This window comes from Prinia subflava, chromosome Z (assembly GCF_021018805.1).
Source record: "Prinia subflava isolate CZ2003 ecotype Zambia chromosome Z, Cam_Psub_1.2, whole genome shotgun sequence".
Taxonomy (NCBI): Eukaryota; Metazoa; Chordata; class Aves; order Passeriformes; family Cisticolidae; genus Prinia; species Prinia subflava.
Window position 1 is genome coordinate 39,124,594 of NC_086283.1, and position 72,089 is coordinate 39,196,682.

General features: G+C 37.0%; 1 protein-coding gene across 2 annotated transcripts; it reads right to left on the reverse strand.

Annotated features, from left to right (window-relative positions):
• Positions 1–3,035: 3,035 nt before the first annotated feature.
• Positions 3,036–58,201, reverse strand: CHD1 (chromodomain helicase DNA binding protein 1). 2 transcript variants are annotated; one of them, XM_063421994.1, is made up of 37 exons: positions 57,871–58,198; positions 55,861–56,070; positions 39,102–39,306; positions 38,041–38,145; positions 36,701–36,768; positions 35,324–35,473; positions 34,744–35,018; positions 32,094–32,319; positions 31,196–31,296; positions 30,714–30,892; positions 29,578–29,705; positions 28,778–28,994; positions 28,044–28,133; positions 27,001–27,191; positions 25,723–25,911; positions 25,216–25,378; positions 24,652–24,804; positions 24,102–24,173; positions 22,237–22,386; positions 21,485–21,633; positions 21,151–21,247; positions 20,962–21,057; positions 19,858–20,034; positions 19,528–19,688; positions 18,139–18,180; positions 17,306–17,436; positions 16,797–16,935; positions 15,930–16,080; positions 14,797–14,919; positions 14,290–14,427; positions 11,762–12,025; positions 11,209–11,349; positions 8,297–8,475; positions 6,349–6,445; positions 6,071–6,128; positions 4,946–5,156; positions 3,036–4,742 (listed from the first exon to the last, which is right to left on the reverse strand). In XM_063421994.1, exons 2-37 carry the CDS (start codon positions 55,911–55,913, stop codon positions 4,382–4,384), a joined length of 5,430 nt encoding a protein of 1,809 aa, XP_063278064.1. In that variant the 5' UTR covers positions 55,914–56,070; positions 57,871–58,198; the 3' UTR covers positions 3,036–4,381. The 2 variants fall into 2 exon arrangements, with proteins under 2 accessions (XP_063278064.1, XP_063278065.1); XM_063421995.1 differs by lacking the exon at positions 11,762–12,025 and having other exon boundaries at positions 57,871–58,201.
• Positions 58,202–72,089: the final 13,888 nt, after the last annotated feature.

Here is a 72,089-nt window from a genome sequence, read left to right on the forward strand (position 1 = left end):
ATTTGCTGCCATGATTTCTAGATGTTTATTTTCAAAGACAGACTTGTCTGATGAAAAATCTGTGTCAAATAAATAATATGTAATGTCCAAGTGTGTTATTCAGGCTTCAGCCTTAGTGCTTGAACTCAATATAGATCTAAAGTTTATATGTCAAAATGTCTCAGAAGTCTCGCAGCAGCAATTTCCAAACTCTTTAAGAAACACTAAGGGTGAAGTTGTGGGGTGGGAATTTGGGGTGTAAAAATAGCTGCACTCAGTACTAGGCTGGGTTTGGACACTTACAGTTCGAACAGCAGGTATCAGAGGGACTTGCAGCACCCTGGGGCACCATTTCCTTCACAGTCACCTATCCGGCATCCAGGAAATGCTCACTCACCTGCCTCCCTCTCAGGCACCCTAGACCCAGCTGAGACTGTCAGCAATGCCCTTCTTTGTGGTAGTGCAAACATGGATCAACCGTGGCAATGCCTCAACCTCAAGAGTACTTTTTGAATAGGCTTATGAAGATGCTACAAATAATTTTAAAAGCAGAATTATTTTGTTATGCAAGTTTCAGAAATAGTTATTTTCTTTTCAGCAGGACAACAGCAATTCTTACATCTTTATGCAAATTAACAATCATAACTAAATTTAATCTTTTATCCCAAAGCAATTTTTCACTTGTTAAAAGCTTTAAAAATACAAAGAACAAAATAATTATTAATAAATTTGTAGGGCTATGGGCCTGGAAAATACATGCTAGAAATACTGGTTTTGTATTGGCCATATCCAAATACATCATGGGAGTTTAAGGACAGGTGGACCAGAAGATACTTGCCATTACTCAGGTGTTCTCAGCTTATATCTTAAGACAGGTAATTGGAATATAGAGGAAAATAAAAAGCCTAAGAAACAAAAAAATAATTCCATGAATCTTCTCTTCATTCTGCTCTTATCAGCATCCTGCACAACTACATTCCTTTAGCTACTGCTTCTGAACTGTTTCACAAATAAAAGATTCAGCATAAAATTTTAAGAACAAAACTGAAATTTTAGGTGCAGCCACACTAGTTTGTTGGAAGAATGAAGACCTAAAGTGACAGCACTATATACCTGTCCCAACACAGTTCAGTAAAATTAACCTTGTTTGGTACAAACGGACAACTCATACCAGCTATTACTAATTTTAACATTATTTACTACTCTCTAACAGAAACAAGTCTATATTGATTTCTGTGTAATTCCTAAGTTATGGTGAGGTAATTTCCTACCAAAAAGAGCTATTGGCACTGAACACACTAGGCTTAACATTGGAGATGGAAACAGCTCCTCAGAACTGCTTTGCTACCAGAGTACTTCCCTGGGATTTTGTATTGTAAGTGGAGCCTGCAGCTACACAGTTAGGGCTGGGAAACTGACAAGATGTGTTTGTGGATGACAAACTATCATGCAGGGACAAATCAAGCTAATCAAGCTTCAAAAGGGCATCAAAGGTATTTTTCCTCGGGAGTGAAGTGTCTCAAAGCAAGGTCAGGGCACACTCCCTTCCATAGGAGTGTCATGTTACCGCTGCAGGAACTGCCATCCTTCAGTGCTTGGTGCCTGAATCCTTTGCAAGTCCTGTTGTGGTGAAAGACTCTTAGAAAACAGCAACTGTGTGAATGCTGCTCAGACACCACGACATCTGCCTGGAGGATCAAAATGGGGGAAACACAGAGGAACTGTGAACAGGTATATGATGACCAAACCATCACCCTTGACAACTAACAGTGACCAGAACATGCATTTCTCTGTCCTTAAAACTTTAAGAGCAGTAATACAGTTTTAAATCTGCTTTTTCATACTTAACAACAGTCTACTCTTTCTGGGTAGTACTGGGAATGGTAGACTAGAAATATGTAACAGGATTAAGATGGAAGTCTTAGACTTCCATGCATGGTAAATGGAACACCTAAGCCTTTATCAATAGCCATATGAGGACTTCCCTGGCAGTCCTCAGAATTCTTACTTCCAAAAATCTTTGACAGACAAGCGTTAGTATCTGATGCATGCTTCAGAACTGGACACACTCCTTGATAATTTTTCATTACAAATGAGATAAGGATCAAATCTACACTTAGACTGAATGATAAATGGCTCATTTGCAGAGGATATGGGATTGAGAAGTAAAATACACCATAACAGGCCTTACCACAAATGAAGGTAATTTCCATATTCAAACTTCAACCACAAAGGAAAAAACTAAACTATTGCAAATGTGATTTGTGTATCTGCAAACGTGACTGAGTAAAAGTTACAAAGCGTAAGTAGACTATTTCCCAAAGACCTGCATCATCAAAGCCACCAAGATATTTCAGAGACCTGAGAATGTATAGACCAACCATGACATGTGAGGCCACAGTGTTGTATCACAGCCACACTGATGGAGAACCAGGCTCTGTGGGAATGCCCTGTCTGTGCTCCAGGATGCATCTCTGTGCTTCCCAAACAGGAAGAATTGTGTCCGTGGCTGGAGATGCTCTGACCTCTAGGTTTCCACCCTTGGAAGTGGAATATGTGTGGTAGACATGAACAACCCTATCAGATTCTGCTGCCTAAACACTGTTGAACAATCAAGCCTGAAAGCAGAACTACTACTCTAACAGCTCAGATCCTGTCAAGATGAAAAGTTAAGAAATGAAGCAGCATTAATTAACCAAGTCCCAGCCTACACTAAATGAGCTCAATACTTAGTGTGCAGCAACTGCGCCTAAAGTAAGATCCTTAACTTACTACAGGCACAAGTTACAATAGGAACTGGAATACTCTGTGGACAGATCGTGGTTCTATAGTAATGCATTCATATAAACCTGCTTAACTGGAAAAAATACTCCACAATGCAGGAGCAGAGAAAAACTGGAGCAGCAGATGCAACTCCTGCCACATGATGCCAGGCTAGGTACCATCTCTGGTTATCACCAGGAATAAAATTCAGTACTTTTAATGTTTTTATGGTAAACCTGGGGAAAAGTAACACTGTATAGAAAAACACAGCAGAAAACTACAAGACCCACGTGTCCTTTTAGTTTAAATTTAATTTGTCAGATAGAAGTTATCTATGTACAATCAGTGTGCATTGTAACAATTCTGTCAATAAAGTCATAATTCAAATCTTCTAAAATATTAACTACCTGCATAGCACATTTGACATTATTGCGCATGTTGAAGAGGGAACATATGAATTTACAATTAATTTTGATTGATTTGGATACTGAAGTGTTCAGGTATTTGACACACCTCCTTTAAAACCAATGCACCTGAAAAGCTTTCCAGAGCACAGTTTAGAAAGATATTTCTTACCATTACAAACAATCACAACACTGACAGTTTAATATGGAAAAAATATCCCCTCCAAAAAAACACAAACAAAACCCCAAAACCCACAAAAAACCCAAACCAAAAACAAACAAAAAACCCCAAAACCCCCAAAGACACCAAAAAAAAAACCAACCCACACACAAAGCCCACCAACCCAACAACAAAAACAACCAAAACCAAAAACCAAAACATGTATCTAAAGTATTCAAAAAAGGGAGAACTAAATGGAATAAAGTTCCCTTTCCCCATTTTTACATTCTGAGCAGTGACTCCATCAAAATCTTTTATTGGAACATGTAAGTACACTGATTTAATTTCATAATTATGACAAGAAGTCCTGAGTTGGTGGGGAAAGGAACAGTCAAAAAAAGCCTGAGGGGGAAAAAAAGCTCATTTAATAAATTTACAACAATTTACAGCCATTGTCTGTGTTTCGCTTTTTTTTTATTATTATTTGTTTGTTTTGTAAAAAGGCATTGTAACTGATCACAAACAGGAGAAATCCTGGCTATTTTACAGGTATAGGTACAGAATTTAAATATTCAAGCTTGTGATGAAAAGCGGCAAGGTGGTCGCAGTGTACAATGTAAACAAGTAGCTTTGGAAAGTGAACAAAGTCCTTGAGAGTTCTTTACTAAGAAAAAAAATATTTTCCCCATTCCCTCCTGAAATATGAGCACAGATCAGTGTTTAAAAGTTCGTTTACAAACATAACTTAAAACATTATCAGCCTCAAACCACTTTAACATGAAGAGTTTTATAATAAGATCCAGTCTGAAATGGGCAGTGTTGAGGTCCCTGTAAAAGTAAACATCTTCCATTTCTTAAAAAAAAGTGCCACAGCATTTGCAGCACAGTGCAGCATAAACTTTAAATACAAAAATATTTTTCTTCTGTTGGGATAATAGACCTTGCATCCTGGAAAGAAGTAACAATACTGCTACTGATAGAATATCCCGTCTGTATCTTTCAAGTCATGTAAGGCAATTACTGTGTTAATTTACTGTATATGGCTAAAAGAAGGTCCAGAAAATATTAGTCTTTGTTATGTTTTTCGGCTACTCCATGTATGTTCAGGTGTACTTTTGTGATCTGATGAATGTTCAAATGGAGATCTGTGACCTAGGGGAGATCTTGAACCATAAGGAGACCTCTGATCCAGTGGTGACCTTGGGCCACTACCTGAAGCTCTGTGGTCCATTTGCCAGTCTGAGTGGTACCTATAATCTCTGGGAGATTTGTGATGGCTGTACTCAGAAGAACGGTGATCTGAATGTATCCTGTGGTCTGAATGGGAACGGTGATCCGAATGAACCCGGCTGTCTTTTAGACTCCCTTCCAGGCCTGACCTGTGGTCTCTGCTCCTGTAGTCATCTAACTTCCTGTGTTTACTATCACTGTAGTATCTAAAAAAAGAGAACTTATCTGTATTAGTTACTGGTAACACATCAAGGGCCACAATCATGTAAAACTGACAGAACTGCATTAGAGAAAGATCACAGTTGCAATTTTGTGTTACTCAGAGGATTGTTTGATGCTTCCTACAAGCATAACTACAAGAACATAAAGGGAATTCTGTCCAGGTTTCAAAATTGCTCAAGAAACTCACCTGCTCTCTTGTTTGTAGTGATCCCAGTCTCTGTGATCTTTTCCATTGCTGAAGGCTGAATAGGGCCTTTTCCTGGAGTCACTTTTCTTGTAAGTGTCTCCCTGATGCCTGTCCTTATGATGATCGTGGTATTGTGACAGATGTCTATCAGAGGAGTAGCTGTCCCTGCTACTGTCATCATGGTTTGTATTCTCCTTCAGTCTTTCCACATCTGTTTAATAAAGCAGAGGTTAAAAAGGAAGTATCTTCACTTCACCCAATTCAAACAGCACATCTACCCACCAGCTGTAAACCAGTATGAAAGGGACATAATTTAAAAGAAACAAGATCTACATAGCTGAAAATCAAATGCACTAATGCCAGTGAACAGAAGAAAACTTTAGAATTAAGTGGAAAGCAAGCTAGAATGTGTAGGACTTGGAAACTGAACTTCTTAACCTCTCCCTTCAGTCTATGATAATTGTCCAAACCAGCAGTGAGTAGAGAGAACTGTCAGCAGAGCCATTTTAGACAGAATGGCAGCAACTTCCTCTCTAAGAAGATATGGACTTAGTATGAGTAACAGTTTTAAAGATACACCTTGTTACCAAAAGAATTTCAGTGGTATTCCTAAAATACATGATTTTAAGTCCATGACAATATGCATGAAGGTTCAGTAACACAGTAAAAAAAAGTACTACATACAAAAAAACCAGGTGTGGCAATGCAGGGAAAGAAAATCAGTGTTACTGTCAACAATAAAAGCCCCTGTAACTAACAACAGACTGTGACTGACTAATAAACTGCTTTCTTACACCACTGTGATACTGCAACAGCTACAAACAGTCACGGAATTTCTGAGAAGTTTATAGGTTTTACAGTTTTTAAGTAGATCTCTTGCCCTCTCCAAAATTTAATACAAAAACTGTTTCCTTATTTTTTTTAAGGGACACTCAAATAATCTGGTAAGTACCAGCCTCACTCTGCACTCTGCTGGATTTCATCAGCAAATTAGTGAAGCTTTTCAAATTAGCCTATCTCTGCGGTATTTAGCAGTGTGGAAAACAGACCCAGGAGACATGTGAAATGAAATAAACATGAATATTTAAGGTATTTAACACAAGAATATACTGAAAAGTTTCTTACCTGGATTTCTAATTACATGTGTATTCACATTGCTGCTAATATTCTGATCGTTGTGTTGCTAAAAAAGACAAGTACATTGGTAAATGTACTTATTGGTAAATCCCGAAATTCATTTGAATAGATTGGAAAAATACCTTAATAAAAGAGACTACCATACTGCAAATACAAATACTAACTTGAAGTGTACTTTGGTGTTCTTTATAATCCTCTATATCCAATAAAAGTTGCAATAATTAAAATATATATTTGTGTATTCTGGAAGGATGTGAAAATGTTACCTGAGACTCCTGACGTTTTTTGATTGCATGTTTATACAGTTTGTGCAGCTTTCTGGCATCAAATTCCGTAAACTTAGAGACAAAAATCCACAAATTTCTGAGGAAGAAAAGAGAAGTTGTAATTCTTCTTTCAATTTCTTTTCCCTGTATTATGTAGCATAATGATTTGACTGAAATTATTTGAACACTACTTCATTAAATCTAAAATGCTATATAATCTCCACAGTATTGCCTAACTGTACAACAAAGGTTATGCAGTTGTAAATAAAACATTTGAACGATTGATTCCTTTAAAAATTTTTTTCACTTTTCTGTATTTATCGTAAGTACTTCAGAGAATGAAGTGCATGGACAGTAGAACTAATAAGAATTGTTACATTTTTCTGAAATGCTTATTCAAAACACAGTTATCATATACATTGTAAAAATTTGTTTGAATTCTGAGTATTTATCAGTCTGTAAATAAAAAATTTAAGTATGTAAAGGAAGTAAAAATCCTTTTAAACCTGATATCTTTTACAGCATAAGACACTTGACCAACAAACCTTATTATTAAAACATCAGCAAGAGGTGCTTTCCACAGACCTTGAAAATCTGGTCAAGCTTTTGAAACCAAGGAAGAAGTGTGAAAGAGGATAGAAGTCATAGGGTAATAAATCTGTGCCTAATCTGTGCTTGAAGGAACCAAAGAAGAAAAAATTAAGTCTTTTGCTGTCAAGATGCTAAAATTGTGAAGAAAACTTGACCTGTGATCCAGGAAGGGGAAGTTTTTTTTACAGATACTGATTTTTTCTTTTTAGTGAAATTTGCAGGTGGAATGCTTAAAAGAGTCTACAGAATACCAGTGCTCAAAAATATTTGAAGTGTGGAGGTTCAGGAAGCAACAGTATGCTCCTTCACTGTGATTATTTAAACATGGTAATTTCTGTCCAGAAGTTTGCATAAGTAGGCAACCAGTCAATGGTGTGTCTAACGAGACCATTCTATCTTTATATAAGCTATCCTGCTTCTTATCAAATACAGCTGAAATACGTATTATATTTATCTACACATAATGTCATTGCATTATGAATAACAGCTCTATTACAAGTTTCCGCTTAAAGTAATAATAAATTTACCAAAATGTAAGACACGGATCTTGGTTTTGTATGTCAGATTACCTTACTATTTTCACGTATAGGAGGTAAAAATCAACAGATGCATATTACACTAAGAGTATTCTTCAAGAAAATGCAACCCTTAAGAATTTGATATGTGTAATCACAGGATGTATTTTCAAGCATAAAGGTGTTAAGTGAACATTCCGACAAAAGTAAGTCAAATTGCATTACGAATTTATCAATGAAATACAAGACCAGTATTTTTTTTCTTAGTTCTTTTTATATTGTCACCTGATATAGATAGCAACAAACTCTTCCCTCACTTTTAAAGTGCATCTCAGTACATTATGATAAATGCTTTTATCAAGTCATAGTTAATACACAATATGTAATTTAATTTTAGTGTACGTTCAAAAACCAATAAAGAATTCTACATGCCAATATATGATTGGCATCATCCATTCAACACAATTTTAGAACTGTGTATTTTCGATAGGAATTATTAAAAAACTGAAACGACCTCAAGTTGAAAAACCAGAACTTTAAAGGTAAGAATGGTTTTGACTAAACACAGTGGTAATGATAAGCCCCCAGCATGTGCTATCAGTGTTAAGCAGAGATGTCTCCACCCTCTGAACAAAATACAGAGCTCTGCATCAATGCTTAAAGTCAATCCATTACAGGTCAGAACAATGTATGATCACCTCTTCATAGACTACTATTTAAAACAGCAGAAAGATACAAGAAAGAGTGAACAATAAACAGGACAAATAACGAAAGCCTATTCTTCTCACTGGAACCAATTGCAGATTTCCCTTTTTCAAGTAAAGCCCAAGAAAGTAACTTACTTTCTCCACTGTTTAATTTGTTCAGGATTTGTGTACTCCTTTAGACATTCAGTAATATGATCCCCAATTTTGATAAGACACTGTCTAGTATGTTCCAGCTGTTCTCTTTCAGAAAGGCCTTTTTCTGGTCGATCCAGTTGTTTCAACGCTGCCTTGACAGGTCTCATTCTTTCTTTGCACTGTAAAATGGAAAAAATGAGTATGTCCATTCAAAGGAAAAAAAAAATTATTCTAAAGCATGACCCACCTTTTACTGTGATATATAAACACAGGTAAAGACAATATTGTTATAAGTCAAATGAAACACAAGAATTCCTCACAGATCCTAAAAATGTTTAACATGTTTCCTTTGAAAGATTATCAATCCAGCTGGAAATTCACTTCTCTTTATTAGTTTGTATAAAACACACATATCAAGGTGTAGAAGGTGCTAATGTGTATATCTCAAACACCAGCAGCCAGAGAGCTGTGAGGCCACTTTTTTTCTGCTCAAAACCCACTGCTGTGGCTTGCTTATATGGCAGGTCAGGGACTAACATGCTGATTTTCATTCTAAGTGTGTAATTTACTAAAAAACTTTGTAAGCTTTTGCAGACCCTCTTATTGTTCCTTCCCCTCGCAAACATCCAAGAATTTAGGGTGATGCTTTCCCCTTAAGGGTGGGACACTACACTGAGATTCAAGAAAGCACTAACTTAATATACAGGATTTATGAGGAAAAGGACTTACTACAACTGTATTGTACAAATAAAACTGAGCACAACCATGTAAGGACAAGACTTACCCTTTTCAGCACCTACAAAGCTATGTCAGCACCTACAAACTCAATGTCAAAATTAAATACGAGAGTCTTCAGTACATTTCAAACACATACTTTCTGCAACCATTACATTTGGCATTCAACAAATGATCAAAATTGCTTTCTGAGCAATTTTAAACCTCACTCCTATGCAGACACTAACAGAAGTTATGCTACCTAGAAGAAAGCTAGTTAGGGTATGGCACCATAAAGGTTAGAAACAACCTTCAAGAGCATTAAACCCAACCTTTGACTGAACACCATCATCCCCATTAAACTGTATCAAATCCCACATCCAGTCGTTCTTTCCATCACTTCCAGGCATAGTGACTCTTTCTCCTCCCTAAGCAGGTTGTTCACTGCTTAACCACTCTTTCCCTAAAGAAATCTTTCCTTACATCCAACAAAAACCTTCCCAACTTGCAGTTGTTTCTCCCTGTCCTGTCACTGGCTCCCTGAGGAAAGACCTGACCCCCACCTGGCTACAACCTGCTATAAAGGCAGCTGTGTGAAGTCTCCCCTATCTTACTTTGGGCTCAAAAACCCCAGGTCTCTCAGCCAGTCCTCGTAAGACTTCGGCTCCAGACCCTTCCCCAGCTCCATTCCCTTCTCCGGACTCGCTCCAGCACCAAAATGTCCTTTTTGAATTGAGGGGCCCAGAACTGAACACAGCACTTGAGATGTGGCCACAGGGAATGCCTAGACTAGCCACAAACAAAGGTTGTGTAGTCTTGGATTTTCATATTTTGAATCCAATGTTTTAATAATAAATTCAGATAGATCCAGTTGGCATGGTTTAAATTGCAGACACCTGTTTAGTCATACGTCGTACAGCATGAGACCCAGATCCTCCTTATTATCGACGGCACAATCAGTTAAGCCTGAAGAACATTTTCTTTTGAAAGTGCAGTTAAGTATGTTTAATTAGACTGCACCTGACCATGGCATAATGATAAACTCCAACCACCTCCTTCCCCCATTCTTCCCTGCTACACTACCAAACCTAGAAAAACCAAACAAATACCTGGAATGGAATGAAATGGACTATCACTATTTGCAGGTAAGCATCTAGGGACAACTAAGAAAAACTGGGGAAGCTGTTCCATTGCCATCTCACACCACTAATTAAGCATCTGGTTTTCATACTGCACTTGCCACAGAACAAAGTAGCTTTTAAAAAGACAGCTTATAGAGGGCAGTTCTTCAATGGAAGAAGTGCTCAGAAACATATAACTGCACATGGAAATCAAATTATTTTCTGTCATTAGCCACACAGGCATATCCACTTGAATCACTCCAGGCCCATGCTGAAAATCATGTATAAGTTACTTGGATTGTTTACAATAAACCCATGGACAGTAACTGCCCCACTCAAGAGAATCCTACTGTCATTGTCACAACCAGCATCCATAACAGACCCAACAGACCTGGCCGGCAAAAACACAGCTTGTGAAATCTGAATGATGAAACAGCCACAGCTGTTCAAAGTAACTCACTGATATTCTTCCACAGGCTTCAGCCAACCTATAAAACTTCACATAAATTGTGCATATGCATTTTTCTCAAATGTTAATTTTATTCTTATAAGCAGTAGTGATTAAACAGAATTCTTTTGGTGTCAGAGACATTATCTCAGCAAGCTATTTCTAAGTGCTTTAGCATTGTTTCTTCCTGTGTTCACTAACTGAAGTTTGCAATACTTCAGAAGGGATGTGCTGAAAACTAGTTTTTCTTGCTGTCTTAGAAAGAAGAAAAGCATATATGGTATGGTGAAGCCAAAGACTCCACCAATTCCAGTTACACTCATTCACATCTGCTCTTTAAGAAGCAGGATATACAAGTGATTCCTGAGTTTATATTCTCAACCTATTAATCCTAATAACTACTGGATAAGTTTTTCTATTATCCTGCACAAATATAGCAAAAAGCCAAAACAAAACTGCTAGAACAGAGTCAAAGATTACTTTGGTACACTGTCAGTAACATTCATTGATGCGAGACATAGCAAAAGATCACCTGTGTTACGATGCCAAGTAACAGCATCAAGAATATCAGGAATTGTCCTAATTTAGACTATTAAGTATACACACTAATTTATCAAAAGGGGACTTACCACACTAAAAGTTTTCTGATCTAGCTCTTCAGATTCTTCTGATATAGGAACTGGTTCACTAGATGCAGTAATATGAACTGGAGTATCCATCAATGGAGTTTTTTTAGCTTTTTCCTTATTTTCTGATTTGATTTCATTTACCTAAGAACAAGATACAAAAATATTTAAGTACATTTTATTTTACTTTTGCAATTATAACATATGACAATCCCCATAACTACTGCATTCTCTTCAATATGTAAAGAATAAAATCTATGCTGACACTTAGTGACAGTACATTTTACTTCCTCTGTGAAATGGAAAAGGAAAATGGAAAAAAGGCATATTTTACACACATTCAGTCCAATTAAGAGATATATCACTGAAAATGTACTTCTCCATTTGAAATGCCTGTCCTTGTGGTTTCAGGTACTAAAAATAAAGCTTCAAATGACATAAAATACTTTAATAAAATGACAACTGATCAGATCCAAAACACTTTTTCATCTCAAAATCATTCACATAAACCTGCTGGCCTTCTCTAGCACTATGTAAGGTAAGTAAACCTAGTTACCTTATCTTCCTTTACTTCTTTTTCTTTCTGTGTGGATTCCTTTACTTTGTTTTCTCTCTTTTCTTTAATATCCTTTTCTTTCAATTCTTTCTTATCCTCTTTTTCTTTTTTCTCCCTTTTCAAATCTCTCTTACTTTCCTTTTCTTTTGTCTCTCTTTTTTCTTCAGCTTCCTTCTTTATACCAGTATCTGGCTCAGGCTTTTCTTCATTTTCTTTTTCTGCTTTAATTTTTTTATGCAGATGTTTCACTGAAACAATCTCATCCTGCAATATGCAAGCATATATGTCACATCAAACTGTTCCTATCTTTGCAAGTTTTGCAACTATCAGGTTAAAACACTTTATCTGTGCGTTTTTTATTTCTGGATATAGATTTATCAAATCACCTCTCAAATAGCACTGAATGCAGCTGGTAAAGAAATATGAGAGCTGTGCACGCATTTCCTTGATGTGACACAGCAAGTGCCACATCATTTGTCACATCTGATTTGGCAGAGGCAGTGGGTATGAGAAACTGTGTCCATTTAACTTAGAATAAAGTTTGAACTTAGTCCTCTTAAAGGCTGAAGAACTGAAATCTAAAAGGAAGTATGGTCTTGCAAAACTGACCTGATCGGTCAGGTCAGTCAAGTGATGGGAGGTGTCAGAAGACTTCTGACCTAATTAGCTTTGTCCCAATCCCATATTAAACACTCACAGTGTTTACTAAGAAGGTAACAGAATCTCAACTTTCTCTTTTCCAGAACTGTTCGTTTTACTACACTTTAAAAAAACCTTTAGTTACAGACTCTCTGTTGGGTGCCCATTCAACTGTTTGGAGGTGAATGGAGTATTACTCACTGCTCTTTATAATATTCACTGAGAAGGTCTGAGACAGAAACTAATATCCTTTCAGACACAGAAAAATACTATTAAAAAAGTATTATTGTAACACAGGTGGAAGAATCATAATGTTTGAATTTATTTGAACAGATCAGAAAGGCACATACAGGAACTGCTTATCTGTTGCACAAAAACAGATGGAAGACTGACTAGGACTTGAACTGAACAAGTTACTCAGAAGAGGTATGAAATTACCAGCCTAACCAGGGCTGTGTTTAGTGTTTAGGTGTCATGGAAACTTTCTAGCAAAAATCCAATGATTAAAAAACCTTCCTGATAATTCTAGCAGTAAAATAGGTAAGTTTTAAATAGTGAACACAGTATGGAATCTAAGTAGCTAAGGCCAGTTGTTTAGGAAGGTTGTAGCATACAGTCCAGTTTTCAGAAATGCAATTGTTATTCGGTATCCAAAAGTACTGCAGTGATGAGTACCTGTTGTTAAAAGAGAGGACAGCATTCTAGGCAGTTTCCTAAACATGGTAAAGTCAATCAACTGATAGCACTGTCTTCTCTTTTGAGTGGAGATGAAGACTAACACTCATTTTTAAAGTAGTCTGAATTAATTTGCTTAGTTTTGGGGTTCAGCTGTTTCTGTTAATTTACTGGGAACTGTGGCAACATTTACAGGTTTTAGTCTTCCAGGTAATTATTGTAATTCCAGTGCAATAATTATTGTAACTATAAACACAAGGCAGGCTACATTTAATTTTTTTTTATTGCTGGCTTCACATTTTATTCTTCATAGTACAATTTAAATACATACACTGAAAGAGTGGTTAAAAAATACTATTTTTTCATAGATTTTTCATGGTTTTTCTAATGCTAATTTTAACTATGTATTTCTGTAAGTATCTTTTCTTTTAGAACAGGTTGACAATTACAATGGATTGTAATTGTTTGCTTTAAACCAAGTAGAGAGTATTTTATTGATATATGTATAATTCGGTTGTATATGTATCAATTCCATACAGAATTCAGTACATATTGATATATCCAGACTTATGTCAACTGCTTTCAAATTAGCTGTGACATGACCCTAAACTTCAACGAATTTTTACGTCTACTGATTTTGCTATGTGATAAACAAATATAAAAAGATACAATAACAGCATAATACTAAGATTAATAATCAGAAGTAAAAAAACCCAACAAGGTTAAAAGTCTTTCTGACAAATGAGAGCCATGATGTATACATGAGCTTTCATATGCAAGACTTGAAATATAATTTTTTATGCTGCTCTTTCTAACTGAGCTTGATGATATTTTTCTCAGCCTCAAAAAACCCGTTTACCTTAAGAATCATTAGTACTAGTAGTAACGCATGAGCAAAACCCAGTAGTCTTAGAACTGTAATTTGCACTTCTAGCAAATACAGTGCTAATGCCTTTAAAGAATGTTGAAACTAATAATAGACCATATTTTTATAACAATTGGGAAAACTCCTAATTCCTCATCTATTAGTTTATCATTAAATTGAAATAGATACAGTCTACTATGTTCTTGTACTGATGCAACATCAACTGCAGCACAGGAAAAAGATGACATTCAGGTGTTTTAATTTTATTAAGCCGAGCAGAAGATAAAATACAAACTGATACTAACAGGAAAAACAGAATAGACATCTTTACTGTGTGAAAGATACTCACCTTATTATTCTCGTCATCATCTTCATCAGATTTTTCTGAGAGTTGTGGTGAAGAATCACTTTTTATTTCTTCTTTTAATTTTGCAGCCTTTAGCACCTTATTCTTCTTAGTTCTTGTTTTCCTCCTCTTTGAATTGCCCTGAATGCAAATTGATCTCTTTAATCATGTCAACTGACAACCATCTTTGCACTATATTTGCAAAATAAGATCTTGTTTAACATCAAAGAGAGGGTTCCTTTTATTTTATTTACTGTCACTAATGACAACTACTTTACTCAGGACTACAGAGAGAGCTTAGTGCAGCAGTAGAGAATACACACAAATAGTAAGAGAATAACACAACATGAAACTTGCAATCTATATCCCGAGTCCATCTTACATACTATGATTAGTAACAGAGTAATACTACACAAATAAAAAGTGCAGAACTAAAAAATGAAAAGGCTCAGGTGACACACCCATAAGCATATTGTTTTACCTTAGTAATGAATGCCACATTTTACTTACTGCTCCAGCAAGCCTTTGTGCTTCCTTCCTCGCAAGGTCTTTATTCAGTAACTTAATGAGGTAGTCTGCACGGGTCTGTAACTGCTTCGCCTGGGGTTTCTTATCTGGATCATCAGGCAAAATCTGAGGAGAAAATGGTAGCATCACAGCTGTTAAGTACAGATTATCAACTTTAGATGTTAGCCTGGAGCACACAGAACAGCAAAAGCTGTGCAAAAGGACATGGTAAACAATCCACTCCACCTATACCTGCTAAATGTTACAGAATGTTTAAAGCAAAGGAGAATTTCTTGAAAGTTTTCATTTCTCTCCAACGAAACCATGCAAGCAACCACTGGAGAGTCTGGGAAATTGCCTCAGAGTTTAAAACCAACTCAAGAAACCAGCCTCAGATTTCTGTCTCCACTCTGATATTTCATCTAAGAAATTCCAGGAATCCGTACCAGTTACAGAACTCCTGGCTTTGACTCATTCACCTTCTAATGCAGCTGCCAAGATTACAAATACGTAGCTTCAAAAGCCATATAAATTAATGAAAGGCAGGAGTAGGCATCATTATTAAACAAATCTGGACACACACCTGACTCTTCAAATCCCAATACTGTAGGTTGTTGGCGCTGTCACAAAGTTTACTCCACCCCAGGCTTTTCCTCAGTATCTGCTGCTACCTATTGCTAAGAAGCTACTGCACTATTTCTAGTAGAGCTACTCTCAGTGTTGGGAGTGGAAGACAACTTCAACTGAAGAATCTGGGGATTAAGCGGGGATGGAAAACTAAATTACATCTCTAGAAAAACCTCCCTTCTGAAAAGATCAAGAACACAAAATTGATAAAACCAGAACATCTGAAATAAAGAGGGAAAAGACTGAAAAAGAATCAAATTACACAGGGCCAACCACGTGAGAATATGGAAATGCAACTGACTGGAAGAATGCATGCTTCAAAATACTTAAGACCCCAAAATCTACTAATATAACACAAGACGGATATGAAGTATGTATTAAGTACAACTGACATATGTTTCTGCAATTTCATTTATCATAAAGTAAGCTCCTTCAGTAAGGAAGGTGGCTACTTAGCAGCATCAATACCTAAGCAAATTGTCCTTGATAAACTATTGTAGATGACATACCTTATGTGTCAAACTGAGATCAGGATCCATTTTTATCATTTCCCAGCTGCCATAACCATATTCATAGATGCCTATTAACAAATTGGAATCATCTTCCTTACCCCAATCTATATCAAAATGAGCAGCCTTAGTGTGGCATGGGATGACATATCTAGAAGAAACATATTAGGAAGACAAATAAATTATTTTTACATCTGAAACTTAGCAAAGGGGGAAGGGAACATACTGAAGGTAATGTAACTAGATTTATTTTCTATGTTAAGATGCTGGTAAATTTAAGAAATGAATCCAAATATTTATCATAATATTTTCTTAGTATTTCTATAGAACAGTTACTGAAATCAGTACTGGAATGTGTTTTAAAGCTGATTAAGGCTAAAATAAGAAGAATATCCGTCTGTATCATGAGCTATGTGACAGAATTGGCTAGCCACAAATAAAAGCAAAAATCATCATCCAAATGTTCTAACTAAGTGAATAGTTTAGGAACTGCAATACACAAGGTGGCAAGTTTAGAGGGTAGGAACAACTACTGCTGCATGTTGATACTCCTCTCAAGCAAAGCTGACACATTTAGCTCCTCAGCAAGCCTGAACTCTAGTCCTAATTCTTGACAGTAACTGAACACAGTTCATAGTGAATACCACTGACAAGTTAAAGCTGTTACCGGCTTCTGTGGCAAAGGAAGAAAAAACAAAGTACAGCTGTGGAGGAGGCAACCGCTGTCAGTTTTTAAAGGGAATAGAGGGACAATGCTTTTAATAGAGTGTTTAAGTCAAAGCTGAAAAAAAAAACAAACCCCAAAGTAATAAGACTTGAGAAGTATTCTGCATTACCACTCCCTTAAAGATATGCACAAATCAATACCTTTTTCTTTCTTCTGGATCTGAAGGAATGGATTTGTGTAGTGGTGCCAATTCTTCTTCATGAGAGATGACCAATTTTGCATTTACTTGCACTCCTGAGATTCGGAATGTTGGACCTTTAACCTTCCCAAGTCTACCTCCTTAAAATAAATGACAAAGCTGTTAAAACATTTACCTTTACAAATAACATCAGAAAAGTGTAAAGAAAACCATTATATCACATCACCTTTTCTTGACCAAATGCTTGAATTAAATGCTTCAGAATTAAAAAGCCCCTACATAACAGGAGTAACTCTTAAATTTCACAGCAAATTGAAAACCACTTTTCAGTGATAAGTCACACACAGAAAGGGGAAAAATCACCTTGAGTTTTTAAATCATGCAGTACACATGCCAACATTTTTGTTTGTATTTCCCAACAATTTTTTTTTGTTTTATGATCAGAGTGCAAGAGTAACTCAAACTTCTTGACATTTTTCACTGTCCCCTCAAGCCCCGTGACTACTGTACCTGCTCTTTCTTGTCCAGATGAATTGTCCTTTAAGGCTTTAATGCATCCATTATGTACAAGCTCTCCCAAACGTCTCAGATCTGTCTCTGACTTATCAACTAGCTCAGCATCTCTAGCTACAGCATCTAACCTGTAATAAAAAAAAATACTCATTTTTGTAACTCTGAAAATCTGGCAGTTGTGAATGACTCCTTCAGACTACTAAACTAAGAAAAAATAACACGGAATTTATCAGTCACCTGTGGTTTCTATTTGGTGTACAATTTTGATCCAAGATGAAAAACCCTAAATGATTTAGGTATGAGGCAAATAAAACAAGAACTGTAAAGAACCTTAACCCTAGTGTTAGTTATTGCACATTTCTTTAGAAAAGAAATGGAACTATTAGATCATATATACATATATGTATCATACAATCATAGGCACTGTAAATATTTCTAAGGATTAATATTTTTAAGGATGGAAAGTTTTTAAGAAGCTTAAAAATATGAATTGACAATATGTAAAATGCAAAACTAACTTTGACTGTCAGAGTGCATAAACTGATAGGCTTTCAACAGGCTTATCAAACACGGTAAGTGAATGATTATCACCAAATAAGATTAAACAAGTCAGCAGATAAATATAAAGGAAGCATTCCTCCAAATGGCAAGGTCTGTTGTGTGGCTGTCTGCATACACACCATAAATAAGGAAATGGAAGTCACTAAAATCACACTATATTCAAGATGATGTATTTATTTGCCCTGCTGCATAAAGTTTCATGGTACATTCTAATTTTTATAAAAAAGAGATTCCAAGTTGCCACATAAATAACACGCAAACAACTTTACCTCTCGAGAGGGCCACCAAATTTCTTGTAACTCTTGATAAACCTAGTAACAGAAAATAATTTTTCCATTTAAATATAAGTTGAACAAACTACATTTGTTTTAAAGTTGTACTGATACAATTGTTAATCTTAGTATAATGCCATGTGGACAGTGGGGGGAAAAAAGGTAGCGAGATTAAAGAAGCTTCATATATTCAGATGAATAAAATCAGTTTTATGGGTTTGAGAACTGATATAAATAAAACAATAGAAGATAAAATTTATTTCAGAAATTACTTTATTAATTTCAAAAGACTGAGGATTCTGCAGCTGTATGTATCTAAAAATAAAAACTGAATGTGAATGTACAGTAAATGAAGATTTCAGACATTGTTATCTGTAATTATATAGTTATTAAAAAGAGCAATCCCCAAAAGGTAATGGGAAGATTTTGGAAAATTACATGAGAGATACTCTCTGTTGAAATATCTAAGCAATGGAAAGAAACTGGGGATACTTGGATGAGAAAGGAAATTAAATAAAATTAAAATAAATAAATAAAAAGAAGAAAGAAAACTTCCTCAACAATAAAATTGCCTGTGCAAGCCCAAGAATAGCCTTGAAAAAAGTAGTTTATGTCACTGTTAGATGAGACAGAAAGCCAAAAAGGATCTTTGAAGTTATTCTTCAAAAAAAAAATACTCTGAAAACTTTACAGCATTTTAGAGAAACATACATACTTAAATTTCAGAAGCAAAGTACCATTTCACAAACCCAAAAATGTTTACCAGAAGAATTCCTCCTCCTACCAAAACAATACTTCAGCAAATATTTAGCATATACAAATGGGACCAATGATAGTACAAGTTTCAAATAGGATTTTATATTTTCTTAGTTTTAAAAAAGCAGGATGTAACAACTCAATTATAGTGCCAAGAAGTTTAAAAAAAACCAAAAAACCCCAAAAAAACCCAATCAATTTCTTTCATTTGTCACCAAATAGATGTAACCTATGCTTTCAGCATCATGGGTTTTAGATAAATTGTTGGAAGCCAGATTATTTTGCTTATTTCTTTTTAAAGGAAAGCTCACACCTTGTAAAATCACTGTCAGTAATCATCCAGTGAAATTACCGTCTTCATAGGCTGCAGGAACTAAAAAGTTTAAACCTATCATGAATATTTTTCAAACCTAATTTTATACCTCATTAAAAGGGGTTCAAATTCTTGTTGTAACAGTTCACTATGTCAGCATCACAAGGTAAAAACAATAAATTCCTAGAATAAAAAGATTTCAAACAATTTCAGGAAAAACATTATCACTGTCATTTCAAGACTTAATAAAAATATTATTAATAAAAATAATTTTAATTTCTTGCCCCTTTAAATATCCATGCCCTCCCATATCTTACCGCCTGATCTCTGCATCACTAAATCCTTTAATATTTTCTCGAGGAATAGTTCGTGGTCTTCCACGTTTTTTTGGCCTTTTTCTTTCTGAGATGGAGTCACTATCAGATCCAGAGTATCTTCTACTCCTACTGCGCCTCCCTTCGCTGCCATTGAAGCTAATCTGGAATTCCAGAGCAAGCAAGCTATGTAAGTAACAAATATAAGCAAGTTTTACCTGCTCTGTCAAAAAAATGTGTACAGAAAAGGAAAAAAAAAAATCCAAACCCCAAAAGCAACAAACTACGCCAAAAGCAACAGAGAACTACAATTCAGTCAGAACCAAGAGACACCTGTTTTGCACAGTTTCTCATCCTCGGAAGCATGTATATTTCTTCAAGTTCTTTCTGTCTTTCCTCCTCTTCTATTCTTCGCCTCTGGACCTCTGGAATGATTTCTTCCCAATTTCTTGAATTTCTTTCTGGTTCTAACTCAATATCATCTTCATCCATATTGGAGAAGTTGGCCACCTTGTAAATCAAAATGTTTATATATTTTCATCAAGTCAATGCATGACAATTTGAAAATGACTAATCAACTACTACTTTAAGAAAACAAAGTTATGGATGCCATATTTTATGCATTTATATATATAATATTTACATATTTTATCTATTTATATATATGCTATTGTTTTATAAGATATATATAAATTTTATAAATTACAAATTAATGAAACAGTCTCTAATGGAAGTACTTTCATTCATAGGAAAGACAGACTCCTTTCAGCATGGGCTGAGATACAGGAGAATCAAGGCCCTCACACCTGTACGACTGTTACACCTGTAACTTCCTTTAAAATAGGACTAACAACATCTAAATGCCTGATTTCACGCAAAACTATGATAATATAAAAGTAACCAAACATTAATACTATGCAGGTATCAAACTATGTTGCGAGTGAGTGATTAGCAGGAGAGCCATTTAATAATCTCCTGAACTAAACACACGTCATGCTCTGCATTTTTTTCCCCACACATTATATGTTTAACTGATAACGCTTAAAAATACCTGGCATTCCAAGTTTACTTTGGGGCTAAAAGCAACTTGGAGAAATTATCAGCTAAAAAACACAAAGAATATATTGCATTTATTGATACTATAGCTGCTTAATAACAAAGGCAGGCAAATAAAACACAAAATTAAAATTGTAATCATTAACACATTCATAAATACATCTCATTTTATTATCAAAATACATAATGTATTTTTAATTGTTTATACTGATGGTGAGGTACCATGCATAGGCGAAAAACTATTTGACTAGGAAGTGATACAGAGTTGACTTACTGAAGTATCTATTTCTGAAGAACGAGGAGATAAATACATAGAAGAGAAATAACACTATTTAAAAAGGAAAGTATAACTATAGCAGGAAGGAGGGAGCAGAGCCATACCTTGAACTGTGAAAGCAACTCATCTCCTACAGTTAATGGACCTGGCTCATTTTCCCGAGTTTCAGCCCTCTTCAATATTTCATCTATATCCATTTCCTGAGGATAAAAAAAAGAAGTTTCTCTTTACAATTAAATAATTCATACATATTTTCAGCTGGTTTATCTACTTAGTCCACAAGCCCTACTTACTTGAGGCTCCTGTTCTTCCCCTTCAGGTTCTTTAAAAAGTTCCTCAGCACCAAACTTCAAAATTGCTGACAACTCCTCCTTATTAAAAGGTGTTGAGCTGAAATAAATGACATTTCAGGAAAAACATGTTAACTTATTAACTGGGAAAAGTTCTCTATAATAATGAGTCAATTAAGCTTCCTTTTCACTGTTAAATATAAACTTTATATAATTGAGACACATATTTAATATGCAAATAAAAATCTACAAAGACTTTGCATTTTATGTTTTGCCTTTCATCAACAAGTGAAATATTCTTAAGGGTAAGTTGGTGTAGAAACAAACACAAAGGTACCTTGAAGGAGTAGAGCCTGTATGTAATACAGTTTTCCCTGTAGTGTCCATTCTCTGAATTACTAAATGATCTAACACCATCTTTTTCTTGGCTCGTTCAAGAATATCTTCTTCTACGGATCCTTTTGTGACTAGTCGATAAATATTAACCTATGTGTATTTAAAAATTAAAAAAATTAAAAGCAGAAATCTCAGTCTTTATTACATAACTTCAGATTTTTTTCCACGGTTTTAAATACGGTTTCCGGTTTTAAATACGAAATACTAGTTTAATCACATTACCACGGTCTTCACAGAAACATTTTAAAAAACTCAAATGAATAGTCTCAGACCTTTCTTTATAAACTTCAGTGACTTGGCACAAGTATTGCCGGAGGTAATCATGTCATATTGGTAATTGTTACTGTATGTCTTCTGTAAGAAGGGAACAATCCTTTTGAGAACTAGAATATTTAAGCATTGGGGATATGCCTGATGTAGCAGTTATTTTGTAGAATGATAATCATACTAATGAATGTAAGACAGACAAGTCCACAACTCTTCTCCCTCTCCCACCCAATTACCACAGCTATTGTATCTTGATGTATGGAGACTCAGGAAAAAAGAAACAAGCATTACTAACATTTCTGGACATATGCAGAAAGTATTAGTTATTCTCAAAAATACATGAGGACTGACTGATGAAGACAGAGAGTGGACAGCTGATGTACAGAATTGTCCTTCAGGTCCTGAGCTTAAACTGAGTGTGTTTACCTGTTTCTTCTGTCCAATTCTATGTGCTCTAGCCTGTGCTTGCAGATCATTCTGTGGATTCCAGTCAGAATCAAATATAACCACAGTATCAGCAGATGCCAAGTTGATACCTAATCCTCCAGCTCTGGTAGACAGTAAAAAGCAGAAGTCCTGAAATTATAAAGTAGGAAATGGTTTTTTATATAATGCTTTAATATTCCTAAAGGAACCAATATACTTTATGCAGTATGTGGTGCAGACTACTAAATCATAGACCACCAAATCCGTTATTGCTCTATGCTTAAAGCTTCCTTAAATATTAAGCAAATGCTGATTACTGATTTCTTTCATAAAGTTACTGACTTCTCAACAGTCTAAAGGAAGCAGTAACCTAGATGAGGATCACTGAGCAAGACATCCCAAAGAAACCAGACTGGCCAAAAAATACCAAATCTTACTGTCAAAGCCTCTAATGTTACAAAAATGCTCTCCCATCCTCCCTGCCGCAAGCTCCGGAAGACTAAACAGTCATGTCAGAGCAGAGAAAGCACTTGAGCCCACACATAACTGATTACGAGACAGAAGCAAACATCTGCTGAGTTCAAGGCTGTTCAGCATATTCATGAACAATATGAAAAGGAGTAAACAGCAAGGAGAAAAAATCCTGTAGGCAATATAAAATTATTGAATCAGTCTTTCATAACTATGAAAGACTGTAGAAGGATATTGAGACATGCAAAAAACCAACATACAAAATCCAAGCCAAAGTAAAGCAGGGTAAAAAAAACCCAAACAAACCAAATTTTCAGTACAGGTACAGGAAACAGCAACCATTACAATAAGGGAAGAGTCCTGATAATTGTGTCAAAGATTTCCAGGCAGCTCTCAGTTCAGTAATACAAAACCTCTCCAACATTCCCTCCAAAATATTATGAAATTTTAGGAAATAAAAAATAAAACTGAGAGCATTCTTTTTCTTGCCGTACAAATGCACAGTTTGCCTCAATTTTAGAAATGCTTGGTTTAAATTCTTCTTCATCTCAAAAAATTTACAGTATAACTGCTAACATTTCAGAAAATGTCTGAAGTTTCTGATGTCTGATTTCACAACAATGTCTATGAAAGAAATTTGAAAGAGAGTTAACTTTTGTATTTAACAAGGAGTTCAGTCCTTCTCCCTCCACAAAGCAGAAATAAGGTCAGTAGCAACTAACAAATGCTATCTTCAAATACCAATTAAACCAAACAAACTAAACCTCAAAATCAATGACCGACCAACTTCCCCTCCTCTAAATCTGAAAGTGTAGGACAAAAGATTTAAACCAATCGAAAGACTTGGAATGACTTGCATAATAGGACTGCTAAATAAGGTACAAATATTCAGTTCAAAATCTAAAGAATCCTAACAGATGACTACATACTCATAGGTTGCTCCCAAAGAATTGCTAAAAATCAGTACTTTACTATTTCTTCCATGGCATGTCACAAGTGGAAGATAACAGGAATCGTATTTGAAACAAGTAAAATATGATTGTTCATGCAATGATATATGAAGTTAGTTCTGCCCACTGTCAAAGGACTTTTGCATGCTTACTGCTCAAGTTCAGCACTCTTGTAAACATTATTAAATTCTAGAGGAACAAAGCTGGGGTTAAAATTCTGCAGCATTTATAGAGCAAGCAGCTCCATTTTCCTAATCTGTGTGTTTTCTACTTAACCTCTTCTTAAAAAAATATTTAGAACCTTATACTCTAGGCAGTAGCAATGAATTTCCAACCGTTACGATATATTCCTCACTTTTTTTCAGCCTTTCTTTTTTGTGCAATGTCTTTTTGTACTTCTTGGGAAAAAATAAAACTGATTTCTCAGGAAAAGCAATACTATACCTCTGATCCTTCTGCATTAAAATGATCCAGTGCTTGTTTCCTCAATTCCCCTTTTATTGATCCATCAAGTCTCTAAAAAGATTGAGAAATACAGTTAAAACGTATTTTTATACTACACTCAATATCAGAGCAACTTCAATTGTCAGCTGCCAAAACACTATTACATGAAGGGAAAAAAGTAAATAAACAGCTCACATAAATTTTAATTCATCTGTTTCACTTCAAAATAACATTCATCATAGAGTCCCTTTCTAAAAAAAGAAGACATTTTCTTCCACATTTTTTAATCAAAGGGGTAAAGGTCACATAATCACAAAGCTGAAAGAGACTGCTGAGGGTCATTTTTCTAAGTCCTCTACTCAGGCAGGGACAGCTCAAGCACACTGCCCAAGGCCACGTCCAGGTAGCTTTTGGACCTCAACAAGAGACAGAAATTTTATAACCTCTAGACAACCCGTTCCAGTGCTTTGACAGCCTCACAGTAAAGAACTTTTTTTTTAAATATTCAAGATCAAAGCTTCTTAGCTGCTATTACCAGCAAGTTTTTTACCTGAAATGGGAATTGACGGTATTTCAGATATTCTGCCAGGATGTCCAGCATCCTTACCATCTGTGAGAAAATCAGGACTCTGTTGCCACGCTCTCGCAGACGAATCAGTAGCTTGTCAAGAAGGATTAGTTTCCCGCTGCTACGTATTAAATGCTACAAAAACCAAGAAACATACATTGCAAAATAAATTCATCGCAATACTAATACACACTGGGGTATGTTGGACATCCATCTGAGGTTTGCTTCACTTTCTATTACTGTGGGCAGAAAAACAAAAGGCAAATTCTGACATTCCTGAAGAATTTTACAGTTTAAAATATCCATAAAATTTTATGTAATTAAAACTGCACATATTTATTTACTCAATTGTCAAATATTCAGTTCCAATTAAGAACGAAAACATACTTCACTGTAAAAACCCAAGATGCATATTTTGTGGAAAACCATTTTTTCCTTAATGCATTTCAATAAGAAATAATGAACTGTCAAGGCACTATAAAATTCTGTGAAAACTACGGATGTAAAACCTCTCTTTTTTTTTTCTTAATTAAAAAGTGACATTACCTGTAAGGCCTCCTGTTTATTATAGAATTCATTATCATCTGGTGGTTTAATGAGGTAGCAATGGTTGCAACACTTCTTGAGTTCCATCATGATGTTCAAAAAGCCTGAGGTACTGCCTTTTGAACCTTTGCTAAGGGCTTTATAATTCCTAGTTAAAATCCACCTATGAAGTAAGATGTACAATATTAGTAACTTCTAACCATATGTGGAAGTAAGACTGATAAAAGCTGCCAAAATAGGAACAAGCTAAAGAAAAAAGCATCTCCCAAAAGAGTATCTCAATACACCAAACTACATAAATAGACATTAGATGAACATAATTCCTGAGCCCTTCCTCCTTCACAGAATGTTATTGCTGTAAACCCTATACTTATATATATACATATATATATGTAGAGCATATGAAGAAGCCTCAGCTGCCATACAGTACACAAGCCACTGTAATTCAGTAAACTGTACATAGATATATCACTGAAATAGCAGAATATACAAAGAGTTGGTACATACTTGTAGTATTGCTTCTGCAATGCACTCATTTCCATCCTCAGAATTTGCTCAACTTTAGCAGGTAAAGACTTTTCTACATCTTTTTTAACTCTTCTCAGCAGAAATGGTTCAAGTTCTTTGTGAAGACTTGCATAACCATACTCTCTCCCTTTGCCATGCTCCTCTTCAAAATCTTCCCATGAGGAAAACCTTCAACATAATAAAGTGTAAGTGCAAAATAGTGACATGCTGTGAATGCAAAATTCAGGAAAAAAGATAACACAGACACAGAACATGCATATATATACCACAAAACCACACACACATTCAGATTTCTTCCCCATTCCCTTCTCTTTTATCCAATTTCTAAATTTCATCTCCCAAGAAATTCTAGATATTGTGCCTGTAAATAGAAGAACAGAATTTTCCAAAAATGTCTACAGAATGAAAACTTCTGATTCCACAACGGAAATGTAACGTTTTTCTTTTTCTGCAATGACACTTGTTTAGATGGTTGCCGAAAATTATTATATTTTATCAAGACAGCATGAAAAGCCAGCTCTATGTCTAGAGGGTGTGCAAGAGAACAAGAACATACTTAAAATATGTCTTGCAGCTTGTATGGTCTAGCTGATGTTTAGCTTGGAGAACAGAGTTTATGATCTAATAGACTTGGAGAACAGAGTTTATGATCAGACAAACAAATAATGGCTACCCAGCTTCAGTGGCTTTGCTTGTCATGTTCTCAGAAAGTCAGTATAATCCATAGCTCAAACTAAACAGAGCTATGGTGCTTGGCGTTTACAAGATGTCTGACAGGAACACGTGCCTTCACATGAGCTCTGGTTTACCTTAGGTTTAAACAAGTCAGTACAAAATCAGGTCAATGCAATAAGCTTACCGTATGCAAAACATATAGGAAAGCCAGTTATCTGATTGAATTAAAGGACATTTGGCACAATTTGTTTTCATTAATAGTACTAACACAAGAAAGGTTCCATTCTTCTTCCCTCACAGCAAATCTATATGGTTTTTCTCTTAGGCAAAGATGTAATCTTTTTTCCAGGTTCTGACCCATACACCAATCCATAACTTTTGCACACTACTAAAATGGGAAAAGGCGACATCTGCTACCAACATTACTTACCTAACGTAGCATGAAAAGATACATGCATTTAATTTATGTAGGATATTTAAGCTATCTTTCAGTACAATTCCCTGATTTTTTAACAATTCTACTGCTTCTCACTTCACTACATTATTTTGCCACAACAAACTTGACAAAAAACGCTTTCTTACTTTTCTGGCATGATGAAGTGCAGTAAAGACCAAAGCTCTTTGAGAGAGTTTTGCAGAGGTGTTCCAGTAATAAGAAGACGATGGTTAGACTTAAAGTCTATTAAAGTTTTGTACAGAAGAGAGTCGTCATTTTTCAAACGATGAGCTTCATCAACTCCTATGAATGCCCAATTCAGACCACCAAGGAATGACTTGGAAAAGAAGTGGAGAAGCAGGGAAACATTACTCAAATTAATACATTACATGGTTCCCCACATTATCTAATCAATCTATAAACCAAATCACTTCTTGGTTTAATAAAATAAAGGCTATATGATTTCAGTACTAATTAGGGCTTTTACATTTGCCAGGTTCAATGAAAAGCTGTGTAGTAATCCTAAGAAAGGATAAATTAAATTTATTAATAAATTATTTTAAAAAAATCCTGGAAGTCTGAACTACATTTTTAACAAGGCTGGAGAAAAAAAATAGTTGCCTTCTTCCCATACGAACAAATGAAGTAAACAAAGCCAAGTTAAGTGCTTCTTCAATTTCCACATACTGTTAGAAGGATTAACAGTAACTCTGTGTCCTCTCATACAGAGACAGTATTAATAAATGTACACATACTACAGTATGCACAATATCACAGAAAAACTACATGGGATTTCCTAGTTTCGTATCATATTGGGACTAAGGATTGGGTTCTGTTTCAGTTCCTTGAAGGTGGTCTGCAAAGAAGTAGAGCATGAAGTTGAGAGGAGAACATTACAGTAATGAGACTCGCAAGCAAACTGAAGAAAACTAAGTAGCATCCATCTCACAAAACGGAGAAAGGTTAAAAGCTTCACCACACACATGTAAAATCCGGAAGTGCTTAAAATAAGAAAAGGCCCCCCAAGAAACAAAACCTAAAACCCCAAAGTACACACTGTCATACTTTCAAAAGCAAAAACTATCAGACTCTCCATAAATTTAATGGGCCATAAATCAAATACATGCAAGTATAAAAAGAATTTTATATTGGGAAAATTATTTTTGTCTCCCCACAGAAGGGCAATTACCTTATCCTTTAGCAAAATTTCATATGTTGTTAAGAGTATGTTAAATTTCAATCGTTTGGTCTGTGGATGCATCCATTCATGAGTTCTTATCTACAAAAATAAACAAGTGAATTATAAGCTGCAGAAAAAAGGTCTTGCTGACTTGAATAATTTTAAATACTAAAACAATGTAGATATTTAATAACATAAAACAATATGATAACAAAACAGAAGAACAACATACACATATAGCATTTATATATATAAGTGTGTATATATATATATTAACATGTATACATTTTATACATAATTATGTACACATACATATATACATACATATACATACATATACATACATAACCATACAGGAACTTTTTACTTTAATGTGTAAGATTACTAACATTAACAAACCAGCAACCTTTCAGGAAATAAAACAAGATCATGACTGGTTGTCTTACATACGTATTTTCACTATATCCACCTAAATAATCACATGGCAGAAGACAGCTGGTTTTCAAATGCAAGACAAAATTTTTAATTCTGTTGACTATTAAGCAGAAAGGATATCTCTCACACGCATTTATATGAGATCAAAATCCAAGCTTTCAATTTACATTTTCACATTTTAAAGACACATGGCTTCGGCAAATACTTGCTCAGTCCCAATCAAAATATTTGAGACACGCAGATGATAAGAATATGAAGTATGTTTTGTTTATGTACAAGACCTTCCAGTGACAAGGAGAAATACTCACCATATTTCTACTAGTTATGTCGCCTAAGTAAACTACAGCATTCATCTGAGGAGCCCAGGTTTGAATCTCTCTTTGCCAAGACGTCAAAGTAGAAAGTGGCACAACCAACAAGAAAGGCCCATACAATTGATGCTCGTGAAACAGATAGTTCAGAAAAGAAATTGTTTGTATTGTTTTACCCAGACCCATTTCATCTGCGAGAATACAGCTATTCCCTCTAAAAAAGAGAAAAAAAAACCACAAGAAAGGAACAAAGTTATTTAGAGAATGCGTGAAGATGGGAAAGGCTTGGATAAAAAGAAATTATTATCTTTTGAGCATAAAACCTACTCACAAAAGTTTCCAACATTTTTGCTACTATACATTTGGAAGAAATTTATTTACATTGTTTTTCCATAAAAAGATTTCCAACCCTTCCTACTCTCTTAAATTAACAAAAAGGTTGCAAGTAGTCCTCCTGAGTTTAATTTTAAAAGTTTAACATTAATGTTGACATTCCAGAAATGTTTGTTTGGGTTTTCTCATTTTACTGTTTTAGGTTTGTTGGTGGTTTTAGAAATACAACTTATTCCATTGAAACTAAAAGCAAAGTAATGACATATCTTAGCTGGTTTTTGTTGAGAATGGCCACAGAATGATAATTTTGGTACTACTTAGAGCAAAACCAGTCCCTTCAGACCTCTACTTTGACCTTACAGTATGAAAGTCTCCAACTTAAAAAAAAACCCCATCCAACAGAAGAAAACATTTCAAAACTTTACAAATGCTTGCAACTTATAAACAAATTTTAGACTACTTACTTGCACCATGAGTGAGCAAGCCAATTCAACCCATTTAACTGATAATCTCTTAACTCTAAACCTTCGTGTCCTCCAATGTAAGATGGTTGCTTCTTTAGTGCAACAAACCGTGGCCTTTGTTTTAGAACCTGTGAAAAGCAAGTTGATCATCAGTCAATGATTGAACTGTTACTGATCGAAATTACTGAAAGATCTTACTATAGAAAAAGTAACAGATGGTATTTACTAGGTCATCATCTCTAGCTTTTATCCATCAACGTAAAAAAGGCCATATAAGAACACCAAGTAAGCAAGCTGAAACTAGCTTGATTGCTAATCTAAATGTCACAACGTGAGTGACATTAACTCACTCAAAGTTTTCTTTTAAAATAAACCCACTTCTGAATGCTAGGAAAAATGCAGAGGACTGGTATCCACAAAACCTACTCTCAGTAGTGCTATTGTCCATCCATCCTACTATATCTCATTATTGGTACTCTGAAAAAACTTCCAAAAAAATTAGTAATATTTATTTGATATGTAGATTTTAAAAAATAATTCACATTTCTACCATTGTAATTGATGTGGTAGCTTGAACTTGGCCAGGAGCCAAGCTGCCACACAACTGCTTACTCACTTCTCATCCTAGAGGGACAAGAGAGAGAAATGAAATGGCAAAAGTGAGAAAAAAATCGTGGGTCAAAATAAGGAGTCTAGTGGGTAAAGGAAAAGCACCCACCCTATCAAAACAAAAAAACCCACAGAAAAAAAAACACACAAGTGACAGAATGTGAGCCACATATCTATTCACCAGCTCTGATAACCAACAATCTCCAGGCAACAGGCAGCCCCTGCTCAGCCCACTCAATTTACTCTTGAGTAAGACATTAAATTGCATCAAGCACCTCTTTGGTTATCTGGGGTTCAGCCGTTACTGGTGTGTTCCCTCCTGGTCTGCTCATGGTGGGGATGACACAATAGGACACAGAGAAGGCACTGTGCAAGTGCTGTCCAGCAACAGGCAATATCTGTTACCAAAACCATTTAGGTCACATATCTAAACCACAGACTGCAAAGGCTGCTACGAAGGAAGTTAACCCTATCCCAGTCAGACCCAATACAACTGATTATAAATCCATTGCAAATTACCTACTCACCTTGCAGTCTTTAAAGGGAGTGGTCTTGGATTGATTTCTGCTGAAGTACTCATCAATGCGTGCCTGAAACTTTTTGGCAATGAGAGCTCCATCTTCCCAGCTACATTCAGAGTAAGGCAGACCTTGCCACTTACAATAGTAGTCTGGATAACCAGCAGCTGACTTCTGATTTGAATGAGCTGCAAAAATGCATCAGAGATCTGATCAGCACTGTACTTCTGTACTATAGGAAAACATTCATTTTAGGTACATACAATACAATAGAATACAACAGAATACAATTGTACGATGTTGTATTGTACAATACAACAGAAGCTAGACCCATACAGACAGCCTGACAGCTCTTCCCTTTACCTGAAATTTTGTTTTGGATTACAAGGTTTGTGATATCAGTATTTTACACTTCTTAACTACAACTACAAGAGCACTGAGAACATACAGAATCCCTGACATTGATTTCTGTCCACAAGTTTGTAACATACCAATTATTCTTTCTACTATCTGGTATTGTTTATGTAGATCATCTGTAAGCTCCTGCTGGCAGTTGTAATACTCCACATCTTCTGGAGAAGCGTTTTTCAGCCTGCAGAGGGAATTAATTTACAACACTTATTATACCATATATTTCTAAAACTTATAAAATTCAGCAACTCTATAGCTCTGAATGTAATCATCCCACAAATCTTGCCTGGAAAGCTTTTTTGAGGGAAACTTAAAAATCCCTACTACAAAATGGCTGTGTCTGGCCTAAGTGCCTCACCATATATACCGAAATATAATTATTGCTGAAAGTAAGTATTCTCCATTAGCTGCTTGACTAGTACAACTGGTAGCTGTAGTAGCTGTGTCTCTGGATAAGCAGTACACTTTACAAGTTATTTTCATGGAAAAGTAGTCAGGGTGGCTCACTCTGTAAGAATCCATCTAATGATTAGTTGCTAAAAATCCCACCAGCATTCACTGATTATATTAAACATACTAATAAAACTGGACATCAAAGAGGTGACTTTAAAATGTGTATATTTCTTCAGGTTTTTATTCTCAAGCTTCAACCTCAGGTTTCAGTAAAGAAAATTGAATTCTTCACAGTAACCTGACACAGGTAATACACCAAGAAAATACTGATCCTTGCAGCAATTCCTGAAGAACTCAAATCAAAGTATAATGGAAAAATTACTAAAAACTATAATTCATTATTTATTTTTAAACACTACCCATCTTGTTAAAACTCCATTTATACCACACAGACACACACACATACAGTCTTCCCATTGCACAGGCACTCAAATTTCTATCCTCAAAACCAGGTAACAGGTCTCAGAAACACAACAGAGTATCTATAGTGTTTCAAAATAAGTATCATAAAAATAAAAGATTCACCATCGTTTTGTTTCCTGATCCTTTTTCTTGTAATTGTCCAGCTTCTTCATTCCTTTAACATTTTGTTGCTTCAGTGTTTCCTCAGTTTCCCAAGTGTTATGGATGTGTGACCAGCCTTTCCATTTAATAAGATACTGTACTTCTGCTGGCTCCTTTGATTTTTCAAACCCAGCATTTGGGTCACCATCTGCCTCAACTGCATATATTGTGGTCGCAGCACCTGTGGCTGAGAAAGAAACCACATCATATGCCTTGAGTAAGTGTGCATTGTTAATCAGTTAGAAATGTAGTAAAGTAATTCGTGGTAATTTTAGATGAGCATATATTTGACTAGTGTCTATTGCACTCATGTCACTACTGTTATTTGAAAGATTACGATGTAAATATATTAACACATGCACAAATAGTCAAGGGAATCAAAACAGCAACCAAAACTTCCAGATCTAACCTGCAATATCTTATCTTTCCTCATGAGAATTTTATTTGTATTCCTGGTTTTGAAAGCAGTCACTAGGGAATGCCACACTAACACTGCTTGTCATCTTTCTTGCTGCTTGATGTCACTATTCTTATCTCTGAGCATAAAGAAGACATCTGATGTTATGTCTGAGCCTCAAGACATGAAAAACCTACTAACAGGGACACTATAAATCTCCTGCTTACTAAACAAGTTTGTTGCTTGCCCTACCTCTGTTATCTTATGAGGTAAAAATTATAAAGTACAGATTAACTACAGACTGTATCGTAGCTGCAGCACACCAGCAGCAGGAAATGGGCTCATTTTGGTGAGGACAGGATACAGAATCACAGAATATTCTGAGCTGGGAGGGACCTACAAGGATTATGGACTCCAGCTCTTATGCCTGTACAGGGATCAAACCCATAACCCTGGCATTATTAGCACCCAGCTCTAACCAAGAGAGCTAATCTCAGTGGTGTTGATAAGGAAATGAGACCAGCAAGCTGCTGGAGCAGATAAAGTCACAGAGAGGCAACGCCAAAAAGTCGCAACATTATCTGAGCAGGAAGAATGAAGAAGTTTAGTTCCTAAGGCTTTGACCACAGCAGTAACACCATACACTGGGGCAGGATATGGGATGGCATGGGAGAGGGAATTTGAGAGAAAGAAGAGTACAAGCTCTGAGAAGGGCCAATAACTTTAGATGATAAGTGTAATTAATGGGGAAAGGTAGCCCTGAAGTGCAAGGGGCTCCACATTTGGGTGGTGTTTTTTCATGTGTTTTGTTTTCATAATTAAGAATTCTAGTATGGGAGAACTGGTTACTTGGGACAAGGAGCAGGCTGAAGTACTCAGTAACTGTTTTGCCTCAGTCTTCACCAGCAAGTGACTCAGCCACACCAGGGTGGAAAAGGCAGGGAGGGAATCGGAGAAGGAGAATCACCCACCCAAGAATCACCCCAAGATCAGATTTCAGACCAATTAAGGTAACTGAAAGTGCACAAGTCCATGGAACATGATGAGATACATCAACAGGTCCTGAGGGAACTGGCAGAGGGAATAGCTACGCCACTACCATAACTTTTGAGGTCACGGTGGTGCAGGGAAGTTCACAGTGACTGGAAGAAGAGAAATATAAACTCTCCATTTTTGAAAAAGGGAAAAAGGAAGACCCCAGGCTCTGGGGATGCCATAAGAAGGATGTGGGCTTGCTGGAGTACATCTAGAGGAGGCCACCAAGATGGTAAGAGTGCTAGAACATCTATGGTATGAAAACAGACTGAAAGTGCGGGCTGTTATGCCAGGAGAAGAGAAGGCTCTAGGGAGGACTTACAGCATCTTCTAGAACCTAAAGGAGGCTATAAGAAGGCTGGAGAGGGACTTCATAAAGGGCATGCAGTAGTAGGACAAAGGGTAATGACTTTAAACTGCAGGACAGTAGGTTTAGATTAGGTATTGGGAAGAATTCTTTGCTACGAGGGGGGTGAGACACCATAACTGGTTGCCCAGTTACACCCAGAGAAGGTGTTGATTTGTTGATTCGCTATGCCTGGAAGTTAAGTGTTCAAGGCCAGGTTGGATGCATACCTGCCAACGGCAGAGAAATTGGAATTAGCTGATCTTTGAGGTCTCTTCCAACCATTCTATGAGTCTACGATTTTAAATTGTAAACACAAACACAAAGCAGAATTCTAGATACCATTGCAATTTTAGATGCATTTTTATTAGCCATTCCACATTGTTCTGTAGTCATTGTTCTGTATTTGTACTGCAGTAACTGAAATCACGATTTCAGTGGTCCAGCCTTGCCAACACTGTCTTTCAATGTTCAGACCACTAGTCAGCTCTCCCATCTAGTCTACTTTCTCCACTGCATTGTACATAATTTGTACTGATCAAGTACCACTGAACTGTACAGTGTCATAACAATATGGTGTGCATTTATGCAACACCGAGCTATCTTCCATCCAATTTTTATTTTCTACTTAGGTATGCAATTTCTCTGTATTTTATTCTGCAATACTTAGATGGGAATAGGATATTTCTTACAAATATGAAAGGTGAAACAGTATGACTTCTTTAAAGTTTTGTAACTTTAAAACTATTGCTCTTTAACCTATAGCTAAGAATATGCGTTGAAGTTGCACCACGATCTTTACAAGGATCTTAAAAAAACTTAAAAAAAAATACCTCCTTTACGGCCAACTCGACTATCCATAAATTTCTCTATAGTTTCAAATTCATCTTCTTCAGGTTGTGGAACATCTTCTCCACAAACTTCTAGCAAATCATCAGAATCCGTCTTGGTTTCTTCAGCTTCTTTGTAACTAATGTTGACTGTTGCCTGGCGACGAGATCCCCTCTTATCATAATCATCATCCTCCTCCTCATCATCATCATCCTCTGATGAATCAAGTTGCCTCTTTTTTGGTCCTGTACTCTTTTTCCCACTTTTTGGCTTAATTCTTGAAGACAATAGTGTATGACATAACAATGATGTTTTAACAGGGACAACAATAAATCTTCTGCATTGTTTTCTGAATACATGTACTGAATGAATGTTCAACTACTCTGCTTTCATTTAAAGCAGACAGAAAACAGTATTCACTAGAAAGCATTAATACATTATCATATTATGTATTTTTTTAAAAAAAAGGTGTGGGGCTTTTTTCTCAGTAAGTATTACTGTTTTCAGTCACATATAGTAGTAGTAAATACTCAATTGCTTTTTAGAAATAGTGCCAGAGTATTCAAATGCCAAACTTCTTACCTGGTTGGAGGTTTCCGGCTTTTGACCTTGTTTTTTGGCTCATAGTCAGATTCGCTCTCTTCACAGCTGCTTTTCTCCCTGTCTTCCTCAGATTCCGAATCTGAACCAGTTCCCGATACTGACCCTGATCCTGACATTTGCCAGTCTTCACTGTAAATTATGAAAGACAAAACAGTAATTTCGTGTTGTTGCATTTTCTAGAACTGTTATTAATCCACGACAAATCTACTGTAATCTCAAGACTCTTCACAGAAATAGAAATCTTGTAACAGTTATTTCAGTTGATGAGACAGAAAATTGCCCTCAGTGAATATTAAATAAGTAAAAAAATGCCCAATGGCATCAAAGGGATATGGACTAAGTTTTCTGTTCTCAAGAGGTAGATTGAAAATCTAAAGTAGCAACAAAAATCTGGATTTCTATATAAGTTTCATCATGAAGAAATGAGTTAATGCACATTAAGAAAACAAAGCACTTAACAAGTCTACCTGGAAAGATACATATTCATCAGAAGCTAGACATGTTCAAATCATAAAGTCCTATCATACTGTATTCTGGAGAGTCCCTCACTGTCTAATGCCTATGGTCTCTGTGGCCCATGTAAAGAATCAGCAGCTTGGGCATGAGAATTGAAAAATAACAGAGGCAGATTTGAGAAACACAGAAAAACCTGAACTGCAGCAACTGGTGAGTGGCAGTGGCTCCCAAAAGCTCCCACTAAACGCTCACATCAGTGCTTCACAGCCAGGTAAGCTACCATGAGTAAGACACTTGTGACTGAGTAGCAGGATTCTCCGGTTTCTCCTCAACTGAGATTTTTTGACTTTATGATGGGAAAGATGAGGTACAGTATCTTGATTCAAACTCTGACTTTATACAAGAAAATTCAACCTTAATAGCTTAATTAACAATTTAATAAAGTTATGTAATATCAAAACTGCAACTTTTAAGCATGTCCAAGGAAAGGAAAAAAGAAACAAAAGCAACCCCACAAAAATCTAAAATAAAAGCCATCTGGGATTAACTAAGGGATTCTACCTTGAATTTGCTTTGAGGCAATCTATTTAAGTAGTTTCCCACCTCCACAAGAATTTTTATGGAGGGCCTCCAACCCAAAAGTAAACTACAATAAGGTATTTTAGAAACAAAAGCAGTGATGAATGTTTTCAAACAATATTGCAGACTCTTCTGCTGAGAAACTAGTGTAATAGAGATGATAATTTGAGAGTTTATTTTAAAATTACAAAATGAAAATGAAAGAACAAGACAAATTAAAAGGAGAACTTAAGCATTTCAGAGTGAGGAAATCAAGCATAAGCTACAAGCATCTGTCTCTATGATAAAAAATGTGTTCTATTACTTAGGAAAATATCTTACTCTTTGTGTTTTTTCTTCTTGGTTTCACTGGATGAGTCATCTGCTGAATCTTCACTACTTGAGGAGTCCTGCAGGGGAAGGAAATAAACCAAAGTCAATTAATTATTACAAAAAGAATAAAGTACTTCTAACAAGTAGATTTTGAAAAGATATATCACTTTCAAATTGTAGGCATATTATTTGTATTTTACCCTCTACATGCCTTGCAGTTTAGCTGTTAGAATACTGCTATTGTTTTTTGTATTCATCCATCTATGAATGCACTGTGCCAATACTGCTCTGGAGAACACTGCATTCCCATCTTAAAAAATCAACACTGTGCCTACATAAACACAGTCATAGGGTAAGCTGCTCCACATTAATCAAGATAATGTCTCTGTAAAAATCCTAATGAAACTTCCTACCCTTAAGAGCTTTTTCATCTTCCGTATTTGTTCACATTAAAACACCAATTTAAGAAATTTTGAGAATTGCATGTTCCTTTATTCTTTACAACAGAAGAAACAACAAGAACCCTCAAAGCAGATTTTCTTGAGGCCAAACTCATTGTCTTAAATTTAGTTTTAGAATAACTTTTATCCTGAAAAGCATCTTTCTGGAAGAAAATGCTTAACAGCTATAAATTGGTATTTTAATGAAAGGTGATTAAGTTTCCTGTTTGGAAGATAAGCTACTAAATTAGACAAAAACAGAAATCCAACCAAATGAGTGTGACTACATGGCAAAGTCTTTGTAATACAGGACAAAAAGCCTGCTTTACAATAAATTACATTTCGTAGTTCTGACCAGTGTTCTTAAAAAATGTTCCTACTGCAAAAAGTCAACATTTCTTTACCCTATGATTTAGGCTTTGAAATATTTGGAATACAGGCCTCATTCTCAAAATACAAGAATTCTTTTGTAGCAACTATTGCAAGGCTTGTAAAAATTCGTTTTCTATTTCATATGGAATTTCTGAAAAATACAACTGACACCTTTTACAAAAAACACATTGAAAAAATATTTTAGTATTTTTGTTTATCTTTACAAAACTCAAGAAGTTGGAAACACAATTTAAGTCAGTACTGTATGGCTTGATAATTATGTCCAGACAACACTGAATAGCTACCTAAAACCAACACAGAACCAAGACTGATATAATTTTGGGACAACTCACAAGTAACCAGAGATATCTTTACTTTTCTGTATAAAAATGTCAGTTACTTGAATGTTGATTTAATAGACTAACCCCAGGCTTCCTATGCCCACTCAGAGAATATACATTTAATCTATGTAAGTTTATTGCAATGTGTTAGACAATGAGACAGGCTCGTGTACATTTAAAAAATTACATTAATCACCTCTTCTGAAACACTATCTGATGAGGCTGCCTTTTGTTGTTGCTGCTGCTTCTTGAGCACTGCTGATCTTTGCACAGCAAGTATACTCGGACTAGACTTCCAAAACTAAACAGGAATAGAGATGCAAGGGTTAGTTAAACATACTGAAAGTCTCCTTTATTTTCCTAAGCATCTTAATTTTATCAATTAGTAATCAATTCAGTAAAAAACACTGCATTAACTAACAACATCAGACAGTTTTTAAAGTTGTAAGATTTCTACAAAACAGAATGTTATATGCTAATCACCAGAATAATTACTGCAACATGTCTAACCATAGTTGTGTTGGTAATTTTTAAAGCAAAACTTTATGTAAGTACATTTTTAAACTCACACAGATAAACTCTTTCAGATTGCTTAACTGCTATGATTTTGTTTCATACAGTAATACTTAAGTATATTACATGGGAAAAAAATTTAACAGAGAATCCTTAACAGTCTTCATTTCTACGTGTAACTTATCTGTAACTTTCTTCATAAATATGGTATATCACTCCATAAACATGGGAGAGTGCAGGTAATTCTGTCCCACTGGATTGAAGAGATTTCTCAAAAATTTCACCAGTTTTTCCTGCATTTAGCTGACTTACTCATAAAGTTAATTATATGTAAGCTTGAAATTTTTATACATTTATTGATACAATGAAACCAAGCATTAGAGAAACAATGTAAAAACAGATTTTAGGAATAATATTATGTATGTCTTTCTCTTCCATAGTTTCCAGCAGATTAGTGCATTCTTCTGTATGATGAAATTTAGGTAGGATTTTAACTCAAAATACTCACAAATGTGAGAATTTTAAAAGCACAAATTTAAGTACATACATGAGAAACTTGCCCAATGTTTAAGGCAGCAAAGTACATGCTTTCACTACACAATCAAGTTAAAATCTAATTAAGAACACTTCATTAACTTTTTTTATTCTTTAAAAGAACACTGTTCTTTAAAATAATTTTAAAATATTTTTTTAGTATCTCCTTGCCACCCCCCACCAAAGGATTAATTTAGGTATCTTGTTTACCTCAGATCCATCAAGTTTTGGTGGTTTCGATTGAATTTGCTTCTTCTCTCTAGATGTGTCAGACTCTGATTCTGACTGAGTGCCTGACTCTGAACCAGAGTCAGAGTCACTGCTGCCCGACTGGCTGCTGCTTCCATCACTACTGCTTCCAGAGCTTGAACCAGATCCAGAGGCTGATGCTGACCCAGAATCGTCATCTGATCGGCTGCAATGACAAGTCAGTGGGATATTACACAACTGCCAAAGCAACAGGATTAAAAGAACAAAAAAAAGTCACCATAGCTTTACCTATAACTCAACTGTTAAGTTAGATAAGAAAAACAGGTAGCACACAAATGGAGTCAGTCAACTAAGTAAGCTGAATTGAATAAAGCTAAAAATAAACAGGGAATAAGAATTCAAAGAGTAATTAGATACTCAATGTGAAGCCAAAATAAAGCAAAACCATTCAAATTAATACGGCAGTGTCACACAGGGGAATTAAACATGGTAGAAATGCTTTGTGGCCACACAAACTGTTGAGCTTCACCCCCTTCAAAACCCCTGCTCAGCTCCATCAAATGCCACATTAGCCAACGGTTTCATCTACTTCACAAAGTAGACTAAAACAATATTGCCTATCCAATATTGTTTTCCATCTGCATAAATCAGTAGTAATCCTTAAAACAAAAAAAAAAAGCTACACAGATTATGCTCATCTGTTAAAAGGCCAGCACAACATTTGTCAGAGGTAGTATGACTTTTGCCAAAGCACTTTCCTTGGCATACACTTGACCTGACTAAATTATTTTCTCTGTATATTCATTTTACACCAAATTCAATGTAACTGGAACGCACATTAATTAAAGATATGTGTTTTATGACCACTCAAAAACTTTACAGCATTTATTTTTCTAGAACAACTTCACCCAGTAAATGAACTTGAAACTTTAGTAAAATTCCTCAGTAGATTATTACTATATTTCACAGATATCATGAGAAAGAAACACCACATAACAAAACAATTTCAAATTATGTACACACTGACACAAACACTTAAAATCCAGAGCAAACATGAAGTCAGAACTGAAAATGTTAAGGCCAAAACTGTATCAAAGCCCAGCTGATCTCTGCCAGCAAAATTCATCTGGCTGCTGGTCAGCTGGAGGTGAGGTGGGGGAGATTGATCATCTGTGCCAAAATATACTTAACTGACTATTTTAAAACTGCAAAACAAAGCAAAATCACTCCTCTGCTTTTGCTGCCACCAACAGAACTGTGCCAGCAAAGAAGAAATGAAGCTATGCATTAACAGATCCCTGCAAAGTGCACCTCCATCAGCCACCTGCAACCAGCAACCACAAAATAAAGAAGGCCAAAGCGAACACGGCGAAGCTTCCTTACTCTGAAGGGCAAGATGTGGAGAAACTTTGCTACTGGATTCCTTGCACTTGCTGAGGGGAAAGCTGAGAAACAACAAGGCTGTTCCAAGATTTCCAATTTCTTTCATCAAAGTCTTACTTCAGGCATGGTGCCATAACACCAACCTCACTTGCCCAAAAAGCAGGTTACAGAATATGATGCTACTGGAGTTTAAATGACACCAGAAATTAATAGCACTCCACGACTGTCTTCTTAAGAGATTTTCATTGTAATAGAATTTTTGCACACAAATATTGCCTTACCTTAAATACTAGGTGAATTGCACGTTTATAAAACAACCATATTTCTCAGCAAAGCAAAGTGCCATTAAGTACCTGTCAGGGGGACTACAGAAGGCAGCACTAACTGTAAATGAAGACATAGAGAAGAAAACTCAGCATGGAGAGACTCAAGTAAATACTAGCCAAAGTTCTAGTCATAAAAAGTTACCAAAAAATATGTAAATCCTACAGAACCTTGAAGGAGGGAAAAGGAATCAAGTACCTTCATGCGGGACAAGGCTTGCTCAAAGAGGGCAATAATAACGTGGATTACCAAATCAAAAATTTATGCAAAACACTAAGCCATATGGATGGTAATTAAGTTAGCTTTCTATAGAGCAGTAAAATAGTTCACACATACTAATAAAGTGCTAACCATAGGTTCAATTGCCTGTAGAGACAGAGGCAACCTAAACAAAGTGCCTGTTTTCTAAGGTAGCATGGGGAAACTAACACTGTAATAAGACATCTTGGTCAACTTCATAATATTAGAAGACACATCTAAACCAGATACAGAAGAGAATGGTAGAGAGATAACAGAAAAGATGAAAAAAAAATAGTTTACTTAGGTAAGTAAGCAAGGATTACACTGATGAGCTAGAATCACAGAATCATCAAGACTGGAAGAAACCTTCAAGATCATCCAGTGAACCCAGTACTATCACTGTAACTCCTAAACCACATTACTCAGCACCAGACCAAATGCCTCTTGGACACCTCCAGCAATAAACAATTGATAGGAAATTTTAAGCTGTTTGATGTTCTTAACAGGAATTGCGTGGAAGTTCAAAACCAAAGGGACTGAAATAGGGAAAATAAAAGTTTAGTGGATAATACTACTTGCTGTAGCGTTGGATGCAAAGAAACCAGCTAATGTCAAATCTTATTATTTACTATGAGATCAGCTAACTCTCACCTAAGGTATCTGTTAAACAACACCAACACGTCAACACGTGGATATTGATGTAGTATATAGTATATATAGTATTCAAAGAAAAAACACAGGTTCTTTTATCTTGCCAGGTAGCTCTCATTAAAGCTCTGAGTCTGGTAATGAATTCCCATTAGGCTTATGAGAAGGACCAGCAATGTAAGAGCTATTCCATAATCCCTGTTTGTCAAAATAAATTGGCCTGATTTGGAGAAGAACAGTCTAATACAACTCAACTGCATCACACCTCACAGTAACATCTGACAAAGAGTAAAAATCTTAAGTCAATCACACTATTAATAAACGCAAGACTACAAAACAAACCTGCATATAAGTGGAATAGGGAGAGAAATTAGTGAAATTACAAGAAAAAAAAGACAATAAAGTTCACCACAATTTAGATTTAGAGCTGCCCTAATGATACCATGCATGAAGGACAATGTAGGGCCCCTACCAGAGATTAACATATGGTATACAGAACAGAAAAAAACAGTCATATGAAATTCAAAGACTATACATCAATAATATCTTACTAAGCTTTCTTATCCCAGTGTCGAATCAGAATAAGGAGAGGGGAAAAGACAAACTAAGTAGCCTGAAGTAATTTTATAACTAGGGTAACAGCCATGACTTGCAGAAACATTTATGAAAGCTTAGTAATCTATGTCAGTTTACATACATGCACGAAACTTTGAAATTAACTCATAAAAACCACTACAGGAGTTTAAACACACAAGGCTGTTGTGAAGAGCTTACTTCAACTATAATCATCCAAATTAATGCAGCTGTGTGCAACTTGTGTGAACTACAAGTTCTGCCTGTGCACCACCACTATCTTCATGGAACTACAGCACATATTAAAAACATGAGGTAAGAGTAATGAATAGGTGTTCATTTCTACTGAATAGCTAAAATCTTCCCCGTTGACTTGCCACAGGACAAATAACTGATAGGCTCCGAGGGCTGTTTCTTTTATCGTATATTTTCATACACTGTTCCAACCTGAAACTTGGATGCACAAACTCTACGAAGACAGCACTGTAAGTCTGAAACCTAAAGCTCTTCTTTGCAAAGGAGTCAGAAAGTCGAACAATAAATAAGCTCTGCCTAAAGACAAATTGCAGATCTTTAAGACGGTACAGACAAGCAGCACGGCATGAGACGTTAACACCTACAAATGCCCAATAGCTGCAACAGTCATCAAAGGATTTAACATTCCTCCAGAGAAATATGAAGGATTTGAACCAACAGTAACAGTAATGGGGCACAAAAGGCAAAAAATACACCCATAGTAAGAACTACAGTAAGGTTTAGGGCTCAGTTTTCAGTGTGTGAAGCATTTTCAGTATTAGAGAGAAATTAGTATTTTTCTTTCTATCTTTTAAGTCAAAGATCCAAAAGAGAACACGTTTACGCCAACACCAAAATACTATACACTTCTGGATGCATATTGACCCTTTGCTTTTCCTTTACTTAAAAAAAAACAAACATTTGTCTAGCATGTTCAATGATAATATTTTGTATAACACAGCAGTGTAAAGAAAACGTTTTTGTATCAACACAACAATAAAAAACTCTCTATTGTCTAACTGGACTAGCTATTCAAACAGAAATTGAATGGAATTTTTCAGCTTCAGAATTAGTTCCTAATTAAAGCTCTGTATACACAAGGCAGACAGAAAGAATAGTTGATTATCAACTGTTTCCTCTGTTTCTTCACATATCTCACACAAAGCAGTTTTAGGCCAATATCAAACCCAACTAATGATTCACTTCAGATATAAAGGAGCACCTCGTTTTTTACAAAACACCTGTAAGAAACCAGCAGCAATGAAGTAAAAACTCAGACTTATGTAACTTTTTCTAAAAATGAAGAAATCCACCAAAATACGCACATATGTAAAGAGGAGGATAAAGAATCACGTTTCCTCTCACAACAAATGGAAGAGTGAAAAGCACCTATTTTCTAGCTATGTGTCTTAAACAGCATCCATAATGAAAAAATGAGGCAGTGAAAATGAAATCTTACTGAAAACCCAGTGAAGTAGCTCTTTTTCATTTCAACTTCTATTCAGCACAGATACTAGCAGTTTACTATATCATATCAATTTAACACACAGGGACTAATGACTTCTATCACTTTGCCTCTGCAGATGTAACATCACTGGGACATTATCTGTACTTTTTATTTTTGTTCCACGTACAGAGCTGACCTAAACAAAACTTAACAATGAGTCATTGCTTGGAATTATCACAGGAGCCAGAGTGACCCTGGACTTAACAGAGAAACTATCTCTTGAAGACAAAAACAATCCATACTACAAAAGGATGTGAGGAAAGCCAGGATTTACCTAAAGGCTTTATCATGCTCTAAGGAGCCAGGCTTTTAGCTGCAGCATTTGCCCTAAGGTGTTCTTTGAAAGAGAAACAGCTTCCTCCTCTCCCAGCCTCACCACACTTCTCTGAGGAGACAAAACTGGCACATGGATACAAGGGTTTTTAAAGAGGAGCACATACAACCAGGAGGTGTGCAAGACAACTCACGGGGGTACATAAAAAATACACTGGAACTGATATTTTGATTTACTTTTATCTAAAACAAAATCAAAAAATCCCACCCAAACCCAAAACAAAGTAACAACCCACTAAATTAAAAGAAACTAAAAACCAGAACAAAACAACAACCAAAAAAAAAACCAAGAAAGAAAGAAAACCCCAAACCGCAAATTCAACTCTTATAAACATTCTAGTATTTAATACATGGTTACATGGTTTGACACTTGTAAGCTTACTCAGCCCATACATCTTATGGGCTGGTGTCACATAGGGCAGCTGAGCAGCCCTGGCAGAAGTATGTGCTCCATAACACAGATGGATGACAGTGGTGCGATTACTCCATTCCTTTTGTGTGCAGTGAGATAGACCACAGTTTGTCTCTGCCTGTTGAGGTGGATTAACGGATAGCATTACTTAGTTTTAACCAAACTAAACCCTACAGAATGAAGAAGTGATTTAAAAAGAGTCTTGTAAGGAAACAATGGACTGAAGGTACTGTGAATGCATGTGAAAAGAAAATGGCAGCACTGACACTTCTACTGGAGTACAAGCTCTTCATAAGCCACACTCCAAGGCAACAGCCAATGAGAATTTAATGACATCTGGCAATAAGCTGAATTAAAGAAAATTTCAGTTATCAAGACTATTCAAAATATTACTTACCAATGTTAATAATTACCCTTACCCTAAATGTGTATCATATCTTGAGGTATTAGGCAATGGTAGGATGAAACCACCACAATTAGCAAGATATCAGAAAACTAACCATTCAGAACACAAAGATAAGCCTTCATTTTTTCCAGCAACGTTTCAAGTAACGCAATAGTCATCTTGTAGTTCAAAAAATGTCCCTCAATTTACTGATAAATGTTTAGCAGTCTGCTCTCAGGTTATCTTACATAAGATCAAGGATAAAAAAATTACATGCCATCAGAGAACTAAGTTTTTATTGCTTAAAAATAACTGAAATAATGCACAGAAAACTACAGTGACAAACTGAAGCACATTTCTTTGTCAGCAAGCACTGTTGAAAGACACTTAGAAAACACTGCTGAAGATTTGAAGAAACAAGTATTAGAACAAATCATCCATTTCAGGAGGTTTGCTCCATGGTTGGATGAAAGTACAGATGCTTCTAACAGGTCCCAAATTCAGGACTCTGAATTCACTCATAGTGAGGTATGCAGAAATTACTTTTCCTAAGGGAAAAGCATTAGAGAAGTTATTTTATCACAAGCAAACTACTTCTTTAATTAAAGAAGAAAATAAAAGTTTTCTAAAAATTATGCAAATGTAACAAGGAATGTGTGGTTGCTTTGACTGGAATAAAAACCAGAGTATAGTAGGGGGGGTAAGAGATTGCATTACAAAATAAATTCATCCAATCCATCAATAATAGGCAAGCTATTGCAGCAAAGAATCTGGAGCCAGAAGAATGCAGGAAGTCACTGATGTTCTTAATTTTATGAAAACAAGTCCATTAAATGGTAAAATATTTACAATACTTTGTAACAAGATAGGAAACGAACATAAAAAATATTTATACCACAAGAGGTTGAACTGCTAAGAAGCATTGTCAACAAGCAATGTTAGTTTTGGGTGTGTTCTGAGGGTGTTTGTTTTAAAAAGCAGAGTGCTTCGAATATACTGACCATTTCTGTGGAAACAATTTGTTACCAGTACTATGCTACCAAGAAGGTATTTTTGAAAAAAATAAGCAGACTTTATGTATCCCTTCCAAGTGAAGGTGACATTTTAACAGCTGCAAGACACTCACCATAGAGATAGCATTTTGAAAACAGATGTTTAGGAAGGTTTCCATCATTATGTGTCTTATTACTAAAACCAATGCATGCCACCTAAAAAAGGCTATTGTATCTATACACATTAAAAGCTGGGAGATAAAAATGTCCAGCCTTTTTTTTAAAAAAGATCTTTCAAAAAGTTTCAGTGGGTTTTGAACCTATTTGTTAAAAACATGAAAACTGCAATCCCTTCAGATTCATATGCACGAAAAGATTGACAGGGTAGTTGAAAATTCACTAGACAAAATTTAAGAAAAACCTTTGCACAATCAGCTGATGAGATTGAAAAAAATAGTCCTATGGTTTAGTTAAGTGTAGTAAACAATGCACTTCTTCCATCTGAAGCCATGTATTCTTCTTCAGATGTGCTAGTCATTAAAATAAAGTACTAAAATAAACTCAATGAAGTATCATACCCTCAAACCACTGTCACAAAATGTTAAACCAAGATACTACTAAACAAGAATATTCTTAATATTTTTAGTAAGTGATAAAAGGGTTCCTTTACCAATAAAACCCCAGTATTTTCAAATGTTAAATTTTTATCTCGTGCTTTTACATTTTCTATTTCTTGTATATGTTTTATAAGGTAGATTCTAGTACATGTATATACTGTATATACATGTATATGCTTCATAAATGAACTACATATACATTAATATGCATGCTGAAATACTGACAGGAGTCAATAATGATTTTGGGGACCACTGCACTAAAGAACTAAAAAAAGGTATAGGAGATCCTCCTTTCTCCTTAACCCAGACATATTAAGCAAGCCTTGGTTATTAAAAACAAACATCAATCTGTAATCCCTCTAGCAGAGTTAACTATGACCCTCTTCCACATGAGCAGTAATTCAGATTAAATCCTAGTATGCTAGATACTAAACTTAAGTAAAAATGGATTTAAGAAAAGGTATATACATTTACAAACAGGCATTCAAGAAGAGTATTTACATCTCTCATTCCGCTTTTACTATGAGGACATTTACTATGTCCTCACAGTAAAAGGGGAATGCAGAAACAAGAAACACAGAACTGTAAAACTTCTCTTTAACTGCTCCTACCTTTGCTCTGAGTTACAGAAATATTTACTCAATGTATGCACTGCCATACTTTGAAAACACATTCACCCCTTGCCAATACATTCACCTATTGGTGAGAGTACATAAAAACTTTTGACATTGATATTGCTGCCCTCTCCAATGTCCCCTATTGTGTCAGTACCATACCATCCACAGAGAGAACAGACATAGCTTTTCAAAACAGCCTCTGTTCTCATAAACATTCTTAAGCATCTATGAAGATATGGAAAAACAAGCAGGAATGATCAGGCAGTGTTTCCTGAGACTGCTGTCCTGAAACTGAAGCATAAACCAGTGGAAATCAACATAGAATCTAGGAAAAAATCCTAAATCAATATCAAACGGAAAAGGTGTCTTTGGTATTATTCAATTTTAGCACATCTGCTACACAGCGTAACACTTTCTCTCCTTTTCCCTGGCATGTGGCAGGGATGTGACTAATACAATGGGTAACAGCACAGAGAAGTCATAGAACACCACAGTATCTACCAGCACCACAGCAAATTTAGAGCCTGTTTACCAGTTTTTGAAATGCAACTGTTTGAGTTTTTGAAGGTCATAGGAAAATACATTCAGAAGTTTTAGACAAATTTTTACTAGCTCATATGACATTTTCTTCATCTGCTGAATGAGACACACCAACAGCCAGGCAAAAATAATTGTAATAAGCTGAAGAGAGGTCTAAAAGCTTTTCAGAGCATGAAGACAAGTAAGCTCTTATTTTAACAAGTAATCTCTGATTTTAACAACTTGTATTAGTAGAATTCCACAAATAGTTTAATCCACCTTGAAGTGGAAAAGGAATGGAGATGTGAAATAAGAAGAAAATATATATTTTCTGAAAATACTCAATGGAAGATACGACTGCAAACCAAATCATAATTGAGAATATTTCATACTGTGCTAAAATTTGACCTTTGAAATCACTACTACAATACAGACAAAAACCTGTCTGATAGAAAGGCAGTTTACTTGCATTTAAGAAACAGAACCCAAGTTCTGCAATAAAAGTATTAAAAACACAGAGAGATAATGGCAGTGAGGTAGTCATAACAGCTGGTTGCTTTCTTTTTCATGTCTGCCTAAGGGATTCTTTAACTTCTGCATTTTTTGAGGCATAGTCTATAACCAATTTATTTTCCAGCCAAAGAACTGGAAGTGTCAGCTGATGTAACCAGGGTCCCTAATTTGACCAACTTTCCTTGCAACAAGTGATGCCCATTAGTGAAAAGTAGCACCACTGACTTTCACAAAATTAATCACCTGAAATGACATTACAAATTACTGTGATTCTGCTATAGTATCTCTAGGGGGAGGATGCAAGGAACATAGAGTATTTCCTCAAACACTGATTGGAACACTATCACAATTAGCTGTCTGCTGCTGTCTAACGCTATCACACAAACACTGTCTCAGGAACACGGCTTCTGGTTCCCTCTCTTAAGAGTTCCTTTTACAGAAAAAGAGGTGCCAAGTGTGTTATTTCTTGATAATTTTTCTTCCTATACAAGCCAGGGTCTTTGCTTAAGTTGCTCTATTGGAAACAGTTCAGAAGAGCACAAAAGTGGGTACCTCACCCACATTCAGGTAGATATCCTGTAGATACCTAAGGTGGAATAGGACAAATGGGCTAGATACAACTTAACCAGCCTTTTCTTTTGTCTGTGCATCTATATCTACTTTTTCCTTTCTTAAAAAAGAAGCTTGATTAAAACTGGTAACTAAAAGAAAACTCCACTATTTTTAGCCAGCACAAATTAGAACCTACCTCTGTCTCTTCCTCAGCTTTTCCAAACTTAATCAAGATGGTCTCTATACAGGACGGTGAAAAGCTGGAACCTATTTTTTTCATTCAAGTCCCCTGGCAGAACAGTCACTTTACCTAACATAAACAGAAGAACTATCAGCACAACAGACTTCATTCTCAGTTGACTGAGAATGTCTGTCATGAATCTGTGTTTGTCAAATTCACCCTACTTTGCCATGTCACATTATGTCTAACCCTTCCTTGCTCTGGTCTTCTACTGTTTGACCTCTTCTAACCAATTTTAATTTATTGTCCAACTTGCCTTTTTTTCTTACCTTCTTCCTAGATGATTGGGATTCCAAGAAGCCAAATGGCTGCAGAAATTATAAACAGTATCAAGACCAGAACAGGAAGGGCAGATGCAAACAGGGCAGAACAGGTTAAGCTGCATAACAGAGGTGTTAATATAATAGACACAGGAATACAATGTTGCTAAGATTAATCACTGAAGAATTTATGCTTTTAGGCTGTTAACTCCATTAATCAAAATGAAATTCAAGTCTATTTTCTGTGTCGCATAAGCCTTCTTCCCTCCTCCACCTCCAAGCAAATTACATATATTACTTATTTTTAAAAAGGTAATATGAAAATGTCACTATGTGTTTACAGGTGCTCCTGAATAAGAAACTTTACATCGTATTCACTTGGCACAACTGAAATAGAAAAAACAAACACTCAAAAACCTAAACTCTCCTCTCCAAACTAAACTAAGGCAGTAATGTAAAAGACTGTGCAGAACAGTGGACCCTCATAAGGATATGGAGACTATTTCTTTACTGTGCAAACAAATCCCAGTAACAATGAAAAATTGAGCAGTCAGCAGTAACTTTCAGTAGCAGGCCAACAGCACATAGCGAAAACCAACAGCAGGTCTCAGGATAGAAGTTCTGCCTGAAGAATTAGTTTCATGTATATTGACAAACTGAGGTGTAAAGAGAGAGCAGTTTCCAGGATATGCACTTAAGAAACCTCTTACTTCTAGCCCTTGATGGTTCCAGCAGCACATGTCAAATCTGATTTGGCATGGAATTTAGACACACTGAAGGAATTTCGGTTTTTTTAATGAACACTGTCTCTGGGTACTCCCTACATGCTCACAAATCTATGCCTCAACACAGTATTTATTTGTGAACTCTTTAAAAGAAAAGCAACATAGGTTAGAGAAAGTACCAAAGCAGGTAACAGGTTAAAACAAAAGTAATTTATTTTTTCCAACTCCCCCAGATAAAAACCTACGTAATGAAACTGGGGAATCCTTCGGGGAAATAACAGGCTTAAAGCAAGTATCCTGCCACAGAGCCATTAGTTTAGCTGCCATAGTCCTAAGTTCAGCTTCACTAGCTTATTCTTTAAAACAATAAAACAAACATGGTCCCTGAGAGGACCATGCAATGAGAAACTAGGCACTAGGAATACAAATCCCAAAATAGAACGCTAAACATGTCACATTGTGTAGGAACTGACAGAAAATTTATACTCCTGTCTAGGATAGTAACTAATCCATGAACAGCTAATTTAACATCGCTGATTTCAAGTCCATTCATTAGATGTTACCTTACTGATCTTCTGTTTCAAGGCTAGCAAGACAGAGAGTAACAATTTAGGCAAACTGAAGGTCAAGGCCCTAAAAAAGAAAGAGATTACTATCTGCAGATTCTGTGAAACTTATCTGAGATGACAATGGACTGTCTCCTTTGCTGCTTGTTTGTTGGGGTTTTTTAAACAAGCTGAAGGAAGAAAAGCATTGGAGTATGAAGAGCTCATTCAGAATGTGCAGAAGTAACAGATACTAAATGTCACACTGGTAAAATAGCAAGTAAGATTCTATAGGCAAATGCTAAGTGAATAGTAAGCTTTTCTAGTCTTATTTCTTTAAGAAATCTTAACTATTTAACTTAATTATAATGCATAAGGCAGATTTATCTTATTCATCACTGCCAGTAAAGAACAGAGGGCACAAAGAGTATAATGTTCAATCTGCCAAATGTTATTTCCTGTCCTTAGCTATTACAGAGTATGAACTCAATTGAGTTTTCCTGGTACAGGCTAACACATTTTGTTTCCTGTCCTGCAAACTAATTATCTGCTACTGCTGCAAACAAAGCAATGTTATCAAAATTAAACTGACTACCTACCAACTTTCACAACCCTATGAACTACATTGCAAGTCTTTATTTGAAAGATGCAAGTCACACATATTAAGAGCTCAATTCCAAAAACCCTTCACGGACAAGGAGGTATCAGTGATTAACCTGAGGTCTACTACTTTGTTGTAAAATGTGAGCAACCCTCAACATACAGCTGGATCCAGCAGCAAACGATGTCTTTACAAGAAGCTCCTTAGAGACCACTAGCAAAAAAGTATTAAATGGAATTTAATTTCAAAAAAAAAAAAAAAAAAACAAAAAACAAAAAAAAACAAACCATCACCAGCGCAAGTGAAGCCAGCTGAGAGGTCACGTCTGGACAGCCCTGATACGTACACTGCCAGTATCCCAAAACTTCACTTTGTCTTGAGGAACATGAAAAGCTTACATCAGCTAAAATCTTGAAATTCTCAGAATAGTGGAATTTAACTCAAAATATGTAGTACAGGTATGTGGCATGCAGTTGGGTTAGAAAAAAAACAGGGATACACTCAGCAGGAATTCCAAAACCAAACTTAAGATCACACACAGATCAAGAGCCAGACCACGAATTTGTAGTTTTCTCAGGTTGGAGAGGTTTCTAGGAAAAAAAAACTTGAGTTTGGATACACGCTTTATTTGAACTCTTCCAAAAAAAACTGAAAAGATGCTTTTAACTTGGATTTGGACACCTTATCATGCTTGAGTATGATTAATTGTGTAAGAGATTATTCCTGATAAAATAATAATTGGCTAATTAAGGAGAAAAATACTGCAAAGAGCTTGCTTTATCCACTAGCTGCTTCCAGTACCTGCTATCAACAGTTTTCTTTGCCATTTAGCTACTTTTGTTGATCTGAGAATTCCTGTGCATTATGTATGTATCTAAAGATATATAGTTTTATGCATATTCTCTCTCTTGCTGTATACATACACTTTTAAACTCCTAAACATCTATTAAACTCCCACTAAAAAGAAGCCAGTGCATACGAGTAATTCTGCAAATATGCTTGGTCAATTTCTATTTTAACTCCCACTTAGATTTCAGGAAAGCGAGAATCTAAAGTTAAGGCTTTCAATGAATCTTTTTACTTTCTATGGAAAGTATGCATTTATATAGTAAATTGAAGCCTGTTGACCAAGTCTTTACTCTTTACTTAATTATGTGGTCCACAGACTACACAATCCACAAAACAAATTAAACCCACTGAAATTACTGTCTTCTCTTAATATCAACTTTCAAGTGTGTAAAGACTTGTACAAGTCTTTGGTGCAAGCAGCTGCTTCCTGCAAAGATGACCAGCTACCTTCCCATTCAAGCTACACTGAGCACATGCCTTTTTACCTAGAAAACAAAGGTATGCTCAACTCCTCTAAACCTTGCTCTGAAGAAACTCATTAAAGCAAAGGGATGGGAAATCAGATTGTTATTCAAATAGTGCCAACATTTCATTGCTGCAGTCCCTGTTCGACCTGGCACTTGTCTGGCAGTTCAGGTACAACTGCTCCTCCTTGCTGATTAAGCTTTCTTATTACTATGTAACTTGAATGTGTGTACTCATATTGAATTTTGTACACTGAATTGCTCTGAATGCTGACAAGTACACTATACAAAGATGCTCCACTTCAGTAAGCTCCTCAACATACTGCTACTAAGTCTTAGCATCTACACTCGCTATCCAGAAGAATATCTGTGATATTTTACCTTGAGCTACTTAAAACCATTACGGAACAGTTATTTCAAGTAAACAAGAAGCTAGAAAGTAGACTCCACTGTGATTACTGGACAGAAACTGGAACACCAAGCAACAAGACTAGTTAACAATATTTACAATAATTTCCATCATGCTCAGTTCTAGTACTGATTTAGAGCTTCAGAGATTGCTGAAATTGGCAAGGAAAGTCCAAATGGTGTGGCCATGCACTTTTCCACCTGTATCGAAACAGAACTTCAGGACCAACACTTGCAACCAGGGAAAAGTTTTCTAGTGATCTAGCAGACAGATGAATAGACGCAATGCTGCAAAGGTATGAAGCAGTGTGGCAAACTGTTCATTCTTCTCACTTCAGAAAAAAAAAATCACCCTTACAGCTAGATACAGTGAATAAAGGACAGCTACAGTCCCTTACCACAGTGCATCAAGTCAAAGGTCTATGATCAATGTCTTCTCCAGACCTTCGCACTGCTGAGAATACAAGCTCTCCACAACCTTTTCAAGTCATGGTGTTTCCATAAAACACCATGCGGTGGTGTATTTTTGTAAATCCAGCCATGATCCGCTGCTTAACTTTCTGAAGTAATGATGGTGGCTCACCTACATCAGGCTATATTTATTATCACTCTAGAATGACAGCAATGCAAGTTGACACGATACACCAAAGGCAAGTAAATGGCTTTACTGCACTTGTACCTAATTTGCAAACTGACACAAATTTCAAAGACTTCTGCTAGTTCACTCTAGTGCTGCTGTTACGATTATCACACATTATATTATTATTTTCATCTCTTCTTTTTTCCTAGTAATTCTTGAATTTGATCTTCTCCACAATTTACTCCTAGCAGCAGTTGTCAATTGCTTTCTTCACTTACTTCACTTCCACCCTACTATTCTGAACAGAATGGTATCACTAGAAACTTAGTAAACATACACTGTTGCCAATTTCTACCTCCATAATTCTCTAAAATTCACATTCCTAGATTTGAAGGATAATTACAGCAACACTTCCCAAGTTACAGTTAACTACCTGTCTACAGCTGCAGCTTGCTAAGGTACCTCATCTCTGAGTGAAAATCATCTAGAGTACTGGAAACCTACAAATTAAAGTAAAGAAACCACTCAGCTATAACCCAAGGATAAGTAATATAAAAATATTCCATATTATTTTAATAATGGAAGTAGGTTAGACAGAGGAGGGTTCCATCATTTAAAATGGCAAGTTTTTCACTTCTATGAACAGCTTTCTGATAATGAACATGAAAACAAACTTTGTTTGCCTGCCTGTGAATTAGACTATGAGGTTATCGAGTGACATAAGCCTAGGAAAAACAGGGTTTGGATTTTAAAATTTTTTGTAAGTTTTAAGGTATGTTCAGCAGGACATTTAAGATGAAGAATAAAGTCTCACTTTCCACACAAATATGAAGTTTTGAGTACTGTACATCCTCCTGATACTTATTTTTCATTAAATTCATGGGAACTTTATGACATTTGATTGTTTTAGTCTTATGAACTGTTCAGCTTTTAAATAACTTTGATATACAGATATTTATGGGCAATCACAGTTTGGTACAAAATAGTTTCTTCATAGACCTTTAGCAAGGTGGCTTCTTTCTAACTTGTCCCAGGTAGGTTCAAGTTTGCTGGAAGGCTTTGTTTTACCTTTTTTTTTAAGTAACAAGCAGTATTTTGCTCCAGAGGAGATGTCAAACTCATTTAACTGTAACAGTATCAACTTTCTGGAAAGCAAAATCTTCAAGTACTATTATATGTCAGAGCTTACAAATTATTCACAAAATTGAAAATACACTGTCCTTCGAGAACACTTCCGTGTGTAACAGGAAGCTTGACATAAAAATACTCAAGAATTACAAAAGTCTCTTTAGTTTCACTGTTCATAAACTTCCTTGTGATTTGCACCCAAGCTCACCTAAACAATTCTCTCTTCCCTGTCTTCCCAGTCCACCATACACTGGAGTCTGATGGCCAGCACATGCTGGCTGATCAGCTAGCAGTTACACATTCTTCATGCATTTCTTTTCTTAAGGCAGTAATTCAGATCTGTCTCTACCCAACTAGAAGTTCCATAGTCTGCAGAACGCAGTTTTCTTTAGTCTGGCTCTCTGACTGACAGAACTAACTAACCAGTTCAACAGGCTGTAATCTGACAGTACAAGGAGCAGAAAAACACAGTCACAAACCACTTCTTAGAGGAGAAGTCCAATGCTCACCTTTTATTGGTAAGTTCATTTAGTAAACCTATAAGTAAACCTCTAAGTTTATCTTATTTCCAATTATAGAAATCTAAACTTTGTAGCATAGAAGAGGCTTTTTTAACTTGTAACTGTTCTAGTAAGTGAACTTAATTCCACCGCTGCAAACTGGCTGTCACCCTGCATGGACGCAAGGCCATTCTAATCCAAACTCCAGACTCTTCCAAACATGAACATTCTGCACCTGATAGAAGACTTTAAACTGACATTAGAGGACTGATTTTAGGTTTCTTTTTAGTTAAGAACATGGCTGGAAAACAGTCCTTTCCCTTCCAAAAACAAATACAAAGTTAACACTTTCACCTATACTAGTCTGATAGCTCTGAAGAATGACAGAATCATAAAGTATTTCATCTCAAAAACTGAAGTGAACCACTGCCCCTTTAAAGACACCCTAATTAGGGTTTTATACCACATATATTATGCATGTGTGCCTTGCACTTCACGGAGGATAGCTTTAACATTTTAATTTGATGTTTTTGATACTCCAGGCACTCTTTTGCCTCAAGAGAGATACTATTCTGCTGGATGCTGACATGGCTTTAATACCACTTCAGCTTTATTCTGTAAGACATATACACGATCACTCCCATTCTTAGCTGAAATTATGTGAAGGGAACACGCAGATTAAGCACCTGTAAGAAAGCAAAGCCAGTCTTCCTAACTATGATCTGCCTGCTAACCACTACATTTCAGCATTCAGTTCAAATATAGTTTTAGTAAACAAAATATGAGAAAATACATAGCCAAGAATAACTTAAATAAGCAACTGCTTACCTTGACTCTCCACTACTGTTTCTTACACTTTCTTCATCACTGTGCCCATTCATTGTAAATATTAAAAAGTTTAAAAAAATAAATAAAAGTCCACTCAAGTTACAAGGTGGATATCAGGAATCCACTTTTTGCTACTCTGTATGTTTTCCAGACGCTGTATGTGTTAGCTTTACAGTCCTCAGCAGGTACTCAAGATTTCTCCCAAAATACCTAAAATAGGAAAGGAAAACATTAACACAATTTTAAAGTATGTTTTCAATTAAAGACATAACAAAAATAAAACTTTTTTTTTCCATTAACATGGAAGGGGGCATGTCTGACATTATTTCTGTAACTCAATAACAGCATTCTTTTGTGTATTACCACAGCTGATCATTTTATCACCATTTCCTTTTCTGAGGGAAAAAAAAATTCCTGCTGTCTGTGAAAACAACAAAAAATAATGTCCAGAGAACAACAGGTCTTCATATTAGCTGTTTTTTAAAAAACTGGAATATACACAAAATAAAATACACAAAATGCAGGGAAAATCTGTCTTGCTTTTTGTTTGACTGCAGCAGGGTTCCAGCATACACTTCTTTTTGCCACTACACTTCTTTATGCAACTTTTCATGGATGGTGCTCTAAAGATGGCTATTTCTGCTGAACTACTAGCTGCAGAATAGGAAAAAATACAAAAATTATGTTTTCTTTAGTACAGCACGGTGTAAACAGTTTACTGCCTAGCTACACTATATGCTGCATCTGAACTTTGGGCATAGTATTGAATTCAGGACAACACAGATCTATATATTACAGAAAAAAATACCTACTTGTAGAGGTAGGTAATATTAATGTTCTGCTAAGATCTGCATAGTAAAATGAATTGCATACACAAAATATAGTGAAACACGTACATTTCCAGGAACATACATAATGCTTCCCACTTGAAGTTGTGGGCAGGAGCAGGAAGATAAAAGATCGTACTGTTAAACACGAGCTCCCACTAAATCAAACCAGCAAGATCCCAGAGATGGAATGATCATTATTCCATATACTTCAGTCTCCTAGATCGCTACGCAGTCAGTACTCGGCCAGAGAAAGTTTAGGCTCACGGTAAATGGGCCGCAAGTATAAGCTCAGTGATAATCAGATCAACTTGCGCCCTCACAGATTTAGCGGTGTGAAGGCGATTAGGGTCTTGCCTCCCCCGGGGTGCTCCCCAAGACCAGGCCACAGCCCAAGCCCGAGCCCATCAGGGCGGTGGCGAGGGAACTCTCGCTCTGGGGCGGGCACTGTCCTGCCTTCACACCGCCGGGCCGCTCCGGCCTGCGAACAATGGCGATGAGGGACGGAGGGCGCGATCGGAAAGAGCCCCGCAGCCACAGCGGGGCCGCGAAGCAAGACCGGGGACGCCGCGGGGGAGCAGGCGGCGCGTCGGGCGATCCCGCGCCGGCACGAACCGCCGCGCCCCGGGCACCCGGGAAAACATCGCGGGCGGCGGCAAAACTTTAACCCCGCCGCCCGCCCTCTGCTCCGGGCCGACCCGATCCCGACTCTCATCCTCTGCCGCCCGCGCCGCTCTCTCGCTGCCCGCCCACAGGGAGCGCGGGCAGGGCCGCCCGCCCGCTCCGCTATCGGCGCGGCCTGCACGGGCGCCGCTCTCTGGCAGCGCTTCCAAGGCCACCGCCGCCGCCCTGCACGATCGCTTCCCCCGGCGCCCCCCACGGCCCGGAGCGGAGCCGCGGCCGCTCTTGGGCCGCCCGGGCGGCTCCGCACTGGCTCCCCCCGCAGGAACGCGTGGGAGCAGCTCGACCGCACTGCCCACCTCGGCCCCGGAGAATCCCTCCCTCTCTCGACGGAGAACGGGGAGCGGGCCCGAGGAGCCAGCCCGGCGCCGGGAATCCACCCCCCTCGCGACGGGCAGCGGGGCCGCATTTCCTCCGCACCGCCCGCCCCCCTTCTGGCTTTCATCTCCGGCAGCTGCACAGCTCCCGGCCGGCGAAGGGAGCCATGGCGGCCTCTGCCTACCTGCGGTGCGTGGGGCCCGGCCGGCCCAGCCCTCCCCGGGCCCCCCACGGCCCGAGGTCTCGCTGCGCCCCGCGGGGCGTACTGCTGCTCGTACCGCAGCCTCGGGTCGCGGGCAGCTCCCGCGGCCACGGCGGGGCCTGGGCGGCCGCCGCTGCTCTTGCCGGCTCCGCGCCGCCCGCGCCGCGGGCTCGCTCGCTCTGCCGCTCGAACAATGGGGTCCGGACCACGCTGGGAGGGGCGCAGGGAGAACCGGGGTGGGCGCCGCTCCGCCGCCGACTCCTAAGTCCTGCTGACCGCCGCCATCACGCCGCCGCTGCGCTCAGCCTCCCCCTCCCGCGGTCGGATGGAAACCCCGGGCGTGATGTCAGCCCTGCGCCCTGGGACCGACCGGCAGCGGGAGGAGGAGCCTCGGGCGGGGGCGGCGAGCAGCAGCGCCGCCGCCGGCCCGCGCGGCGGAAGCGGTGCGGTCGCGCTGGCCGCCGCCGGGCTCGGCCGCGGCTCCCGCCCGCCCTCCGCCCTTGCCTCCCTTCTGCCTGGCGCTGGGAAGGCTCCCATGCCGGTGTGCAGGCGCAGGGCGCTGCTCCAGGGGCGCCATGAGCTGAGCGTTGCGGCCACAGTCCGCAGCGGGCCGCCTGGTACTGCGCTGCTCGGCGGCGAGGTGTTGTTTGCGGTTTTCGGTGTAAAATCACGGCCCGACGACAAACGCAACCGCGTTTCTCACTTCACGCGGTCACAAGCGGTGGTGGGGCGTACTTAGGGAGGTTTCGACTGTCCCCTGGCAAGGAGCTGGCCTTCCTTCGTGAATCCAGATACCCACGGCTGGTCTTGTGCCCGCTCCGTGCCAGTGATGAGCATGGTTTAACGAGACGCGCGGTCGTCATTGAAAAAACCGAACAGCCCAACCCCGAAAAAACACACAAGCAAAAAAGTAATTTAAGCTGTGTGTCCAAAAGTTCCCAGAGTGGCAAAGGAAACTGGCAGCGGAGTAAGAGTGTGCTGTAAACAAGACAACTCGGTGCAGGAAGGTGGAAGCAGCTTACCTGTCTTCCCGGTGAAGGCACGCCTGTGCTGTAAGGTTCTGTCACTCTGCAAGAGGATTGTGGGGACATTACTGACTGGTGTCTGGCACTAGACCTTTGAACACCTTGCAAGGGTGAAAGATCAGATCAGCAGGAAAACAGTTTCCTCATCAATGAAGAAGATCTTGAAGGTAGCTACTCACCGTGTGGGTATATGGGAGGAAGATGGTCACAGCAGCTGTCAAATGAATTCAAGCTTGAAGAGCTGTGCTGGCCAGGACCCAGATGTGAGCCACAGTCAGTCAGCTGGAGACCTCTTGGTGCCATTATCTTAACTCATGGTTGCTCTTCCAGAGTGAGCAATGCTGGCTGCCTGGGTGCTCAGTGATGTGTGGACAGCTGATGTACACACCACCCTGCATCTGAATTGGTTAGGTTTCCTGGAGCCTACCAAGGAGCCTTCACTCCACCAAGCGTGATGTGGCATTGGCTGTCACGCTCAAGAACTCCCTCTTTGAGGAGCTGCAGAGACCAGACGAAGCATATACACTGGCTCAGCTCTCAAGCACTGCATAGGGGATTACCACAAATCTCAGTGATGGATGACAGAGAAAAAAAAATCCCTCTACAGTTAAGAAAAACACATTTAGGAATTGCTTGGACAAGAAAACAGCTTGAAAGTTTACAGCAAGGGTATAATTATGCAATGTTCCTTACTGAAGCACCAAAGTTTGCCCAAGCCATCTTAAAGGAGAATATTTTGTGATAGATAAGAGTGCTGCAAAGAGCAATGGGCTGAAGTTTAAATTGACGAGTATCAAAATGAAAATAAACTTTAAATTAACGTAAATGAAAAATAAAATACTTAACCCCTTCCCACAGGCCGGTGGTTGTTCAGCCATCCCTAGCAGATCAGTGCCCTATCACATATCCCACCATCCTTCTTTTTACCTCAGTTTTATATACTGAGCATGATGGCATAGGGTCTGAAACATCCCTGTGGTCATTTGGGGTTAACTGTCTTGGCTGTGTCCCTTTCCACCTCCTTCTGCACCTCCAGCCTCCTCACTGGTGGGATGGGATGAGGAGCAGGAAAAACACTGACTGCATAAGTCCTGATCAACAATATTAAAACATACTTGTTTCATCAACACTCTTTCCAACACAAATCTGAAATATAGCCCCATTCCAGCTATTGTGAAGAAAACTATTTTTATCCCAGCCAAAACTAGCACATCTACATGTTTAGTTGTGTTTTACTTAATAATCTTCTTTGCTTTTTCAGTTTTCTTTACCTAGATTTATTTAGTAGAGTTTCTCAGCTCTCAGCCTTGGAAATCCCTTTTGAAGGTATGTTATCACAATATTTCCAGTTAAATAACTGGAGTTAGAACTGCTGTGATACCAGCCTCATCTGTAAGAGCCAAAAACTTGCCACTTAATTGTGTGAACTAGGTCACCACATAGCTGCACATGCAGTAATCTTGTGCAGTGTGATAGTAGCAGCAGTTGTTACTTAGAGTGCTTAAAAATTGCCAAAACAGTGTCTGGAGATCTTTGTCCACTGTCTTGGGTTGAAAAAATGTAACCAACACTGTGTATTCTATTTTCATCTGTTGAAATTGGTTGGGAGATATTGTTCTTTACCTCTTATAACTCTAGGGGTAGAAAGAGGGCAGATGCCCTCTGTTAATGGGACACCTGATAACATCAGATATGGCAGTGCCTCCTTATCTCTTCCTCCACCCATCCTCCTCCGAGGGACATCACCTGTGAATGGGGCATTTAAGGCCTCTCACAGGACTGGTAACATTACCTCATTCCATTGTGACATGCTCCACTCAGTGGGAGGAGCCAAAGCCTTTCCACCAGCATAAAACCTGCAATCCCAAAGAGTAATCCAACTGGTTTTCTACTGAATTCTTTCAGGAAGACCCATCTTGCCAGCACTGGACCCTTTGTTCTAGAGGATCATCTCTACTTTACAGAACATCTGTTATTCCAGGAAGACTTACTTGGATTTCCAACACCCTGACAACAGGGTGTCAGGTCGTATCTCTGACTCTGTCAGGGTTTTCTAGGACTTTGGTTTGTTTGCTTGTTTGTTTTTTGGTATTACTGCATTTGTATTTTTTAATATTCCTAGTAAACAACTGTTATTCCTATTCCTATATTTTTGCCTGAAAGCTCCTAGTTCCAAAATTGTAATAATTTGGAGGGAGGGTTTTTTTACATTCTCCATTCCAAGGGAAATTCCAGTTTTCCCTGACAGATACCTGTCTTTCCAAAACAAGACATCCACATCCATGTGAGAGAAGGATTTTTGCTCCACATCGAAACTTCTTCATATTGCATCTTTAACTGAGTCCTTCTTTCCTGGATGTCATAGTAAAGTATGGATGACATTCCTATCTTAGCAGCATTTTATACTACAAATAAAACTGGCTTCTAGTATGCACAGCTTTCAGTCTGCAGCAAGAGAGAAATACACATAGTGCAGAATATTTTAAGGACAGATGGACAAAGCTCTTTGTCATTGCAAAAGGCTACCACCTGTGGAAAAAAAGTCTAATTAAATATAAACTTCTTTTTCTGAAGCTGTATTGCAAGTTTCTGGCACCTCACCAGGGTGTGGGTGAGAGCATTTATTATGCCTAATAAGTGTCACTGATTTACCCCACCCCTGCTTGTACAACAGTTTGTGAGGTGGATTTTTGCTTATAAACAAGAGATAATCAATACTCTGTACAAGATAGTTGCACGGTTATGTAGTGAGCACAATCCCTTTCAATATCTATGTTTTCAGGTTACTTATCTTTCAAACACTGATAGGGGTTCCTGTTTATCACAGTAATTTATGTTTAAGAAAAGACTTATTGCTGTTCTATTCTTAATATTTAGAAATTCTGGACAAAGAAGCTTTTCCTTTTTAAAGTACTTAAGCCTTCAATACTGCATCTAGCAGTCTTTAGTGAGACAAGATGGACACAAGAAACATCTTTACAATTTAACTATGCACTAAGTTATATTCTGGTTTCTTTGCTTTTTGTTCTCTTCTTTCTAAACAATTCCACCACACTTAGTACTTTAATTTTTCAGCTTCTGCCCTTCAGGTAATTCTAAAACATGTCCTGAAGAGTTCAAAGACCACAACTTGAGATGTAATATCATAGCAAAGATTTTCTTTCTCTTTAAATGCAGCAATATAATAAATATGGTATGTTAATTTGTGTTCTTATGGAACAACTGTAAATATGTTATATGAAAATGTAACCTTAGTTCCAGCCAGCCTTGGGATGTACAAATCCCAAGGCAGGCACCACCCTAAAATCACCACTTAGGGAAAAGACAGTGAAATGTCAGGAACCTGGGCACCGTCATTGGCATCAGAAAAGAAGACACATTAAGATAAGCAATCAGTCCTTCCTCCCGTGGGCAGCAGAATCATCAGAGCATCATCATCGCACCAATCTCTGGAGGAGAACGCCTTTCCATCCACAAATCTCGGTTTCCATTCATGCACCGGAGGACTAAAATTGTCACCTCTCCCTACCAGAGGAGACTCCTTTCAGCAAACCAACAACAGTGATGAGTTTGAATAACCAGTCCTGGGAAACAAAGAACTGTAAGTAAATCTTATGCTGGGGGCAAAATAAAGTGTATAAAACCTGGACCCCAAACGGGGCCAGTTCATGAACTTTGGAGGGACTGCAGTGCGCTAGAGGCTGCATCCCAGTTCACCCTTTGACGAGCCTGGGTTTATTGTCACCATAACTCCGCTGGGGGTTTTTACCAAAATTCTGTAATCTGATTTTTAATAAACCAAATCATATTTTCAATTGGAATACTGGATTGGCATTTATAACAAGCAGGTATAGTTTATTTTTCTTCTTTTCACTCATTTTGTATTCTTACTGTTATTCCATTTACTTTTACATTCTCTCTTCTGCTAATAAGCCATCAATAGCAATTTATGTAAGTAACACAGTCATTATCCTGTGACTTGAATACTATATCTTTTTTGCCTTCTTTGCCTTTCACACCCCTTTTATTTTTACCACACCCAGAGTCCTGTCCTCACTTGGGCTTGACCAAACAGCCAGCTACACAGTGCTAAAGACTAGAGATAAGATTTAGAGGAAAACAACGGTGGCAAAAAATCAATTCTTTTATAGAATTACTTGAAAGAAAAATAAATTTATTCAGTGCATTCAACTCTAGGAGGAAAAAGTCTGATTTTTTTTCAGTGTAGTCTATGGGCTACTTTCAGAGTATTCTTGTTAGAAATCAGTTTAGTTTAGATCTGAGACTTGCTTAAATCTTCACTAACAGTTGGTCAGAAGTGGTTATTTCAAAACAATTTTTTGTAATATGCAAATGTCAGTTCTCTGCCAATACTTAAAGTGCAGGTAGATTTGTCAACTGCAGTGGACAGAAACTGGAAATATGGAAGAGAAAAGAAATAGTGAGTAGTTTAGATACACTGGTTAAGTTTGACCAACTAAGTATAGGGTGCCTTTTTCATTATTTAATTATAAATTTCTTCATTTATGCAATTCCTTGAAAATATGTCAGTACATAATTTAAATTTTTTTCAAGTTAGAAATAACACCACTGGCTGATACAAATGTATGCATAAAATTTCTTGACTATATTAATTTAATTTAAATGAATAACAAACTGGTCGCTGGACAAGCATGACCAAGTCTTCACTTAAAACTACAGGTTACAATCAACTAAAATTTCAACAGATTGCTAGCTTGTCTGAACAAACTATCTGTACACAATTGGACCTCTCCAGAAACATTGTATCTCTACGTTGGCTAACTGTCTTGCTAAAAGCTGAAAGGAGTAACATAAACAGGGGCATTTATATGGTTATAATGAGTCTTTAAAGTTAATATGCATCAGGACAACTGAGAAAAGTTCACACTTTTCTTTAAAGTATTGTTCTGTTTGGTCTAAGTCACCACAGAAAGAAATGCTAATGGAGTTTTAACATTTTCTTTTTTTTGTTTCTACTACAGTCTGTAGTTTTAAGTGAGCAAGTTATTTTTTCCTTATAGTTTGTCTGTCAATGAAACAGAATCATCCAAAACCTGACTTTTCTGATTTTTCTTTGTGACAAAGTTGGAAGCATTAATTCTTTCCAAAAGCAGCTGCAGGGTGTAGACCTTAGGTGTCAAATAAGCATTATGTCTATTAGTGTTTTCTTCTCAATGTTTAGTTAACAAAAGTGTAAATTGAGTGTGAAGTATACTTCCCCCCTTTTCTTAGATATAAACCTGAACAATCAAAATATGTCATGTTCTACATGTAGGTTTAATATGCCGTAACTCTCCTTTAGAGAGCCATTATACCATTTCCAGGACAGAGTGCATTTTTTCAGGGTTTGCAACAGTTATATCATCCAAGTATTGGTTATCTGGTACCTTTCTTGCTTTGCTTGTTTGCTTGGTGGTGTATCATAAACTTCTAGAGGTCTCATTCATGATCTGTCTTCCCAAATTCAAGTGGCTGGCCAGCTGGCCTGGTTTGTAGAGCATTGCCCAGGTACACTTGGCAGGTAGAATGTCACAGCAAAAAGCATTATATTGGGCAGGTCTGATGGAATGTGCACCCTTGCTTAAGGAGCTCCCACCATAAGGCACTTCTTGTGCTGCAGGCCCTCCTCTGTGACCATGTGTTAGCAGGAACCTGGTCTTCATTTGATAAGCATTGTTATGTAGCCTTATACATAAAATGGCAATTCTTTGTAACATGTCACCGTAGCCTTCGTTTTTCTAATTTACTGGAAGTTAAGAAGCATAAAGTGCCATAACTATATGCTACTGTATATAACACAGTATTGACATCTGGAAACTTTATTAGCACACCTATTAGAGTCAAAAGCTTCCCTGCTTATATTCCAATCTGACAGAGCTTACAGTGCAAATGCTTACAAATGCAGATGTTTGGAGCATCCTCTCTGCTAAAGGAAGGCCACTCTTAGGCATCAGTTCTAGCAAACCAATATATTTCATGCTAGTATATTGCTTACACTTGGCCAAAACCTTGAAAATTATTCCCTGTGTCCTGGAGTAATGCAATTGTCTAACTGGACCAACTGAAATCTTGTATTACATTAGAGACGGTGCAAGTTGTATCAGACTGTTTCTTTCTCACTGAGTTATGGTATTCTAGCATATCTAGGTCATGCTAGAAATTATACTAATGAGTAATCTTTTGGCACTTCAGTACTTCTAGGTGTAAATAAGTTTATAAAGAGTAACAGTTTTCAGTGTCTGAGTCTCTCTCTGAGAAGAACTATTAGAGTGTGCAGAGTTCAGCTCAAAGCTGTTTGTTATTTAATCCTACTGCTGTTAGGAAAGATAGACTAAAGAATTTGAAGGAATTGTATGTGAACTGTTTATTCCAGTTACTAAAGGAAGGATAAGCAGTAGTGCTGTCTGAAAGAAGAATCATGCTTTTGTACTTAACCATATAACATACAAAATATGAAGGGGTGTTTGTAAAAGACTTCCACTGTATTGCTGTGTACAACAAAATCAATTGACTGATGTAGAGTGATAGAGAACAGTGATTTTGAAGCTGAGAAGAGAGGCAAAAATGCAGAATATATTCATTCCTTCAAAAATGTTTGTACTGTCATTCAGAATTTAATCCTCAAAATATTCCTGCAAGACACAGCAAATAAGAATTAAAAGAGTACAATAGCAGCAGAAGAAAGAGGACTACAAAGTGTTAACTGCATGTACTTTACAGCAAGGCACTAAGGAATAACAGCATCTCTGTATCTATTTTCTCAGAGTTAATTTTTAAACCAAATATATATTTCATTTACTGCTAATGTAAATTAAAGAAGGGCAATGGGACCTCAACATTTTAAAACTTGACTTTTCATTAATGTATTAAAATATGGTTCTCTGTCTTCCAGGTCTTACCAACAAGATGGGACAAAAGTTCTTTCTGAAACTATTGATACCAAGTTTTAATTCTTCCAAGTGATTATAGAAGTTAATGATTCCCCTTAGAAGTAGGGCTGAGAAGTCACTTTTGTAGGAAGAAAAACCTTAGAGATAGGAATTTGTTACTTGAGGCAGAAGAGAGCCAAGTCAACCCTAAAATTTAAAGAAATGTAAGAGAAATACCTTTGCTGTCAGACTACCATTTAAGACTCCATTGTCCAGTCATATAAAACAAGGAAATATGAGAGAGGGTTTACATCATGTGCTAGAAGATATGAAGCTGGATGTGAGGGCAGGAGCAAAAAAGATAAAATTCTGTGAGGTTCTGGCAGTTCTGAACTGTATAGTTAGAAAGTGTCATAAGGTTTCTTAGAAGGTGTCATGAGTAACAAGATTGTAATGTGAGTTTTAAAATTTTCTTTTTTGTTTCTGCTACAGTCTATAGTTTTAAGTGAGCAAGTTATTTTTGTCCTTATATCTTATCTGTCAATGAAATGGAATACTTTTATCTGACTTTTCTGGGGTTTTTTGTGTCAAATTCCACTACACATGGTGGGTTGACCTTGGCTACCTGGTAGACACCCACAGACCTGCTTTCCCATTGCTCAACATCAGCAAGATAACAAGAAATTTTGATAAAATTCATGGGTCACTGTTATAAATGCCAATACGATATTCCAATTAAAATAATAATTTGGTTTATTAATAACAGATCAAATCACAGAATTTCGATAACCCACCAACAGCAGAGAAACTTGAGAGAGTTTTCCCGGGAAATGCCAAGGGTGAACCGTGAGATACAGGGTCTGGCAGCCTGCTATCCCCCCAACGGTTCACAAATCAGCCCAGTTCGGGGCTTGGTTTTTATACACTTTATTCCGCCCCCGGCAATATTTCCCCGTATTTCCCATTGTATCCCGACCAGCTATACAAATTCGACCAGCTATACAAATTCAGGAGTTTCCCCAGTCAAGCAGAAAAGAGTTCTTTTCTTAGTTCAAATGTTAATGTCCAATTTCTATAGGTCCTTATAGTTGATGAATGATCGAGATATGGATGATGTTGTTGATGGTCTGTGAATGTGGCACCCGAGGTGTGAGTTGCTGGTGCCACCTTATCTGACAGGTCCTCTCCTGGTACTTGAGAAGGCTGCAAGCTTTCCCGGAAAAGTCTTTTATTCTTTTCTGAATGGAGGTGCCTGCTGTTCCAGGGTGGTCAGTTTCACCATCTGCTGCAAAATCTCTTAAAACATAAACTTTTACCTGATATAACTTTATACAGTTTTATAATTTTCCAATTTACCATAAGAACATGAATTAATAATTTCACGTTTATAACAGTCACAATAAAGACAAAGAGAAAACATACCAAGTAACATCACAGGGGAAACAGACTGGACATGGGAAAAATAATTTAATTTACTGCCAATTAAAATAGAGCTGGATAGTGAGAAACAAATACAAAATATCTATATTGCCTTCTCTTCATCCTTCTTCTTTCTCACAGGATTGATTCCAGTCCTTCAATCCTAACTCCTCTTCCTAAAAGCTGCCAGGATATGGGCAATGGTTATGATGATCAACCTATAACAGCTTCTCAATGCCACTTTTTCCTTACCACACTCTTCCTGTACTCCTGGGTGGGTCATTTCCATGGGACACAATCCTTCACACAGTGTTTCAACCTGAGTTGTATGTGGGCCACAGTTTCATCAAGATAAACCTGCTTCAGCATGGGCTTTAGGGGAATCACTTGTCCTGGAGTGATTGCCTGGAGTACCATTCCCCTCGTTCTCTGATCTTGGTTTCACGTATTTCTCACTCCTCTCTCTCAGCTGTTGTGCAACAATTTTTTCCATTTCTTAAATAAGTTTTCCAAGAAGTGCCACCACTTTGACTACAGGGCTCAGCTGTGCCCTGAGTCCATTGAAGCTGGCTTGAACTATGTGGGACAGGCACATGACTGCTCCTCAGGAAGGTTGTCCTTGCAGTCTACCGCAATGATCATAATGTTGTGTTGTAGACCCAATGCATAAGATATTAAGTCACTTTCACCATAACAAGATCTTCAGAATCTCCAAATGGTTTCTCCAAACCTTTCTCCAAATATTTTACCTCCACTTGAGCTGCCCAGTTTCCTTCAGAACAGGTACTCCATAATTCAGAGAATAAGAAGTTTTTTCTGGTGGCTGACATTAGCTGGGTATGCATCCTGGAATTCCTGAGCTTCATAGGAAATGTGCAGTATTTGTGCTGGAACTGGATAGTCCTTCCAAGCACAGGTTGTGAGACAAAACTCAGGACTAGTCTTTGTCCCATGGAGGTCCATGAATTATGTTTTCACAAAGATGAGTTATACAGAATAGGTTTAGCAATTTTCCTTTTGATCACTCTGCCAAAATAATTTGCTGAGATGCTGCTCTGTTTCCTGAGGAAGTCCTTGCATATTGGTAGCTGTGTGGCAAGACTGAGCGATATGATGACTAGAAGTAAGAGCGCTGTATTGCATTGCAGGAAGTTATGTTCTTATATCCTTGTATTTATATGTGTAAAATGCAAAGAGTCTTGTAGAGCAGCAAACAGGAGTTATAGACCTGACTGCGAATCCAAACTGTGCCTCTCCTACTGCTCCATCACAGGAAGCTGGGAACAACTGGCACCTCAATAGATAATAGAACTTTTCTGTCCCTCTGAGGAACATACAAGGCATACAAGATGTGAAGGGAACTGGCAAAAGCATTCAACCATTTCAAAACTGAAAAACACTCAGTGTTTGAAATTTTAATAAGTCTCCCTAAAGAGATGACAGTAAGGAGCTGGGAACTAGGTATTGCTTTATATTATATATATATTTTATATATATACATGTAAGGCTGGACATAGGCTTGATTTTAACATGATATTCACAAAACAACACAAGTAAACTTATGTTTTGGGATACTGGCATATTAGATCCTGGGTTTCTCAAATTAGGCACGTGGAATAACAGGACCTCTTGTTGAACTTTCAGTGGTATGGCCCTTTAGGTGGAGATTGGAAGTAAAAGCACTGCTGTAACTCAGAGAGATTTCATTGACTTAGTAAATTATTATGAAACAGGAAGATGCAATAATATTGTTTGTTAAAGAAAAGCATGACAGGAAATTAATACTTGGCAGGACTGTATTTGGCCATTCTGTGTGTCTAAATTGAGAACATTCAGTGATATGGATACCAAACATTCCTCTGCATACTGGGTAAAGCAGCAGTATCATATAATTTCAATGTGGGACTGTCTTTAAGAGGCTTTTAGTCATTTAAAGAAACTGAAAACTTAAAATTCAGGAAGTGTCCAATCGAGTATAACTGGAGAGTCTTAATCTTTTAGTTTTAAATACATCTACAGATATATAAATTAGAAATCCTACTGCAAAAATACATCAAGGTTTTTTGGAATATCCATTTAAAAAAGAAAAAACTCCCAAACCCAAGAACTTTACTATTGATGTAACTCTTGAGGGTTTTTTTCATTGAAGGCATGGGGAATACAATATGACCAAATTAATGAACCATACCAGGTGTCTTAATTTCAAATAAAGCTCTATTAGTCAGTTAGTTCGTTCTCCTGATCAGTCGATGGAATCATGATGATTCTGAGTACTATTGCAAATGTAATAAAAGTGTTCACATTAAATGACCCAACTCAATGTAGTTGGTCACAAAAATGCTGCCTTAATTTTTCATTGTTGTTTGAAGATACTTTCATACGCCAGAAGTCCTACCACACCTTTCTATAAATACAGACTTAAAATACTGGGACTCTGCTCTCCTCTCCCTCCTTCTTTTCAACGTCAAAACTTAAAGAAAAACTAAATTCAGTTATTGAATTTGAAATAGACAAAGGATAAAATGGCAATTTCTGTTTTCAAAGTCCTGGAAATGTAAGTCCAATAGTGCTTTTAGCTTTAACTTTGCTAAGAATACCAGACAGGAAAATATTTTCACAACTTTAAATATGATGGGATATGATGGGATTTCATATCTTTAAATATGATAGAATAGGAATGAGAGCTACCTTTAGTGTATTTTGATTTCATATTGTTTACCAAACAAATGATTTGGTAAATCATTTAAAATCTATGCTGACATTAAGAAAGTAGTAGTCAAAGGGAGAAAGCTACTAACTTAGGTTGTATATTACTAAATCTTATTCCTGAGCTCCAAAAATAAGAGAATTGTAAAGGCTAGTAGGAAAGAGTGCTCCAAGATACAGGATGTATTCATATGCCTTTGGTGCAGAGTGCTTTGGTGCATGCTATTGCAATGAAAAAATTCCAGAGCTGCATTTATGAAAGTGGGATGATAAATAGTAATTGTGAATTGTTTGAAATTGCAAGTTGTGTGAGACAGTTCTGCCAAATAAGCAGAATCTTCCTAGATACAGGAATGGAAGATGCTTGATACCTTTCAAATCATGTGATTGAGGATTCCTCACACTGATTTTTAAAATAATGTATATTTTAAAACTTTTTCTTTACTGTCACAATCATGAGGTAAGTCATGATTTCAAACCTGAAAAAAGTTTCTTACAATTCACAATTCCAAGATATGATTTCTCCTGTTGGAAAATTCAGATATGGTTTTGTAACAAGCAAACCAAATGGAATCAACTTGTCCCTAAATAATTGTCTTAAAGTCATTCTTCTACTAGCTAAGAAATATTTGCTGTTGTAGTGCTGTGGTTTTGGGGGTTTTATTTGTTTGTTAGTTTGTATTTTAAATCATTTTGAAAATCAAAAAGCCCTTCAAAAACAACCTTAGGGGCCGATGTACAGCTTGTAAATGAGAGACAGTATGTATGTCTCTATCTTTGGTAGAAAAACCCGGATAATAACACAAATATGTGTTGCTTCCTTCAATACACATTGATTATTTCGTATCTTTAAGTGATCTAGGATTCAAAAGTAATTGTATTATCCATAAAGGAGCATTGTGGAAAGCTGCTCGCAAAGGATGATTTTAATAGTGGTTCTCCTTTGTATTTACAAAGCATATCTCTACCAAAACAGCATATTATATAGTTTCTTCTTTACAAGAACGTAACCTTGGGAATCAGCACGCAGAGGAGCAAAGGATACTTAAGGAAGGAAGAGGTAAGAGTAATCAGAAAAGATAGCAAATCCATTGTTTGTGTCCTCCACTGACACTTACAACAACAGTTTAATTTTTTTGTCTCTGACTCATAAGTAGGATTTGCACATGCATTTTTCTTGTGTAGGAACCTAGTAATTAAGCTGTTGGATCTAAGTTCTAGGAGATTTTTCTTGTAAGATTTAACCTTTTTCATTCTGAAATCATATTTTAACTTCATATTGGGATAAAGAAGAAAATCCCAAAAGGTTAATTTTTTCCTCCCAAGAGAATTCAATGAGTCAGAGTGAGCACATGGAAGGAAAACAAGACAGCTACTGAATACTGCAGCCTATGGTTAAAGTGTTGAGGAGGTATGGTATAAAAGAATGAGCAAACTGAGACTTACAAGAATTCAGCTTTCAGCTGGAGTGTATAAGAAACAGAGTGTAAGAAACAGAGATGATCACTTTCATGTCATTGGGGATCATATTAAAGAATTTAATTGTCATTCTGTGACATATTGAGAAAAGCAGTGCTATAATTCAAAATCTTAGGGAATCGCCTATTTTATGCTTGTGTGTGAGTGCTAAGTGAGTATATGGTCAAGAAGTCATGAGATGACCATCTGGGTAGAGCCATCACTGTATCATGTCTTTCTTTGTACTATAAATTATATTGTGTTCTAAAGTTTGTACTATCCTGTTGGTCATTCTTGAGAGGAAAAGAGAATTATTATGGTGGCCAATATTACCCAACATTAAGAAAATAAAGAAGAAATATGCCTTGCAGCTGTTCCACTTTGGGAAGCTGTTGGTAAATTAAAAATAGTAGTGCTTCACTTACAGATTCTGGGCTATTATGAAGCTGTGGTGCAAAAGTCTGTATTCTTCATTCTAATACTTGTGTGTGCCTGAAATCTGAGATGTAGTTGGTGTGAATTCTTTGCAAAAATAAAAGTTAGTGATTTTTGAAATGAAAACTTTTTTAGTACAGTAAATTTTCTGTTATTAGTGGATGTCATTTTTACTTCTTGAAGTAACCTAGTCTTCCTTGGAAATTCTACTTGGAAACTAATTTCATGTAAGTAGTTTGTGTTTTAAAACATTTTTCCTAGTATGTAG

Bases quoted from the DNA above. Each gene is read 5' to 3' on its own strand.
- CHD1 (XM_063421994.1), bottom strand. From the start codon at position 55,913: ATGAATGGGCACAGTGATGAAGAAAGTGTAAGAAACAGTAGTGGAGAG. The intron at 25,379-25,722 runs GTATGTACCAAC...CTTACTTCATAG, and splicing joins TTGCAGAAGCAATACTACAA to GTGGATTTTAACTAGGAATT. The intron at 6,129-6,348 runs GTAACATTTTCA...TGTCTTTTTTAG, and splicing joins AAAAACGTCAGGAGTCTCAG to CAACACAACGATCAGAATAT.